Raw genomic sequence first — 72,089 nt, 5'->3', positions numbered from 1 at the left:
TTTGTCGGTGAGGCCATAAACGTTGATGGCCAACCGAGGGTTGTGTGTACGGGCCTCGAACTTGCGAATGTCCGAAAGCGCCACCGGGTAGTCGATCCCAGCCATCGCATCTTCCAGCTCCAACTCGTACTGCATGTAGTGGTTAACTCGGTATGGGTGGTTTTTCCGGTGGACAGGGTGCAACGCTGCAAGCACCGACCAGAGAAAGCACTTGGCGTCACTGTTCTGAATGTTCACGACAGCCTTTTTATCCACAATCGTAGGTGGTAAGGGGACGTAGCTGGAGGCGGAGAGAGGCACAAACTTGCAAAGTTTGACGCACAGTTCGTGAGGCTCGCCACACAGCGAACCCCCCGAGCCCTTAGCTTCATGTTCTTCTTGTTTAACCAGCAGCTCCTCGACAAACTTGTTGTAAAAAACCTCTAGGTTGTCGACATCCGCCAGATGCAGCATCTTCGCCTTGGTGTTGTGGCAGAAGCTGTAAATTTCACCAGACGGCTTCTTGTACTGGCAACGTAGCGAAGCATAGAATTTGGTGGAGTGCGTTGCAAGCGCATCGCCGAGGATAGAAATAATTTGCGCTTGCACGTTCTCCAAAAAGCTACGCACGTCGCATGAGCCCTCCGAAATAAAAGGAAAGTCCTCTAACAAACGCTGGAAAGCAGACTGGTCTGCTTTTATCGCAGGCTTGACGCGTTTGGCGGGTGGTGCATTGATGGAGGTTGCTTCTGCCTTCCTCTTGGTTGAGCTGGTCGACGGTTGAGCCCCAGATGTACTTTTGCTTAAACAAGTAAGCTTATGTTTTTTGGCATACGCAATTGTGATGTGTTTATTGCATCCAGAACATAATTCGGTGGCAGCCAAATGCTTGCCTGGCGTGCAGGTGTGACAATGTCTTGCAAAATTTTTGCTTGATATAGTTTTTTCGCACACAGGGCAACTTTTCATGGAGCGCATTTTTTTGGGGTATGTTTATTTATATGTGATCTGTTGGTGGTAGAGTGTTTACAAAACAAAAATGCCTTATGAGAAAAATTTTGTAAGGTAATTCTAATTAGTGTTAATTCGAGGGGTTTATTTATATATGGGTGGCATTGTCCTCCTCAAATATGTGCTTTAATCAACCCTATAAAAAAAAATAAAAAAAAAATATATAAAAAAAATATGATTGTAGATAGAAAAAAAAACACAATAAATATTGTATGCAATACGAAAATAATAAAGGCGCCAGCGCGCGCGCGTGTGGCACATCGTTCCCCCGAGAGAGGTTTACAAAGGTCACGATAGGTCTTTTTCTCTTTTACAGCAACGTTGGCATCTCTATTTTTTTTAGTTGTAAGTGGGTTGCCAACACTAGTTAATAATGCTACACACACACGCGCACACATACTATGCTGCCATCCATCTCTTTTACAACAGTATATATTTGTTGCCGGCTCTCCTTGCCCAGTGTGTGTAGGTTGGCAAAAAATTGTTTTATGTACTGTGGCAAGCCTCAAGCAAACTTGCCAGTTGCTTTAGAGGTTACACCAAACAAAAAAAAAAGCTGTAGGTAGGTGTTGGCAACTGCCAGTTGTTTTAACTCTTTCTTCTTTTTCCTCTCTCTCGTAAAAAGTTATGACAATACCAGTAGGTTGACAAATTGCTTTATACACTATAAGCCAAGCCTCAAGCGTTGCCAGCTCCTTGCTTTAGGTTAGGTTAAACCCAAAAATCTTGGTAATTTTTCGAGTAAGTTGGCAACACTACAAGGCAAGCCTCAGTAAAATTGCCAGCTGTTTTAGGTTAGATTAGACCCAAAAACCTTGGTGATTTTTTCGAGTGAGGAGTTGGTAACACTGTTTGTGAGGTTAACATACATCCAAAAGGTTGCGTCAAGTTGGTAACACTGCGAGGTTAACATACACCCAAAAAGTTACGCCAAGTTGGCAACACTGCAAGGTTAACATACACCCAAAAGGCTACGCCGAGTTGGCAACACATATACACTCACACACAAAAAAGTTAAAAAATTATACAGCGTAAAAGGCTACGCCAAGTTGGCAACACTGTGAGGTTAACATACACCCAAAAAGCTACGCCGAGTTGGCAACACTGTGAGGTTAACATACACCCAAAAGGCTACGCCGAGTTGGCAACACATATACACTCACACACAAAAAAGTTAAAAAATTATACAGCGTAAAAAGCTACGCCGAGTTGGCAACACTGTGAGGTTAACATACACCCAAAAGGCTACGCCTTGCCCGAGTTGGCAATACTGCGAGAAAAGCCTCAAGCAGTATTGCCAGCTCCTTGCTTGAGGTTAGGTTAGACCCAAAAACAAACCTTGGTGATTTTTTCAAGTGAGGAGTTGGCCACACTGCAAAACAAGCCTCAAGCAGTGTTGCCAGCTCCTTGCTTGAGGTTAGGTTATACCCAAAAACAAAAACCTTGGTGATTTTTTCAAGTGAGGAGTTGGTAACACTGCGAGCCCCACGGAGCCCCATTTTCGGTTCTTGAACCCGTGCCACTGCTCTACTCTCATTGTAGGTTAGTTTAGTGCATAAAACGTCGTAAAATAAAAAATAGGTCAAGAACAAGTTAGCAACGTTTGAGGCTTGCTTTGCAGTGTTGCCAACTCTTTGCTTTAGGTTAGGTTAGACCAAGAAAAAAACCTTGGTGATTTTTTCGAGTGAGGAGTTGGCAACACTGCAAGAAAATGAGGCTCATGCCTTACGAGAGAAATCCATTAAGGCGAGCCTCACCGAGCCTCATTTTCGGGCGCAGAACCCGTGCCACTGCACTACTCTTTCGCTTTGTCCATTTTTTTTACTTATAAACTGAACACACTGGGCATCTTGTATTTCTTTCATAAACATTCATTCATTGCTGTGTCTTCAGATAGTCAGTGCTTGATGGCACTAGTGTCAATATGAAAACCACATTTGGGCAGCTGTAGTGTTTCTATATATCGCTCGTTAAAAAGTCCTCTTGTTTCTGAACTCCAACAGAAGTCTCAGGTAGGCTGATGTGACCAAAGGCAAAATAAATGCAGGAATATTTTTAGCAGAATAGGTGGAAGAATAGCATTTACAAGAATGCTACTTCACATCTTCAAATGAGGAATAAGGCAAAAGGAAATGAGAAAGTTGGGAAAGCCATGCCTTGAAATTAACCTTACCCAAACATTGTTTTTTTTTTCAGTTTTTACTTCAGTCATGTTGCTTACATATTGATGTAAACATGTTGCCATTTTACTTAACATTGCAAATTTAACTTTCGTCATCATTTTTAACATGTGTTTGTTGCGAGTTCTGAACCTTTCCAGTGGGGGAGAATTTCAGTAACTTATTTCAAAGTGTCTGGATATTATAGAAATTGTATATATGTATGTGTTTGTGTGTGTGTGTGTGTGTGTGTGTGTGTGTGTGTGTGTGTGTGATGGTGTGTGTGTGTGTGTGCGTTGGTATACCCGTCATTAGGAGGAACAAGATCAGAAAAATTACCAGCATTAAGAGGGACTTTTTCATTGCGAGGTAATTTTGGTGGTTCCTCGGAACGAGAAAGCACATTATTTAATATTATGGCCGAACCGGCAAAGGAAAATTTAATGTCGTGGAATTAATCGACGAAGGGGATCAAGATCTATATTTTGATAAAAGATAGAACAATGTCCGACAATTGTACTCGGAGTTATGCTACAAAACAGTGCATTTTTCTGGTTCCTCTTTTCGGGGCATTGTACCTGTACGTGTGTATCAGGTGTTTATCGGTTCCTCTCAACGGGGCTCTGTGCTTATCACCTACACACAACGTGTGTGTCGTTTGTGCGACGCCAGAGACATCTGCAGTGTGTGAAAAATTGCGGAACTACATCAGCGGTGACGTCAAGGCGGAGCGAGGAAGATCGTAGGGGGTGGGGCCTGCGGTTGCAGAGAACAGCGTTGTCGGATCTCCCCCTCAACTTACATGACTCAGCATTTTTCACTGACGGCTCTGAACGTTGCATTGTTCGCAGTGCTGCATAAGTTGCAACGCTGGAGAATGCAGCGTTGCTACATCATTACCTACATGGGAAATGTTAACGGCGCTTCACGATTGCGTTCTGAGAGGGTTCGTTGTGTGATAGTAGCCGTATTTAATATATCGGTTTGAGCTTGGGCAATTATGTCTCGTATTTCTCGGAAAAGATATATATCAACGAAGAATTGTAGCAATCTGCCGGAGGGTGCGTGTGAGCGAGCAAAGAATATTGTAGGAAATGCTTGTGTATTTCCTCATCAAGAAAGCAAACTAGTAGGATTTCTTCTTGTATTAATTAACAAAATATTCAACCAGAGTTCCTATGTTAGAATACTGGAAATGATTGCGCTTAATCTAACTAAAGCACAAAAGCCAGATACAGGACAATATAGTACAAAAACAACATACATATTTACGTTCTTAATTGTGGTCTAACTATTCGTTTTCTCCGTCTACTCCACTCGTTAAAAATTTGCTCCTCCTCTGTGGTGACAGTGGCGTATTTAAGAGTACGACTTCAATCTCCTTCCCGAAATACCTTCCACCCTTAAAATGTTTCTTTCGTCACTAGAATGCAGATGCATATGTTCAAAAATGGCAAAATACGTAGTTAAACATTAATAAGAATAGGTTCTTCACTAACATTTCAATATTTTTCGTAATACATGTCTCTAAAGTAAGGTAGAATTCACACCGAACTTACAGGCGACACGTGTTGCTTGAGGATTTCACCAATCCAACGCAAGTTTCTGAGCCCTATTATGCCTGCCGCTACGTTATGAAACGTTGCTGCGGATTGACGCGTTTCCAATCGACATATGTCATTTGCACTTGCTGTTTGGAGTGAAATCCACGTGTTGCTTGACGTTTCGGTCTGAAAGTTACAGGCGACAAGCAACACGGAGATGCCAAGCAGCTTTCAGACCAAAGCGACACACAACGCATGTCGCTTCGGAACTAGTCAATCAATATCAACGTTTCACACCTTACCGGTAGCCCCAGAAGACTGAGTTCGACTGGTGAGATTCTCAAGCACCACATGTCTCTTCAATGTGAAATCTCTCAATGAGAGAAGAGCCCAGTTCGAGCGACATGTAAAAGCTCACTAAAGCAACACATACACCGCGCACAAGTGAACAGACCAAGTCAATTTGATGCACGGCCCGAGCGACATGGTGATTTCACATCCAAGCGACAAGCGACACGAGACCCTTCAATCTAATGCAAAAGATTCATTGCGTATGCGGGAACAACAGAAACAGGTGACACGATGCACCGTATTGAGAACATAGTCCAGTCCAAGCTACAAATGCAGCTTGTGTCGCTTCAGTTCAAAATTTTTGTTTTCAAGAAGCACGTTACATGGGGATTTCACACTGAAACGACACGACACGCATGATTTTGTGCGAGCAATAAAGGTTTCGATTTCCTGTGGGGCATAGCACCTTACACTGGCGTACGCAGGGGGCGCTGATGGGGCTACTGCCCTCCAGAAATTTTAAGAAAATCCAAATTTTAAATGAAAATTTGTAAGAACTCGCAGAAAGGAAAGATGTAAACGCAAACCTCCCTTAAAGTTAAAATGACACCCGATAACCATTTCTGTCTTCGAGTACAGTTTTAATAGTGAAAAGCTGAAAATGTACGATAGCCTATATATTTTATTCGGTATCCCACAATTCTAGAACAAAGCTCTATACTGTACACCTTTAGAATTTCAGACCCTCCAGAACAAAAATCCTGCTTACGCCAGTGGCACCGTGAGAACAATTGGAGCAGACTATGATATCGAAAACCAGAAAACTACGGCGACTCAATTGTATTTAACTCAGTATATGGCACATGTTTTCCCTCTTCTCGAGTGGCAGCAACGAATCGTCCCCTAGGTATGGTCAGTGCATCGCCCACTGGCATATACATGAGGGAGGGATGAGAGACAGGCCTGCGGCAAGGAGTAGCAAGTCTCCATTTCCACTTCACAGCCTAACAAAGACAACTAAAGGTGGCCAGGTAGGAAAATTTCCTTTGGGCTCAGGATGGTGGTGTGTGTTGCAAGGCGTGCTGTCCATGGGCGTCCGGAAGGGGGGGGCAAGGGGAGGTCGTGGCCCCCCCGTGGAAAATGAAAGTCGACCAAAAAATATGTATTTCACACATATAATTTCATTTTAGCCACAATAATATGTGTTAATTATTGCATGAACACCATAAATTCAAATTTAAGCAATGTTTTTTAGGGAACAACACTATTTTTGGGAAAAAATTGTCTTCGTTTGGCCCCCCCCTGGAAAAAAATACCTTCCTTGCCCCTCCCTGGAAAAAATCCTGCGGACGTCCATGGTGCTGTCGACAGTGGCGGCGATTGGGTTCCAAAACTGGATTGTGCAAAGGAACTTTACTTTTCCTTTATAGATAAGCTTTAGCACAGTGAGGGACAACTGCTGCCCTACGCTCCCTCAGTCAGTAATGATTATTAGACTGTGAAATCAGTTGAAATATTGGAATCAGATTCTTTCCTCATTCATCCATAAACATTCTATTTCATTTCGCTTTGTAATAAAAATAAGCACTTTATAAATTTAAAAAAAATATATTTTTAAAATTATTCTTAAAATCAACGTAATTAAACAGAATTATGGCTGACAGATTTTAAGAAAGAAGTTACAGTCCGTGAATTACTTTTTCACAGTGTTCAATAATTTTATTAGGAGGCGCTTTTCTGCCATTTTATTTAACCGCGACGGTGCGGATGTGTGGTGATTAGAAGAAATTTAGGAAGGGACACTCATGACCAGGCTGGGATTCAAACCCGGAAACCCTGGCGTCGTATTACACTGAACTAACCTCTCCCCCAGATTTTGGAGGACAGAAAGTAAGTTATTCATATAATATATAAGATGTAATATATAATATATTACATATTATATAATATAATATTCGAACCAGTGCATAGTGCACCTCCACTGCATATCGCCAGTTTACAAGGCGAGTCTCATATTCTCTATACTCTGTACTATTCACAGTTACAATACAAGTGTTAACCCATTGAGAAACCTAAGTTTGCCATTTTAGAATCTCTCTCTCCAGAACGTAGTGTAATCAAGAGGTCCAGACTTCGTTACCCGGTTGAGGCACATTGTGGTTCCGATCCCACTTTAAACTGTAGGTTCAATCCCGATTACCCTTTCTAGGCATAAAGTGTACTTAAAAAGAATCTTACGTTGAACTTGATTGAAATTACGTTTTTGCTTGCAAGTTTGAATATGTATATTAATATTATTAATAAGAATATTAACTACTTTAATTAATAGAGTATGAGATTTGATCAAATTGTCCTTTGCTTGTAGAGATGTTACTGACGGTGAACTGCAATGAGTATTTTGCTACCCTTAAAAAAAACGAACCAAAGGAAAACGCCGCCCGCCTCCCCCCTCCCTGTCCTGTTTAAGTGGGGGGAGAGTGGTCAGACGTTCAGACCAGACGCTTGGCAATTCTGAACTACCCTTTCTTTGTCAGTGCCAAGGGGTAGGTGCGAAGAAGTGTTTGCGCACCCTTTAATTTTCTTCCTCACCCATTTTTCAACCAATAACACCAACTCGTATAGAGTGCCATACCCGGTGGAGGCACATAGTGCTTCGGATCCCACTTTAAACTGTAGGTCCAGTCCCGATTAGCGTTACTGTGCATGAAGTGGACTTAAAACACCAACTCAACAACAACAACTCTTAGGGTGCCATGCTGTCTCATGTCATATTCAGCGCCGAATGTTACGTTCTAAAGTGAGACCGCTGTTATTGTTTACATCAGGCAAACACTGATCCCCGATTTCTTTCCTGTACTGTCGGCAGTTTATAAAGGCAAGCCGCCATTGTCTTTCTTTCGTCAGCATTGTTGTTAAGAATTGTTTCTTCTTATGTTTCAAGTAGTCTGCGTTTGTCGATATATGCCTATAGCTCAGTGTCAGGTGCTTTGTGTTATCCTTTGCATTGTTGATCCACCGTTTTTGTTGTCTGCCTACTATCGGATCAAAAGCTATGTATACTCGAGTTTTGGACTCCAATTAAGAATTAATCAGTAGACCTAAATAAAAACGAGTTACATCAAAATTTGACTGTTTCAATTCTGTGTTAAGCTATAGTAACCAATTATTTTCGATTTTTAGTCGTCTTGAGAATAAAAAAAACTGCCGTTTTTTTGCTTTTTCCAAACAAGAAATCAAAAAAAATTTAAAAAACCGTCCGATCGTGATCAAATTTAAATATGCAGGTAGAAAGGTTGTAAATAGAATTCTTAATTTTCAATTTTTTTTATGGGCTAAAAAGTCAAATGTGTCTTATCAATTTTCTGAAACATATTCCCTCCCATCCCGTGGGAAAATACCTTGCTTGCCTTTCCTTGGAAAAAATCTTCCAATTTTTCATGTGTCATTGGCCTCCCTTCAACAAGCTGTTCTTTTCCAATTTTTGGCCTCTCCGATGGCGCAGTGGTATGTCGACCTCCGTGGCGGAGTGGTTAGCACAGCGCGCTGCAACGCCAGGGGTTCCGGGTTCGAGTCCCGGGTAAGGCATGGGTATTTGTGTTTGTCCAAACGTGAAAAACCGAGAATACTGTAAAAATTGAAAAAGTGTGAATGACGGGGGATACCACAGCGTAGGGGTATTCCTTTTTTTAAAAAAAAAAAAAGTGGTAGCATCGTCGCCTTGTAATCAAGGGGTTCCGGGTTCGATTCCCGGTGGAGGCATATAGTGGTTCGGATCCCACTTTAAACTGTAGGTCCAGTCCCGATTAGCCTTCCTGTGCACAAAGTGTACTTAAACACCAACTCAATCAATCAATCAATCAAATTTCTAAACATGTCTTGTACTAAAACCGAGCAAGAGTGAAGCAGTTGTAGTTTTAAAATCCACTTTATGCATAGTAAGTCTGGACCTATAGTTTAAAGTGGGATCCGAACCATTGTGTGCCTCCATTGGGTATCGAACCCGGGACACCTTTCGCTAGTTTTATCCACTTTCATTGGCATATTATTGGAATTTCAATTAGTGGCTAAAACATGCATGCATGTCTCGTGTTTTCTTTATTTTCAACACCGCGCCCCTTAATTTCATTCCACACCCTCTCAGCACTTATACAGAGCATTCATTCCGCGACATTCGCTACGAGACTCGGGGGCAAGCGGCCCGGCGTCAGCGCTTGTCTTTCCCAGTGAACGGGTCCGCGACAGTCGCACGCTACAGTCTGTTTTTTTCGCTCTCCCTGCCTTCGCTCTCTTTTCCTTTCTGTTGACGTTGCAGACTGACGCCAGTATAATCCTCCCTCGGAAGTTGTGTTGTGTCGTGTCCGTGTGTTGAAGATTGTGGCTTAATATGGCACAACAAAATTTACATTGCAACAAAGAATTTACGTTGTCGAGTGTTACTTCGGAAAGAGGAATTGTGGATAAGTGCGACGACGTTTTGCAACGAAATTTCCTGGTGCTCCCGTTCCACATAGGACCACTATATTAAACCTCGTAAAAAAGTTTAGAGTAACAGGGTCAGTTCTGAATAAAAGTGGAAAGAAAAATGGAGAAATCTAAAAAATAAAGTATACAAAGACAATCCGCACACCATCCGTGAGTTAAAAGAGAGTATTGTACGAGAAATCGGGAGAATTACAGTAGTAAACGTACTTGCACGTGTAAATGCCAATTTCTTTCGGAGATGCCAGGAATGTGTTGTAGCAGAGGGACATCATTTTCAACACCTTCTGTAGTCAAGGTTAGTACACAATATGAAAACTGTAATTTTAATAGCCGACTCGAGCGACTGTCGCGGACCCCGTTCACAGGGAAAGACAAGCGCTGCTACCGGGCCGCTTGCCGCCGAGTCTCGTAGCGAATGTCAGGGAATACTCTGTATATAATTAATTCTGGCAACGCACCAAGATTTACGGTTGTGGTTTTCTCTCCGTTGGGGACAACGAGGACGTTTAAGTAAGCAAATAAATAAAATAATAATAATAATAAACAGTTGTGTTTATATACGCATGTATACGTATATAATTTATATCCCCTCCTCCACATTCACCTGAAAGTGGCAATAGTTGTGATTCGTGGGACCGTCTGCTCAGTTGATATCTATGTTTTGGCTTTTTGAGTGTGTGCAGTATTCCCCAAGGCCCTCTTCTCTTGTTGCTGTGTAGAAACACAATAATCCTGAAATCGCTTGTATGGCTAGGAGTTAAGTACAATGTAAGTGACAGCGTTGAAGAGATTAGAGGGAACAAATGGTATGGCAATGAGTGAAGTTGCCAAACGAAGAATGTGTGTATGAGAAATTACTATTGTGTTTGCATGCATAGTTCGTCATTAACTTTTTTCCTTTTGTTGCAACATATGATTTTTACTTCAAGACTTATAATAGGTCTGTGTAGGCCTCCCTGATGGTGCAGTGGCAGCGTGGTCACCTTGTAATCGCTGGTCCAGGGTTCGATACCCTGTGGAAACACATAGTTGTTCGAATTCCACTTTAAAATTTAGTTCCAGTCCCGATTAGTCTTCTGTGCATAAAGTCGACTTAAAACAACAATTCAATTCAATTATAACGAACGCTTTCATTATACTTTAATAATCCTAATTATTATGCATTGAAATATATATTGATACAATCAACTCCATAAAATTCTGAAAATTGATATTGGAAATATTAATAGATTGAAGAAACAGGTGTATATAACTTTACTCTTCTTGTTTAAAGTAATAGAATTTTGAAGGAAAATGTAACTCACTTCCCCTTTTGTTGTTTAGTGTCTAGTGGAGTGACCTACTAATTCTGACAGCAAATTCAATGAGTCATGATATTCATCTTGGTCAGGGTGTGGCTGCCTTTAGATTGTGTTTCTTTTATCACATATTTAATAGTTCATCCTCATCGCCGCAATTAACCAGTATACATATAATTTTGACCATAAATAGCAAAATGCAAGTTAAAACTTCTTGATGTTTACGATTTTCTTCGCATCAAAATTGTGGACATACGCCTAGTAGGTTCCTGTTGTCTGCAAGAAACAATCTGGAATTTTATTAAATTTCTTGCCGCGTCTCATCGGGCTTGAAATGTATTACTTTACAAGAAAATTTTGAATAACTGTACTATCTTGCATTACGAGCTATAAAAGTAAGTAAATTCATCAAAACTTTCACAAATCGTTGGTTGGTTGGTTGATTTGGTGTTTTAAGTCCACTTTATGCACAGTAAGGCTAATCGGGACTGGACCTACAGTTTAAAGTGGAATCCGAACCACTATGTGCCTCCACCGGGTATCGAACCCCGAACCCCTTGATTACAAGGCGACGACGCTACCAATGCACCATCGGGGAGGCCCTGAGGACGCGTTAAGAATGACCGATAGTTCACAAGTTTTCTTTTTGGCGTTAAAATATATTTTCAACCAAACATGTATTTTTATGCACCTGCAACTGCAACATAAAATGTTAGTCACTAGAAAAGTAGAAAGCAAATTACCAGATTAGAAGAAAAATCTTCATTAGCTGAATATTTCAACCTCCGATTATTATACCCTAGTACTTAAACCGGACAGAAACGTCGTCGCCTTGTAATCAAGGGGTTCCGGGTTCGATACCCGGTAGAGGCACACAGTGGTTCGGATCCCACTTTAAACTGTAGGTTCAGTCCCGATTAGCCTTATTGTGCATAAAGTGGACTTAAAACACCAAATCAATCAATTAAACCGGACAGAAAAGAGAGAGATTTTGGTTATGCTACTCCTCTATTTTAGACGCTGTTTATTGTGTTGGTTGGTTTCTTGTGTTTATTAGCTGTTTACCAATAGGTTCGATAAACACTTTAATGGTGCTTGGTGTAAAGGTAAAATTAATGATTGGATAGGTTTAAGTAAAAAATAAATCAAACATCAAACCGATATCACATGGTATATTTGGTGTTGCGATATTTTCCAAACCATTAGTTGCAAGTACGAAATTTGGTGATTTGAATTAACTATGAATTATCAAGTTGATACAATATGATATCCTATTCTATATCAGCCTGTTTGTTTGGGTGTTTTACTCTGCCCAACAATCGAACCCAATCTGAACGTAGCGTCACGATCCACATTCGTTCATACGTAACTCAGTTCTGCGTAATTCGGTTTTATACGTCAATTACTGTAGGTCTCGGGAAAATATAATTTTAAAACGTGTTAATTAAACTTTACTTGTACGTAATGCATTTATAGGTAATTCTGTTTTATACCTATAACATAAAATACAGTTGATTTGTACTTTACCAAGCTACAACAATGTCACACAAAAACACAAATACGCAACAGGATAGGTGGATATGACGGCGGTCGGTCTGGAATTGCGAGAAAGGGGAGTGCGGTGCGGCGGTGTCACAGAGAAGACAACAAACAGAGGCGGCACGCGGCATGAAATCAGAGGAGATTTGACGCAGTTGTTCAGAACAAGATACCAATTTTATTTTGTACGTACACCGCGGTGGCTCAGTCGGTAACGCGTCTGACTACCATGCTAAAGGTCCCGGGTTCGATCCCCGGCCGGTTCAAATCCGGGAACTTTTCTAACGTTTGAAGCGGCCCCGGCGCCCACCCAGCGTCGAATAACATGAGTACCTGGGGGAAACCCTGGGGGGTAAAGGCGGTCAGGGCCGTGATGCTGATCACATCATCCCCACTCACGACCGGATCTAGAAAGTGTGGGGCGTTACCCCCACACCCCCTATACGCCTTCATGGCGTGGTGCTATGCACAGGGGAGCACTTTACCTTTTACCTAGGTTGACCAGGTTTTCTGAACAGAAAATCAGGACATCCATGAATCCGTACGGGGTGGGGGGTTGTAGTTATAACTAAAAGAGCACAGAGTCCAGTACACCCTGCCCGCCCCCCTCTTTGGCAAAGAAAAAGTCATGCTGCTTATATGTTTCCTGAAATATTACATAATTCTCTTTAATCTATTTTCCTTTTAATTTTATTTGATTTTTGTTATTTAACACCGTCTTATTGTCACTTTTGGCTAATTGCAACAATGAATATGAATGATGATATGATTAAATTCATGAGAGAGGAAAACTTACATGCTTGACCCGAAAGTAAGTTGTATAAGGGAAGTGGACGCTAATCGACATAAAACTATTAAAGTGGCAAATGTAATGTACTTAAGAATCAAACTGTTAACTTTTAAATTCGTTAATTTAGCACTTTATGACAGAAATGACCTGTATTATACTGTATGTTGTAACTCAAAATATATGCACTTATTTTAATAATGGAGTGTTATGAAAATCTGATTTGAAAGTAATTCTCAGTTATACGCAGGGGCTCTGATCACTGAAAAAAATTAATGAATGACTCACTTTCTCCCTTTTTTAAGTTTTGGCCTCAGCGTTCGGAATCTCGTAAAAGCTAGGGGTGTGCGGGATTCCGAAAAGTCGGGACCGGGATCGGGGAAAAAATTTCTCGTCCCGATCCAGAGCAGTCGGGAAATACCGAATGCTCATTTTAAAATGTCGTTATTTCTTGACGTTTTCTGCATTGTCAATTTCTGGAACTTATCGTAAATTGTTAGTATTTAATCCACAAATCACTTGAAATGAAAATGACGTGTAGAATTCGAGATTTTCAGAGCTTCCGGAAATTTCGAACATTTCCTGTCCCGAAAATTACCCGACCTAGTCGGGAAATAGAAAATTTTTCCCGTCCCGATCCCGTCCCGCACACCCCTAATAAAAGCCCATGAATTCCTCAAAAATATCAATTTTTTTATTCACAGTTCGAATGCAGAATATTAATATACCACGGATGGACATGTCACAAGTTTCGTCAACCATAATAGCAAAATATTCCCGACTTTTAATATCTGCTACCACGGAGCGCAAAACAGATCTCCCTAATATATCAATGACCTCGTTCAGAATGTCATGTGAGCCATTTGTAGCCCAAACGTCCCATCCACTACCCTAGTTCATGCACATCGTCTTTTGAAACTCTTTTTAGTAAACATTTTAACAATACTCAGACTGTCTCTGGTCATAGCCTCCCCAGAGTTGATGGTTTAGCGGTCTCAGCCCCCCAAAGTTGATGGTCTAGAAAATTTTAAATGTTTATTTAAAGTTAAGTTCATGTGGCACAATTCAGAGTTAACTTTAGAAGAGAAGCAAAATAATACATTAGATCCTCTTAAGCAAAATGATTTGGGGGCTCTGCCCTACATAGTTAATATTGGGGGGCTTAAAGCCCCCCCCCCCCAAGTCCTATGGAGTTGGCGCCTATGGTTATACGTATTATTTTCTCTTCACCTTGACATACATATAACTCAGGTTTAACTGCATAACCATTTTGTTTTTCAACTCCCGTCAATGGTAGCATCATGTATCTGTTGGGATCAGATCCAATGGTAAACCATATTGCTCGAGTAGTGATGCCCAAAATAATCAATACCACCCTCTGTGAGGCAAAGGGTCATAAGATTGGGGGGGGGGGCGCTAGTTGTCGTGGTGGGTTCATTCTTGTGTAATGTTCGCTTATTTACAATTTTTAAAAAGTAACCTCAAGAAAGGTACCAAACTGGAATGTGTGATTTCACGTGGGGATAGATGGCATTTCTTGCTTACAATTTAACTTTTAATTTTATTATATTTTTTACACTATAAGAGAGGAAAGAGGAGTTTATTGGATTCTTGTTGGGAAACCTGATGGTAAGAGACCTGTAGGAAGGCCAAGACGAAGATGGAGGGAGAACGTTGAGATAGACCTAAAGGAAATCGGTAGGGATGGAAAAGAGTATATAGATCTTGCTCAAGATGAGGACAGATGGAAGGCCTGTGTTGCTGCAGCCATGAACCTTCTGGTTTAAGAAGGCTAGAGAGTTAGTTAGTTAGTTTACACTATAAGGCAGAAGTGTTTGAAATTTGCAACGGGAAGGTGAATATTAGACTATGTACGTAAGTCAATAGTGGAGATGGGTCAGTGCTTCAAAGTAATTCGTTACTTATAATGCCGCCGTTTGCAACTAATACTTACATTCATCGAGTACCTAACTGTAACGAAGTTACCTTCCAAAGGGAATAACTGCAACTCTGTTACTTTTTAGGTACATAAATGTAACAGGTTTATTATTTACTTCTAAAGTTGGTTTTTCCCGGTAATTATATGCTAACTTTGCGAACAATAGGACGAAAGAGAAAACCATGACAACTCTATTTTCTCTTCTCTCATTTCTATGCTCAATTTAGAAGCATAACGTACGAGTAGTATAAAGAAAATACAACAAAAAATGGGAGATGCATAATTATCTACATCTGAATCTAGAACTGTAGATTCGGATCTGGTATGAAAATAAAAATCGGGTATCCGGAACCGAAAATCAGAACCGGATATCAGGATCCAGTTGAAATTAAAAGACACAAGAAAGAAAAGGCACGGCTCACTTTCATGTTTGCTAACATAAAACGTACAAAACTGCTGAGTCTCACTGCCATTGTTAGTTTGTTTGCTTCACTAACCTTGTATTAATGAGAACAGCATGTCCCCCACCCTTCCAAACCGATTCTAAAGGCATAAGAGGGGGTGTTTCATTTCTATCCCATCGCCGTGATCACCCACAGGTAGGTAGAAAAACTGTACATAATAACAACCATAACTAAAAATCAATAACAAGTGAATCAAACGAAACTATCCCCACATTTTTGTGTGAAGATATGTATAATTGGTAGCTAAACTATAGAATCTTGTCCCCCTAAATATCCCTATGACTCAGGCATGCCATGAATCTCCCTTGTGAGCACTCCTGGGCCCCGATCAGAAAAGAATTCGGCGCCACACATCAATTTTAGGAAGAAAAATCTTCTAGTTCTGTCGGAATGAGTTTTAAGAGAAGAAACATTTGATTGATTTATTGGGTTGGTGTTTTAAGTCCGCTTTATACCAGTATGGCTAATCGGGACTGGACCTACAGCTTGAAGTGGGATTCGAGCCATTTTATGCCTCCACCGCGTATCAAACCCGAGACCCCAGGCAGAAACATTTGATGATGCCTAAAATGTTTTAGAGTGCGAGCACGATTTTTTCTTTTGGCAAATACCAAAACAACATTAGTTTGTTAATGCACCAATATTTTCAAAGTAATAGGCCTAAGTATAAACTTGGTATGACCCTTTTGGGAACATTTGTATTGGGAGTGTAGTGAGCAGAAAAAAAACTATGATTTCTCAAACATTTCCCACATTTTTATTTTTTCGTTCATGGATTTAGGGATGCTGCAATACCATCAGCCCCTTGCGTCTGGCTCTGTCTCCTACAAATATGACATGCGAAATTAGGAAGTATTCCGTCATATCGCGAAATATATCAGAAAATATGGTTTTAGTGCAGAGGCAACACAACATTCAAATTAATCTTAACTGACGCGCCACCACAGCTATAGCGCCGCCCTGAAACCGGCCCTGCCTTGCGATCTAGCTCGAATGGTATAGCATAAGGAGAAAAAGCGTTCCAAATGCAGCAGTCTGCCAGTGACGTAACCGATAATATGGCCCATTGAGTTACTTCGTTAGTTAGCAGGATCTTAGAAACTGCCTGGATAAATTTAACCCAACGCGTGCTCACACGTTTCAGTTTGGTGTTTCAACATGTTATTTTTTTCTCGTTTTTATCAATTGTGTGATTCCATTGAAATGTTCAAAATTAATAAAATTAAATTAATCAATAAAGGTATTACTAAGTACAAGCTTTAAAACAATTACAATTACACAGCGTGCGTCCTGCCAGGTTAAAAATTGCAAGCAGAACAAATACGTCTCGATTCTCCATAGAGGCACACAGTGGTTGGGATAGCACTTTAAACTGTAACCCCGTCTCGAATAACCTATTTGAGCATATAGCGGACTCATTGACTTGGAGATCGCACACCTTGGAAATCAAATCCGTGTGCCCCGCGTGGCAGCGTAACAGCCTCCCGATTGGTCCACCACGAGTACATAAGATTAAGCTATGATTTAAATAAGCAATCATTATTTGTCCATAATTCACTCGTTTCATAACATACAAATCGTGTATGAATGGTACTGTGAATTTATTTTTATGAAGATACGTCAACCTTTCCAATAGTAGATTTACCGCTTCTGGTGGAGAAGTATTTTCAATAATCAACTCACGACCTATTACACAGGAGTCTAGTACTAATTCCGGCATGCCTCATCATAAATTCCATCCAATCATTGCTATTAAGCTAAAAAAGGGAAATCAGCAACTCAGAAGAATACAAATTACAACAATCAAGCATAAACCACCCAGCAATATACGTGTTTCTGTCTGAATATAAATAACTTCACTTTGGAATCAAATGTACATGTATCTCGACCCCCACCCCCCTTGCATTTTCTTTAAAGCAATTCACGGGTTTGCTTGTCAAACTTTTTCTGTACCCCATACAGTGGCATGTCAAGGATTTTCATAAGGGAGGCTTATGCCTTCATTTTAAAGGAATGCTGTGGCAAAAGGATGAGAGGTATGGATGGCCCAACCAACACCTGCTCTGGCACACTAATGAAAAGAAGAAGAGCATTGATCCGTTCAGTGCTTTTGTAAGGGGTCTGTGAGAGAATCTACCTCTGGATAGGTGACCCCAGTGTCTTTGAGGTAACTGCCCGATAGATATGATATGAAAGGATAGATGAAAAAAGTTTTTACATTTTCCAGGACTTTTTACTACATTACCATGAATTTTGAGTAGCTGATTTTATTTCCTTTGAACGTACATGTACGAAAATTCGTTTTGTACTGGAGTGTTGCACGTACGTAAGAACATCAAATAGGTGAAAAACCTTCAACGGAATTGCCGAGGTACGATTTATCTCAGTGGCGCCAACTGTGGAGCTCAAGTCCACTCAGCAATTTGTCTCGTATTGATATTATATTTTAGAAATAAAGTCCCAGCATTTAACAAAACAAAGATTCATAATTACAGCATACCCTTAAAGAATTCTCACAACTTAATTACTGCTTATAATAATCTATTAGATTTTCAATTTGATACTTGTCAGTGTTCTATATTATTAACACTGCTCGTGGTCATATCGTCATCATGCAAATAAGGGAGAACAAGAGCTTAGGGCATGTATTATGTGTAGGGCCCAGGACTTTAAGTCCTATAAAACTGTAAAATATGTGTTATTATGTCATAAAAATTGAAAAATATGTCACACAAAATTAGAAATATGTCATAAAAAATGTAAAATGTCAGAAAATGCAGAAATATTCCCTGTAAAACAGTACTTTCAAATTTCTCATTATTCGGGGAAGATGGATTAAGGTGGGGTATTAAATAAAGACAGAATTCCTTTAACCGAAGAATATAGTGGGAAAATATAGGAAATGTCGTGAGGTTCACTGCAATTATTCTAAGGAGGGACAGAGTATACACACTGGCTCCAACGACAAGATATCTTGAAACTCCTGTACTCGATTGCCGATAGAGTAGGGACTGTAATGTACAGAATGCTATTTTTGCTTTTGACTGATTATTGTGAGAAGCGAAAAAAAGGTAAACAAACGAGAACAGTTGACACTTGTTTACTGTGAGTCTTGTGCATGCACAACAATGACAGAGTACATTCTTTCCTCAATAATGTTCGCACGGCTATCAACTGTCGCGGATAAAAAAAATCGGGGTGGGGGGATATTATTGTTCTGTATTAGTTGGTAAGAAAAGACGGCATCTTCTTTTAATTTCTTTGTCCTTAATTTAATTATACTGGCATCGATAATATAAACTATCCGTTGCTTTAAAGGTACGAAGAATAAATTATAAAATAGTGATGGGTCGTTCGTGAACGAACTGTTCCTTGTTCCAGGAGTCGTATATTAAATTGGTGGATGGTGTAATGATACGGAATGGTACCAGGCAATTCTTTGAGGTAAATTCCTGAATTAATTTTTAGGAATTCAGTTTTCATGGTATTTAAGAACAAATGCAAAAGTTTTAGTTTCTTTTCAATGATTTGCTTTAGTTCACTTCGCTTTTCTGCCACGTTTGGCTAATCTCGAATATGAGAATGAGTCATGATGTGATGAAACACATGATGAAACAAGGAACACCAATACCCAGGCCGGGATTTGAACCTGGATCATCTAGCGTCTTAGAGCGCTGGCGCTATTTTCCAGGGAAGGGAAACGCCCCTTTTCTTCTTGTCCCCTTTCTAACTCTCATGATGATTATTTCGAGTTTTTATGACTTAAATGGATCCGTTTGGCCATTCCACATGAGCCCTTCTTTGGAAAGTAAGAATGTGTTTATAACATTTATATATATATATATACAGGGTGTCTCATCTAACATTGCGAACTGAAATATTTCGTGAACAACAACAAATATTGAGAAACTGCTTTCGAAGATACCTAGGTATATAAGTATGAGAGGGCCTCATGAAATTAGTGGACACGATACGTTGAAATACGTAAGGAAGTTAGATTTTCAACACAAACTTAGGTTTTTTAAAAATGAAAATCGAATTTTATTTTCTGCTCATTTGAAAGTACGGAAAATTAATTAAGAATGGCGTTTGTTACTTTGAAATACGTCGAGTAGTTCTCAAGTAATTGTAACGTGAAGTTGACGCTTGAAACAAATATTCTCAAGTTGATTCGTGTGTCGTAACATGCATATCCCCTTTTTGACGCCATTCGGGTATCGTAACAAACATGTTACTCTTCTGCATACTATGCGTTGTGTTTAGGAAAGTTCCAACAACTGCGGGTTACAAAAAAAAATGTAGTTTGTACATAAGTAAACTCTGAAAATTATTTGAATTAACAAATAACTGTTAATTAAGAAGTATAAATTTTAAGCATTCCGCCATCAGTTACATACAAAAATGTTAGTACATTAACATCTTTCTAATTTTTAATTGGCGTTTATTTATTTAGGTCATATTATTTAGTACATTGGAACAATCAACTCTTCTCGTTTGGTTATGAAAAATCTTTAAGTTTTCAACTTTTACACTTTGCAGCTGATACATTTTTTCCTTCAAATAGATTTATCAAATTTATCAAATAAGGCAAGGGCGTAACAAAGTGCACTAATTAACAAGATGTTTGTGATAATGTACGTACGTCAGAACTGTTGCTGAGAAAATAGTATTTTCGGACTCTGAAAAGGAAGGGATGATACTTAGGTGTGGCGAGAGTAGGCAAAAAGCAGCACATGCGTGCAGGCTGTATGCGCGACAGCATTTGCGCTCGACTCTGTTCACAGCGCCTTCACGCTCAACTTCAGGTTACAATTATTGAGAACTACTTGACGCATTTCAACGTAACAAACGCCATTCTTAATGACTTTTCTTGTACTTTCAAATGGGCTGAAAATAAAATGGGGATTCCATTAAAAAGAAACTAAGCTTCTGTTGAAAATAGTACTTCCTTACGTAGTTGAACGTATTGTGTCCACTAATTCCATGAGCCCCTCTTAAACCTATATATCTGCGAAAGCAGTTTTTCAATATTTGTTGTTGTTCACGAAATATAGAGGGAGGGGGGGATTGCCCCCTAAAACAGTTTTTTTTTTCTGAATCAGAAAACACGTATTTCTTCCTTTGGGCCCCTCTATACACCTGCCAAGTTTCATGGAAATCGAGGGGGGACACTTAGATAACCTCCCTTGTTAGTCTTACACTTTGTAATTATATAACACTGCATATATTATAATGTTTTATTTTAATTTTTTAAACTGTAACTGTAAAACAATTGTGTAATTTTTGTATAACATTTCTTTCTTGTTAAATGTGTTAAACGTTTCATCGTGGAAAAAATGTATCACATTTATGTGCGTTTCCATTTCCAATACATTCGAATGAATACATATTCGTTTAATGGCATTTACAAAATCACCTGTGACATTTTATGTCAAACAATAAGATTATTTTTGTGCACGAGTGTGTTAGCCGATGCGTTGCAAAGTATTTTAGGAACAACACTTGAAAAAAATTGTAGGACTAACTAATGAAACATTTCTTTGTAATCGAAGATCATAATACCTTTTAAGGTGTGGTAATATTATAATGGGATTGAGATTCGAAACTATCGGATCCTGATCCGGAATTTTTGGATCCGATCCGTTTGGCCATCCCTACTCCGTTTAGCTCGGAGTTGATTCAAAATCTGTCATTTGCCTAAGTCTCATCATTGGTGGTTCCAAGGGTTGGGCTCCAGAAGAATACAATTGTAGAAGTGGGTGCCACACAGAGATATACAGCCTACATTACTTCAACAGTCCTACCACATATTCTTCCATTTCACTTGAGGAACAAAGTATGTAGGCAATTTTGATACCCGTATTATTTCTTAACACGAATACCAATTGCTGAAAACGTGGTGTGGAACATCTTTCGACAACTTATGCTACGTTACAAACTTGATCCCTGTTTAAGAAATAGCAATAACTTTACCGCCTTCTCACTCAATGCTTTTCTATCTGTGCAAACATCTTCCAAGATAACTACAGGCCATTCCTAAGATTTTCTTGAAGGGACATAGCGGATCCGAAATGCTTGTGGGGTTAATTGAATAATGAATTTCAACGTTGACTTTTGGTCAAGTTTTTCTAACCTCGATGATGAGTATGAATGATGGATGATATGATGAAATTAATGAAAGGAACACCCACAAACATGGACGTCCGCAGAATTTTTTCCAGGGAGGGGCAAGGAAGGTATTTTTCTTCCCGGGGGAGGCAAACAAGGCACATTTTTCTCAATAATAGTATTGTTCCCTCAAAAAATATTGCTAAAATTTCAATCTATCATATTCATACTATAATAAATAAAAGTTGTTGTGGCTGAAATGAAATTATGTCAAAAATATATAATTTTTGGTTGACTTTCATTTTCCAGGGGGGCACGGCTCCCCCTTGCCCCCCTTCCGGACGCCCATGCCCACAAAGAACAGAAAATAATTCGATCCTGAGGACCCCTGGAGCTGTGCCGCACTGTGCTAACCACTTCCCTGCGGTGGTCGGGGAAATGCTGTTGGAGTATTAATTGGAACCACCAATCCTGTGTTAATATTACTGTTTACAAGTCTAGAGTTGCAATATTATGATCGAAAGTAACGGGAAAAGACTCAATTCAAGGTCATTCCTTGTCAAACCCACCAGGCCATGTCCAACGAAATTTTGTATACTTGTATCTTTGACGTAGGGAGGAAACCATATCATTTTTTTCTTTGGGACTTATACTTTTACAGTTACAAGAGGTCAAACTTTAGAAGATTTACTTATGTATGTCGCTTTTGAGGGAGTGCAGTACATTAACAAATCAATTACATATAATCATGCAACCTTCGTAAATTAATGTACGCAGATCCAAATAAAAATATGAGAAGACTTATTTACATGTTAGTAACTGAGAAGGACGTCAAATTACATTAATAATTAGTTTTGCGAAAGGACGCAAACGGTAGAACTGTCAGAAAAGTCAACGAGAACTATGCCATTTCGTATTCTAGGTTATGTATCGTTTTCTACAAGATTTGAAATGTTTTGATTCCAAAGGACAACTTCATAGATTCAAATTCAAAAATGCTTATGTGGAAACACTTGTTTTGAATTCCAGAATGTCCTATGCTAGAATCATTTACGTGTCTTGCATAGTTTTGATCAACGTTTAAAATCTTTTGAATCCGATTCAGTTATTCAAAATAACGAATTCAAAAATGCTACTACATATTGTCGCCCCAGTAGCACATTCAGTAAAATCAACATTGTCTAAGTGATGTATCGTTTTGTACAACCTTTAGAAAGTTTTGAATCTTAAGAAAAACTTCCAAAATACAAATTTAAAATAATATCCCAAGATTTCGCGGTGTGTGGATGGGAGGGGAGTGAAATGGCAAAGGGTGACTTAAACATTTGGTTTCGTACCACCGTCCTTTTGGAACAAACGTTCCTTAATGTAAAGAACATGAAAAATTCCCCTCTCGGTAACTTCATGTTGCAGATGGCTAGGGATGTGGGTGCAGAACGTTTGATTCCTGGTGTACTTCAAATCCGGTTTCCTCCGTAATCTGGAATGCTCTGACTTGCATAGGAGAATTCCACAGGAAACGGAGGTTACAATGTACAGCGGAACTGGCTACTATATAAGAGCAGGCCCTTTTTTCACTAAGAAATATCATTGTGCTTCATCGAGTGTAGCAGCCAGTGCCACCGCCACTAAGCAGGGATAAGTACTGGCGCATCCTTCAACCACCTACCCTTCTCTTCCTACTCTTATCTGTTTTTCCCAGTAAACAGTAAACGCCATCGGACTTATTCTCATTTCTCTCGAACTAAGTGCTCTGTCGATAATGGTCAAGTAAGCGATTTAAGATATGAAGATTTATATGAAACAGAAATCGAATAAAATCAATTGTTTATTTATTTACTGAGTATTAATTTGATTGTTGTTTAATTAGACTTATAAGTAGCATAGAATAAATTGAATTAGTTTTATGTTGGTTTATAGGTTACTTTTAGTTATTTAGTTGTTAGTAAGGTATGTTATGAATAGGAGAGACAACCATTTTGGAATCCAATTCGAGTTTCCTCAATTTGAGTATTTAACACAGATTGTTACACAACTTAGGATAGAAAATTCAACCTGGGCAAACCATATACAATGCTGCAGCCGTGTGAATGATTCAATTATTGCTTCGCGAGACATTAGAGAACCCTAGTCAGAAATTCTTAAGCTCTGAGCGAGAATATAATACGGTTCCTCTTTCAAACAACTAGCCCCCTCTGCTTGGAGTAAATAAATTATTTAGTAATACACAGGAATAATTACGTGGATTTTACCTTCAGAGCACATTTCACTTTTTAAAATGAAATTATTTTGTGACAAGAAATTAGAAATGTATGTTTGATATTATATATTTTTCTGTTTTACTCTGTATCGTGCAAGGCGTTATTATATAAAGTACACTTAATGCAACAAATACAGCATACAGGGAATCATTAATAATATTGGTAATAGAATTATAAATAATCCAAATAATGCAACTGCTTTAAATTAAGGAGTATTCCGACAGTAAGCATTATTTTTTTTAAGAAGTGATGTTGCTAATCAATATCGAGAAAATCGTTCATGTTTTGTAATGTAGCTATGAAACGTATAGAACTTCACATTCACCTCAGAAAAACGCCAAACACGCATTTTCGTGACACATTATTGCGAGCAAGGAAAAGTAAGGAAATTTTTACATCCATTTCTTTTCAGGCTTTCAAGAATATTAATTTAATGTAGGTGTCAATACTTTCTTGTGATCCCGAGATATTTAGTATTTTACAAAAAATGGCACGTTCGGAGTTGTAAACGTGTGGATACCATATCGCTAAATACAGTCTCCAAAAATTTAATGTTCGAACTCTCTCTCCACTACAGATATCCCTTGATAATCTAAGATTTAACACTTTATCAAGAGCTTCCTATCTCTCCCTTAAATTTAATACTCAAACCTCCCACCAAAATTTCCATGACAATTTTATACTTACTGTTTATATTGCATAGTGGATGTTGCCTCCTCCAAAATAAATAGTTCTCAATCTCCACACTAGAATTTCCGCAACAGTCTGACAATAGTAATACGCAAGAATTGGATATCCTCTCAATGTATGTAACGCTCAATCCTCCCTCTAACTAAAATACCAGCCATAATCTAGGACTTAACTCTGATATTCAAGAGTTGGATATTGCCCCCCCCCCCTTCCCATGCGTCCACAAACCCACCTGTGTTTGCCCCCCACCCCTAAATACTTTCTTTTCTTCATCTAATGTATTACGTATGATACATTTAAGGTCTATTTTTTTATCATATATAAAGCATTTAAGGTGTAATTTTTCACCATATATTTTAGAAAAAATATATAAATGTTGAATTTTATGTTATTTGAAGTGAAAAAATCCCCCCAAAAAATCTCTATGGCGCAGTTTGCGCCATACTCCCTGAATGTGGGCACCCCTGCCTGCACCCATCAAAGTACCAGCGTCAGCATTCTGTGTCATCAAGATATCCAAACATGAACCTATCACTGCAACAGTGGCCGTGCTAGGTTCAATGTTCATTCAAACTAACGCTGCTACAAGATCTCAGCGGTGTAGTGCCCACGTTAGGCTTGTAAGTCCACCTTACAAGTTGAAAATATTGAAGAAAACTTATTTCATTCCCGTATTTATCGCCTGAACACACACAGAAATATCAGACTGCAAGTAGAACTTTTAACGAAACAATTGAGGACTTGTTTTGATTCGAGTTGTTTCTCTGTAAGGCTTCTTGAGAGGACTTACGTGCGGGTGAATGGAAGAAATGATTTGGACTCGCCCATGGCGGGTGTGTTTGCTTACATAGTATCTTCTCAACCAATGACAGGGCGCCCCGATTCTCAAGCACTGTAAGGCGCATTACGAGTGGGTGGTAACTGGCGAGAATTTCTGTCCCCGCTGCGTCGCCACGGTCGGAAGAGATCCAAGAAAATCGACTCCCGTGTTGTTTCAACAATGCTTGACGGGAGGTGTAGCTAACAAAACGGGTGTCATTTTAAATGTGTAAACTAACTATTAAGTTCACAAAGAGATGGTTTAATGTTGGGTATTACCTTCATTAGAAGCAGCGAATTAAAGATAAAAGAGGAATATCTGGTTATCCTAGATCCGGTAGCGCCCGCAAAGTTATGCGCGTTCATCCCAGTTACCCGTAATGTTAAAATCATACGCGTAATACTTAGCGTTATATTTACAGCTTTTTTTTTACCTTTTCCTTTCACTAAGTTGCTTGATATGCTTTTCTAAATGTGCGCAATTATCGTAACCATGATAATGAGTAATATTCTCGAATGCATTTGTATTTGCAAATTGTATCCTACGAATTTCCCACAAATGGTTTTTTAGTGAAAGAAAATAATAATAAGAATAGAAATATGACATGACCTTTCCAGAAGAAGAGTTTGTGTACTTAACTAAGCTGTATGCGAAATTTGTCAATTGCTACCAGTTGAAAGTTGAGCTACAGGTAATTTATTCTGAAGCCGAATATCGAGTAAAGAGTGTGTTTGAACTTCATGAGTACTTGCGTACTACCCATTTGAATGAAGCTGTTGAACAAGTGTACAAACTAACAGAATTGTTCCTCACTGTTCCTGCCTCAAGCTCGTCGGTGGAAAAGTCATTTGCTGCACTGAAGAGGATTCATACATTTTAACGCAGCACACAGACTCAGGGAAGGAAATCTGACTTGGGAAAAGGAGCTGCCAAAGATATTGACCAGAAACTCCCGATTCTACGACGACGTGATTGAGGAGTTACAGTATAAATGAGAATTTTCATTAAGTAATACATATGCTATTATTGTTAACATAGAGTGTGTGCATTTTGAGCTTGAAATTGAGTATGCCAATACATGACTTAGATTCAAATAGATTCTATGTAGTTAAAATATCTTAGGGTTTTCTTTATCCAATATTCAGGTCAGGTTTATCTAAGGAAGTCTTACACCTTTCATACAATCACGCTACGCCACTGATGCACTTATGTGTAAAAGACTCAAGTTAATGTAAAATTGTTAACTACATTAGTAACACAGCGTACTGAGTTACGATAAAAACCCGAAATATATTTAAATATTAATTTGTAAATAGGCTAAAATTCGATATATCTAACCAAAGTTTAGGTGCGCAAGAAAAAGCGCTAACAAATAAAATACTATTTGGTCCTCGGAGGGGGGGGGGGTCCATCTCCCTCCGACAGATGGTTCAGCCCTTAGACATCCGTGACAACTAAAAATTAGAAAGATGTTAATGTTTAAAATTTATACTTTTTTATTAACAAATATTTGTTAACACGGATAGATTCATCAGAATCTTTTAGTTAATTTATCAAAGCTTACTTATTTACAAAGTACACATTTTAGTGTAACCCACAGATGTTGTAACGTAACAAATTTTCTAAGCACAGCACATAGTATCTAGAAGAATAACATGTTTGTTACGATACACGAATGGCGTCAAAGGGAGGATGTTTATGTTACGACACACGAATCAACTTGTGAGAATGTTTGTTTAAAGCGTCAACTTCATGTTACAATTACTTGAGAACTGCTTGACGTATTACAATGTAACAAACGTCATTCTTAATGAATTTTTCCGTACTTTCAAATTACTTAAAATAAGATGGGGTTTCCATTAAAAAAAAACTAAGTTTATGTTGAAAATGGTTCTTCCTTACGTAGTTGAACGTATTGTGTCCACTAATTTCATGAACCCCTTTCATACATATATATCTGCGAAAGCAGTTTTTCAATATTTACAGTAGCCGGACTGGCCAGTTCCTATCGACCAAAATAACAATAAACGTAACACTCAATATACTTCATCAGATAATTAACTCTAATACACATAACATTAGGTATTGTCAATATTTAATACTTCAGCACATGCTTTGATGCTATAATTAGGTAACTATTTCTGATTGAGTGGAAGCTTGCGTGAATCGGAAAACCAATATCTACCCCACGTGTTATGACTAGTTTTTGCGTTTGTAAAAAGTTTCCTCTCAACCGAGGAATGTGGAAATCAACAGCTGCAGCTTACTTCTTTGTCAAATGAACATGCGAATTCTTATCCCATCATAAGACAAGATATACCAAACAGTGAACTGGCGATATATAAAGGTACGTTGGATATCAAAATATTACCAAGAGCACTTAATTACTTCAATGACCACTCCATATTTGTAAAGTGGTTTTATCCTATTTTTGTAATTATTAATTGTAGATATAACACAATAATATTTTAACGCTACTAACACTTTTATATATTAACAAATGATTCTTCTGGTATCCGAATAATCATTATATCTTTTTCTGGTATGATATTAAATCATACCATCCTGTAAGAAAAGGAAATAACAAATAAAGGATAAGGAACAAAGATAAACGGGAGAATCCTTTAAATATTTCGTGTAACTGACGTTCCGATATAATTTAAGGCACGGGGACAATAGCGCATACCTCCGTAGGTATGCGGGAGGAGGAGGGCATTTTTGGAAGTTTCCCCTTTTTTAATTATCTTTATTCTGTTTTGTATTGGTTGGTTGCAAGCTTTACTGGTTAATAGATAAAGTTCACGTGTGATGTGAGGCTTGCTACTCTCTGTTTGGTGCCGACCTCCGTGGTGGAGTGGTTATCACAAAGCGTTACGACGCCAGAGGCTCTGGGCTCAAATCCCGGCCTGTGTCCTTTGTGGTTCTTTCATCACACTCTCACTCATTCTCATCGTCGCGGTTAGCTAAAAGTAGCAGAGAAGAGACGCCAAATAAGAAGAATCAAATCAAATCTCAGATTGGTGCAGAGAAAAGGAATTTCAGTGTTCACGAGTAACCTAGAGCTCTCGACCACTCGAGTTCTGGGTAGCACGCCGGACGCATCACCACAGCACACGCACAGCGTGGGTGGTTATAACTCTTGTCCAATCTTACGGCGGGCGCCCTACATGCTGGCAAGGAAAGAGGGGAGCGAGGAAGCAACCAACCCAGCGCAATGAGAAACACAGCAGCCTGTAGAACTAGGTTGAGGGAGCACCTCCTTACCTCGACGTCGTAACTATCGGCGCTACAGCTGTTGTGTGGTTGGTCTTCTGAGTATTCCACGCTTCCCACTTGCCTTGCCAGCACGATGAAAGCCTGCTGTAAGAGTAGAAAATACCTATAACTAGAAACTAATGGGGAAAAACCTTTGTTACTTACACACTTGCTATTTACTCTCTCTCTTTCTCTCCCCCCTCTCTCTATCACACACACATAAACGTTTCCCTAGGTTCATTCTATGATAACTGTTCACACGTAAAATATAATTACATTCAAGGTATGTTTGTAACTTATCAAGGTAAAGGATTGTAAAAAAAAAATATTGTAAATTTCACTTAATTGTATCGTCTACCATGTGTTCAATATTGAGAAATTTAACAATAATTCAAGGAAAAAAGCACGAAGGTCAAATAGTTTTCTCTGTAATTGAAAGTCATTGCTGGTAGTTAATTAATATCATAATTTATCATAAACTTCTTCGAGGCTTATAAGACAGAGGCTTTCAGTTGCTTCCACTGCGCGGCAAAGCGGAGGGTGGGAGAATAGCTACAGAATGAAACTCGGCATATAATGAATAAAAACTGAATTTTTAAATTTTCATTTGAATCAGTCTCGATTCATTCCGGGAGTTGAATCGAGGGTGGTAATACGTTCCAGTTCGAAATCAGAGAGTATGGTCCTTAGGCAGTACAATACAGTCAGCTACGGTGGGCTCAGCAATCCATGTGTTTAAGTATACTCACATTTCTGTAACACACAAGTGAAAATCTAACTTTGATATTAATAAATACAAGTTCGAGGAGTATAACTGCTTATAGCTTATATGTCTTTTTTTAAAGTTATTGTGTGAGAAAGGGGTAACACCAATTTCACCCTATGCTATTTTAGATTTCAGCACAACGTTATTTCACATTTTCGCCAAATTTATCACTACTGTCTGATGATCCAGCTAGATTTATTTTACATACATATTGCACTGCACTGTAATTCGATTGTATCTTTCGTAAAATGTGGCGTGAATTTTACAGAACCATTTTTCTTCTCTCTCTACCTCATATACTACACGTTAGATGCAACAACCTCCTACAATTTAATGCAAAAGCCAAATATCTATACCGAGAATTGAAAATCGTGTTTCGGCTACAATTCCACAATTGAAAGTTGTACGACCTTTTCATTAAAACTAATTTCATATCTTGTTTCACGAAGTTACTCTCAGATTTATTATCTTGAATTCTACTTCAACGTTTGTCCCCTCTTGACCACACGTATAATTGATTTCTTCCAAGGTTTGAGGGGGAATGTTAGTGGGAGGTGGCACCATTTCCAGTCACGTCGCTATTTTGTTTAGTTTTGGAGGCCCAAATGTCAGAATTTTCTCTATCAAACCATTAAGAAAACTTACAAAGAACAACGTCCTGTGTATATTTATACTTACGTATATCTATGTATTTATGTATGTGGATATATATACATACATATATATATGTGTGTGTGTGTGCCGGCCTCCGTGGCAGGGTGGTTATTACATCACGCTACGACTACGACGTCAGGGGTCCCACGTTTGAATCGCGGCCTGGCCATGGGTGTTTGTGTGTGTCCCTTCATCAATTTCATTGTATCATCACTCATCCTCATCTTCGCGATTAGCCAAAGTGTCACAAAAGCGAAATAGAATAAAGCAAATCACTGATATATATAAATATATATAATATATATATATATCTATATGTATATATATATATATAATGTGTGGGGCGGGGTGTGCAGCGTTCGCAGAATGTTTTTCGCGAATAAGGTGAATATAATTGTAAAAGTGGATAAATAGCTATATTCTAGGGGAGAAGGGTGCATACATTTTTATTTCGTTTACTTGGAGCTTATTCAATTTATTAAAATTGTACTCAGCAAGAAATGGCAATTTGGGGTATTTTTAATTTGAGTTTGCTAAATTGTTTGAGTTGGCCTTTAAAGTCCGCTTTATGCACAGTAAGGGCAATCGGGATGAGGCCTACAGTTTATAGTTGGATCCGTACCACTATAAGTGCCTCCACCGGGTATCGAACCCGGGATACCTTGGTTAGACGGCGATGACCAACGCGTTATCGGAGAGATCAGTAATAGGGGTTTGCATTTGCCAGAATTTCTGTGTATGAACCTGAGAAGGTCGGCACCAATAGTATTGACAACATCGTGTGAATCATCGATAGCGATATACGAAGGATTATGTGACACTACACACGTTAACCTTTGGGTGTAAACGGAACACGAATCGCTAGATATAACTTTAAAGTATTCTGAGTGGATGTGATAGGCACTTTAAACTAAACACTCACAGCATCTGCTGATTTCCTGCATTGAGACAGTGGTATCTCATAATACATGTCAATGAGTGTGAGAGGAATAACTATAAAATCCAGTAGGCAGGATATTTTTCAAAACTCTTTTTCAAGTCCTGGTGCAGTGTTGTTTTGGATACTACGTGTTCGGTGAGAAAGTGATGCTTGCAATTATTAATTGTTTTCTCATGTTCAAAATGTTTTATATTTGTCTAAGCTGGATGGAGTTTACTAATTAATGCATCCTGATTTTCGCTAAAGATCCAGAATGCTTAGCATAGTCAGTAAAGCCTCTCCTTTGGCGCAGTTGAATGACAAGTTTACATTGATTGTAGTCTTCTTCACCTTTGTTGCACATTGCATTATGTAATGTTGTTGAAAATTGTTGGAGTTTCGGCATTTCCAAGTTCACATTATATTAAATTTGTGGATGGTGTAATGATACGGAATGGTACTAGGCAATTCCTTGAGGTAATTTCCTGAATTAATTATTAGGTATTCAGTTGTCATGGTTTTTTAAAAAAATGCCCAAGTTTAGTTTCTTTCCAATCATTTGGTTTAGTTTACTTCGCTTTTCTGCCACGTTTGGCTAATCTCGAATATGAGAATGAGTGATGAGGTGATAAAACACATGATGAAACAAGGAACACCAATACCCAGGCATGGATTTGAACCTGAACGTCTAGCGTCTTAGAGCGCTGGCGCTATTTTCCAGGGAAGGAAAACGCCTCTTTTCTTCTTGTCCCCTTTCTAACTCTCATGATGATTATTTCGATTTTTTATGACTTAAATGGATCCGTTTGGCCATTCCACATGAGCCCTTCTTTGGAAAGTAAGAATGTGTTTATAACATATATATATATATATATATATATATATATATATATACAGGGTGTCTCATCTAACATTGCGAACTGAAATATTTCGTGAACAACAACAAATATTGAGAAACTGCTTTCGCAGATATATAGGTATGAGAGGGCCTCATGAAATTAATGGACACAATACGTTCAACTACGTAAGGAAGTACGATTTTCAACACAAACTTAGGTTTTTTTCTTAAAATGAAAATCCCATTTTATTTTCTGCTCATTTGAAAGTACGGAAAATTAATTAAGAATGGCGTTTGTTACATTGAAATACGTCGAGTAGTTCTCAAGTAATTGTAACGTGAAGTTGACGCTTGAAACAAATATTCTCACAAGATGATTCGTGTGTGCATGCATATTCCCCTTTTGACGCCATTCGGGTATCGTAACAAACATGTTACTCTTCTGCATGCTATGCGTTGTGCTTAGGAAAGTTCCAACAACTGCGGGTTACCAAAAAAATATGTAGTTTGTACATAAGTAAACTCTGAAAATTATTTGAATTAACAAATAACTGTTAATAAAGAAGTATAAATTGTAAGCATTTCACCATCAGTTACATACAAAATGTTAGTAAATTAACATCTTTCTAATTTTTAATTGGCGTTTATTTATTTAGGTCATAATATTTAGTACATTGGAACAATCAACTCTTCTCGTTTGGTAATGACAAATCTTTAAGTTTTCAACTTTTAAACTTTGCAGCTGATACATTTTTTCCTTCAAATAGATTTATCAAATTTATCAAATAAGGCAAGGGCGTAACAAAGTGCACTAATTAACAAGATGTTTGTGATAATGTACGTACGTCAGAACTGTTGCTGAGAAAATAGTATTTTCGGACTCTGAAAAGGAAGGGATGATACTTAGGTGTGGCGAGAGTAGGCAAAAAGCAGCACATGCGTGCAGGCTGTATGCGCGACAGCATTTGCGCTCGACTCTGTTCACAGCGCCTTCACGCTCAACTTCAGGTTACAATTATTGAGAACTACTTGACGCATTTCAACGTAACAAACGCCATTCTTAATGACTTTTCTTGTACTTTCAAATGGGCTGAAAATAAAATGGGGATTCCATTAAAAAGAAACTAAGCTTCTGTTGAAAATAGTACTTCCTTACGTAGTTGAACGTATTGTGTCCACTAATTCCATGAGCCCCTCTTAAACCTATATATCTGCGAAAGCAGTTTTTCAATATTTGTTGTTGTTCACGAAATATAGAGGGAGGGGGGGATTGCCCCCTAAAACAGTTTTTTTTTTTCTGAATCAGAAAACACGTATTTCTTCCTTTGGGCCCCTCTATACACCTGCCAAGTTTCATGGAAATCGAGGGGGGACACTTAGATAACCTCCCTTGTTAGTCTTACACTTTGTAATTATATAACACTGCATATATTATAATGTTTTATTTTAATTTTTTAAACTGTAACTGTAAAACAATTGTGTAATTTTTGTATAACATTTCTTTCTTGTTAAATGTGTTAAACGTTTCATCGTGGAAAAAATGTATCACATTTATGTGCGTTTCCATTTCCAATACATTCGAATGAATACATATTCGTTTCAATGGCATTTACAAAATCACCTGTGACATTTTATGTCAAACAATAAGATTATTTTTGTGCACGAGTGTGTTAGCCGATGCGTTGCAAAGTATTTTAGGAACAACACTTGAAAAAAATTGTAGGACTAACTAATGAAACATTTCTTTGTAATCGAAGATCATAATACCTTTTAAGGTGTGGTAATATTATAATGGGATTGAGATTCGAAACTATCGGATCCTGATCCGGAATTTTTGGATCCGATCCGTTTGGCCATCCCTACTCCGTTTAGCTCGGAGTTGATTCAAAATCTGTCATTTGCCTAAGTCTCATCATTGGTGGTTCCAAGGGTTGGGCTCCAGAAGAATACAATTGTAGAAGTGGGTGCCACACAGAGATATACAGCCTACATTACTTCAACAGTCCTACCACATATTCTTCCATTTCACTTGAGGAACAAAGTATGTAGGCAATTTTGATACCCGTATTATTTCTTAACACGAATACCAATTGCTGAAAACGTGGTGTGGAACATCTTTCGACAACTTATGCTACGTTACAAACTTGATCCCTGTTTAAGAAATAGCAATAACTTTACCGCCTTCTCACTCAATGCTTTTCTATCTGTGCAAACATCTTCCAAGATAACTACAGGCCATTCCTAAGATTTTCTTGAAGGGACATAGCGGATCCGAAATGCTTGTGGGGTTAATTGAATAATGAATTTCAACGTTGACTTTTGGTCAAGTTTTTCTAACCTCGATGATGAGTATGAATGATGGATGATATGATGAAATTAATGAAAGGAACACCCACAAACATGGACGTCCGCAGAATTTTTTCCAGGGAGGGGCAAGGAAGGTATTTTTCTTCCCGGGGGAGGCAAACAAGGCACATTTTTCTCAATAATAGTATTGTTCCCTCAAAAAATATTGCTAAAATTTCAATCTATCATATTCATACTATAATAAATAAAAGTTGTTGTGGCTGAAATGAAATTATGTCAAAAATATATAATTTTTGGTTGACTTTCATTTTCCAGGGGGGCACGGCTCCCCCTTGCCCCCCTTCCGGACGCCCATGCCCACAAAGAACAGAAAATAATTCGATCCTGAGGACCCCTGGAGCTGTGCCGCACTGTGCTAACCACTTCCCTGCGGTGGTCGGGGAAATGCTGTTGGAGTATTAATTGGAACCACCAATCCTGTGTTAATATTACTGTTTACAAGTCTAGAGTTGCAATATTATGATCGAAAGTAACGGGAAAAGACTCAATTCAAGGTCATTCCTTGTCAAACCCACCAGGCCATGTCCAACGAAATTTTGTATACTTGTATCTTTGACGTAGGGAGGAAACCATATCATTTTTTTCTTTGGGACTTATACTTTTACAGTTACAAGAGGTCAAACTTTAGAAGATTTACTTATGTATGTCGCTTTTGAGGGAGTGCAGTACATTAACAAATCAATTACATATAATCATGCAACCTTCGTAGATTAATGTACGCAGATCCAAATAAAAATATGAGAAGACTTATTTACATGTTAGTAACTGAGAAGGACGTCAAATTACATTAATAATTAGTTTTGCGAAAGGACGCAAACGGTAGAACTGTCAGAAAAGTCAACGAGAACTATGCCATTTCGTATTCTAGGTTATGTATCGTTTTCTACAAGATTTGAAATGTTTTGATTCCAAAGGACAACTTCATAGATTCAAATTCAAAAATGCTTATGTGGAAACACTTGTTTTGAATTCCAGAATGTCCTATGCTAGAATCATTTACGTGTCTTGCATAGTTTTGATCAACGTTTAAAATCTTTTGAATCCGATTCAGTTATTCAAAATAACGAATTCAAAAATGCTACTACATATTGTCGCCCCAGTAGCACATTCAGTAAAATCAACATTGTCTAAGTGATGTATCGTTTTGTACAACCTTTAGAAAGTTTTGAATCTTAAGAAAAACTTCCAAAATACAAATTTAAAATAATATCCCAAGATTTCGCGGTGTGTGGATGGGAGGGGAGTGAAATGGCAAAGGGTGACTTAAACATTTGGTTTCGTACCACCGTCCTTTTGGAACAAACGTTCCTTAATGTAAAGAACATGAAAAATTCCCCTCTCGGTAACTTCATGTTGCAGATGGCTAGGGATGTGGGTGCAGAACGTTTGATTCCTGGTGTACTTCAAATCCGGTTTCCTCCGTAATCTGGAATGCTCTGACTTGCATAGGAGAATTCCACAGGAAACGGAGGTTACAATGTACAGCGGAACTGGCTACTATATAAGAGCAGGCCCTTTTTTCACTAAGAAATATCATTGTGCTTCATCGAGTGTAGCAGCCAGTGCCACCGCCACTAAGCAGGGATAAGTACTGGCGCATCCTTCAACCACCTACCCTTCTCTTCCTACTCTTATCTGTTTTTCCCAGTAAACAGTAAACGCCATCGGACTTATTCTCATTTCTCTCGAACTAAGTGCTCTGTCGATAATGGTCAAGTAAGCGATTTAAGATATGAAGATTTATATGAAACAGAAATCGAATAAAATCAATTGTTTATTTATTTACTGAGTATTAATTTGATTGTTGTTTAATTAGACTTATAAGTAGCATAGAATAAATTGAATTAGTTTTATGTTGGTTTATAGGTTACTTTTAGTTATTTAGTTGTTAGTAAGGTATGTTATGAATAGGAGAGACAACCATTTTGGAATCCAATTCGAGTTTCCTCAATTTGAGTATTTAACACAGATTGTTACACAACTTAGGATAGAAAATTCAACCTGGGCAAACCATATACAATGCTGCAGCCGTGTGAATGATTCAATTATTGCTTCGCGAGACATTAGAGAACCCTAGTCAGAAATTCTTAAGCTCTGAGCGAGAATATAATACGGTTCCTCTTTCAAACAACTAGCCCCCTCTGCTTGGAGTAAATAAATTATTTAGTAATACACAGGAATAATTACGTGGATTTTACCTTCAGAGCACATTTCACTTTTTAAAATGAAATTATTTTGTGACAAGAAATTAGAAATGTATGTTTGATATTATATATTTTTCTGTTTTACTCTGTATCGTGCAAGGCGTTATTATATAAAGTACACTTAATGCAACAAATACAGCATACAGGGAATCATTAATAATATTGGTAATAGAATTATAAATAATCCAAATAATGCAACTGCTTTAAATTAAGGAGTATTCCGACAGTAAGCATTATTTTTTTTAAGAAGTGATGTTGCTAATCAATACCGAGAAAATCGTTCATGTTTTGTAATGTAGCTATGAAACGTATAGAACTTCACATTCACCTCAGAAAAACGCCAAACACGCATTTTCGTGACACATTATTGCGAGCAAGGAAAAGTAAGGAAATTTTTACATCCATTTCTTTTCAGGCTTTCAAGAATATTAATTTAATGTAGGTGTCAATACTTTCTTGTGATCCCGAGATATTTAGTATTTTACAAAAAATGGCACGTTCGGAGTTGTAAACGTGTGGATACCATATCGCTAAATACAGTCTCCAAAAATTTAATGTTCGAACTCTCTCTCCACTACAGATATCCCTTGATAATCTAAGATTTAACACTTTATCAAGAGCTTCCTATATCTCCCTTAAATTTAATACTCAAACCTCCCACCAAAATTTCCATGACAATTTTATACTTACTGTTTATATTGCATAGTGGATGTTGCCTCCTCCAAAATAAATAGTTCTCAATCTCCACACTAGAATTTCCGCAACAGTCTGAGAATAGTAATACGCAAGAATTGGATATCCTCTCAATGTATGTAACGCTCAATCCTCCCTCTAACTAAAATACCAGCCATAATCTAGGACTTAACTCTGATATTCAAGAGTTGGATATTGCCCCCCCCCCCTTCCCATGCGTCCACAAACCCACCTGTGTTTGCCCCCCACCCCTTCTCACTCAATGCTTTTCTATCTGTGCAAACATCTTCCAAGATAACTACAGGCCATTCCTAAGATTTTCTTGAAGGGACATAGCGGATCCGAAATGCTTGTGGGGTTAATTGAATAATGAATTTCAACGTTGACTTTTGGTCAAGTTTTTCTAACCTCGATGATGAGTATGAATGATGGATGATATGATGAAATTAATGAAAGGAACACCCACAAACATGGACGTCCGCAGGATTTCTTCCAGGGAGGGGCAAGGAAGATATTTTTCTTCCCGGGGGAGGCAAACAAGGCACATTTTTCCTAATAATAGTATCGTTCCCTCAAAAAATATTGCTAAAATTTCAATTTATCATATTCATACAATAATTAATAAATATTGTTGTGGCTGAAATGAAATTATGTCAAAAATATATAATTTTTGGTTGACTTTCATTTTCCATGGGTGCACGGCCCCACCTTGCCCCCCTTCCGGACGTCCATGCCCACAAAGAACAGAAAATAATTCGACCCTGAGGACCCGTGGAGCCGTGCCGCACTGTGCTAACCACTTCCCTGCGGTGGTCGGCGAAATGCTGTTGGAGTATTAATTGGAACCAACAATCCTGTGTTAATATTACTGTTTACAAGTCTAGAGTTGCAATATTATGATCCAAAGTAACGGGAAAAGACTCAATTCAAGGTCATTTCTTGTCAAACCCACCAGGCCATGTCCAACGAAATTTTGTATACTTGTATCTTTGACGTAGGGAGGAAACCATATCATTTTTTTCTTTGGGACTTATACTTTTACAGTTACAAGAGGTCAAACTTTAGAAGATTTACTTATGTATGTCGCTTTTGAGGGAGTGCAGTACATTAACAAATCAATTACATATAATCATGCAACCTTCGTAGATTAATGTACGCAGATCCAAATAAAAATATGAGAAGACTTATTTACATGTTAGTAACTGAGAAGGACGTCAAATTACATTAATAATTAGTTTTGCAAAAGGAGCTCCTTTGAAGTTGCCTGTAGTGTGTTTAACTAATCCTCTAATTATTCTAACATATTATGAAAAAGAGGGATAGGGTTTCGATGGCTTATGTATAAAATGTATGCTAATTTATGAAACACGCTAATAGAGACTTCAATTAAAAACACCACGTCTGCCAATCTCTACTAGCACCATTTTGAATTCGAAAAAAAATATATTTCAGAACGATTAAAGGGTTATGTATATTTTTGAACAACCATTAAAAAGTTTTGAATCAGATTCTCTTTTTCCAAATAACGAAATCAAAATGTTGACGCCATGGTAGAACTGTCAGAAAAGTCAACGAGAAGTATGCCATTTTGTATTCTAGGTTATGTATCGTTTTCTACAACATTTGAAACGTTTTGATTCCAAAGGACAACTTCATAGATTCAAATTCAAAAATGCTAATGTGGAAGCACTTGTTTTGAATTCCAGAATATCCTATGCTAGAATCATTTACGTGTCTTGCATAGTTTTGATCAACGTTTAAAATCCGATTCAGTTATTCAAAATAACGAATTCAAAAATGCTACTACATATTGTCGCCCCAGTAGCACATTCAGTAAAATCAACATTGTCTAAGTGATGTATCGTTTTGTACAACCTTTAGAAAGTTTTGAATCTGAAGAAAAACTTCCAAAATACAAATTTAAAATAATATCCCAATATTTCGCGTTGTGTGGATGGGAGGGGAGTTGATTAATTAGACTTGTTACTAGCATAAAATAAATTGAATTAGTTTTTGTTGGTTTATGGGTTACTTTTAGTTATCTATTTGTTAGTAAGATATGGTATGAATAGGAGGGACAACCATTCTGGAATCCAATTTGAGTTTCCGCAATTTGAGTATTTAACACAGATTGTTGCACAACTTAGGATAGAAAATTCAACCTGGGCAAACCATATACCATGCTGCAGCCGCGTGACTGATACAATTATTGTTTCGCGAGACATTACAGAACCCTAGTCAGAAATTCTTAAGCTCTGAGCGAGAATAATATACGGTTCCTCTTTCAAACAATTAGCCCCCTCTGCTTGGAGTAAATAAATTATTTAGTAATACACAGGAATAATTACGTGGATTTTATCTTCAGAGCACATTTGACTTTTTAAAATGAAATTATTTTGTGACAAAAAATTAGAAATGTAAATTTGATATTATAAATTTTTCTGTTTTACTCTGTAACGTGCAAGGCGTTATTATGTAAAGTACATTTAGTGCAACAAATACAGCATACAGGGAATCATTAATAAAATAATATTGCTAATAGGATTATACATAACCCAAATAATGCAACTGCTTTAATTTAAGCAGTTTTCCAACACTAAGCATTATTTTTTTAAGAAGTGACGTTGTTAATCAATATCGAGTAAATCGTTCATGCTTTGTAATGTAGCTATGAAAAGTGTAGAACTTCACATTCACCTCAAAAAAACGCCAAACACGCACTTTCGTGACACATTATTGCGAGCAAGGAAAAGTAAGGAAATTTTTACATCCATTTCTTTTCAGGCTTTCAAGAATATTAATTTAATGGGGGTGTCAATACTTTCTTATGATCACGAGATATTTAGTATTTTCCAAAAAAAATGGCTCGTTCGGAGTTGAAAACGTGTGGATACCATATCGCTAAATACAGTCTCCAAAATTTAATGTTCGAACTCTCTCTCCACTACAGAAATCCCTTGATAATCTAAGATTTAACACTTTATCAAGAGCTTCCTATCTCTCCCTTAAATTTAATACTCAAACCTCCCACCAAAATTTCCATGACAATTTTATACTTACTGTTTATATTGCATAGTGGATGTTGCCTCCTCCAAAATAAATAGTTCTCAATCTAAACACTAGAATTTCCGCAACAGTCTGAGAATAGTAATACGCAAGAATTGGATACCCCCTCAATGTATGTAATACTCAATCCTCCCTCAGCATTCTGTGTCGTCAAGATATCCAAACATGACTCTAACACTGCAATCTTCCCTAGCGACAGTGGTCGTGCTAGGTTCAATGTTCATTCAAACGAACGCTGCTACGAGATCTCAGAGGTATTAATGCACTTATGTGTAAAATACTCAAGTTAATGTATTATTGTTAACTATTAGGTGCATTCAAATGAAAAGGTCCATTTCCTTGCAGAAACTTTATTACAGTAGTTGGCTACACATATTCACCGTATGAGGTAAGACACTGGTCCCACTTTGAAACAAGGTTATGAATTCCTTGGTAGAAGAAGTCCTTGTGCTGGGAATGAAACCATTCCCTGACAGCTTCCTGCAGCTCAGGACTCGAGGCAAAGCGTCGTCCTCTGAGGTGTTTCTTCATAGGTCCAAAAATGTGATAATCACATGCACTCAAGTCAGGACTGTAGGCAGGGTGGTCTAGCACTTCCCAATGGAATGATTGCAACATATCCTGTGTCTGTCTGGCTGTATGGGGACGAGCATTGTCCTGGAGTAAAATGATGCCTTTGCTGAGTTTTCCTCGACGCTTATTCTTGATTGATGTCCGTAGACGATGCAGTGTTTCACAGTACGTGTTTGCGTTAATTGTGTGTCCCTCTGGAAGGAACTCCACTAGCAGTGGCCCTTGGTCATCATAAATTTGCCGACTTTAGGTAGTCACTTGCTTTTCTTTGGTTTTGGTGATCCTGCATGCTTCCGTTCCATACTGTCCCTCCTTGATTCTGGCTGGTAATACGGGCAGATGGATTCATCTCCAGCAATGATTTTGCTGATAAAGTCCTCACCTTCATTCCTGTATCGCATCAAATGAGCCAATGACATTCCCATTCTGCACATTTTTTGTTCCTCTGACAAAGAGTTTGGCACCCATTGTGCGCACACTTTCCTGTAACCCAGTCTGTGCCTCACAATTTCATGCACACTACCCAATGACACGTTCACTTGTTCGCTAATGGCTGCCAGGGATATTCGTCTGTCTTCTTGAATAAGGTTGTCAATAGCAGCCACAGTCCAATCAGGAATGAGATTTTCAACTGTCCCGGCCGAGCATCGTCCTTCAATGTGTTTCGTCCACCACGAAAATGCCTACACCATTTTCTCACTGTTTTGTCCAATACACATTTTTCATACACAACTTTCATTCTGCTATGAATGTCTGCTGGATGTACCCCTTCGGCATGAAGAAACCGAATGACACCTCGCTGTTCTTCCTTGGACACGTCCCTTAATGGCAGCTCCATTGTTCAGCACAACGTTCCACCTGGAGGGAACAAAGTTAAGGTGATTAGATAAAGGACACGTGCTACCTGGACACACTTGCGCATGCGCAGATGCCTCATTACTAAAACGTCACATATACCTGTGGGTATACAAAACACATGAAATTACTGTCTCGTATAAAACGCTTTTTCAGAAAAAATGAAATGGACCTTTTCATTTGAATGAACTAATACATTAGTAACACAGCGTACTGTGTTATGATAACAACCCGAAAAATATTGAAATATTAATTTGTAAATCGGCTAAGATTCGATATAACCAAAGTTTAGGTGCGCAAGAAAAAGCGCTTACAAATAAAATACTATTTGGTCCTCGGGGGCGTTTCCATCTCCATCCGACAGATGGTTCAGCCCTTAGACATCCGTGACAACTAAAAATTAGAAAGATGTTAAGGTTTAAAATTTATACTTATTTTATTAACAAATATTTTTTTAACACGGATAGATTCATCAGAATCTTTTAGTTAATTTATCAAAGCTTACTTATTTACTAAGTACACATTTTACTGTAACCCACAGATGTTGTAACGTAACAAATTTTCTAAGCACAGCACATAGTATCTAGAAGAATAACATGTTTGATACGATACACGAATGGCGTCAAAGGGAGGATGTGTATGTTACGACACACGAATCAACTTGTGAGAATGTTTGTTTCAAGCGTCAACTTCATGTTAAAATTACTTGAGAACTGCTTGACGTATTACAATGTAACAAACTTCATTCTTAATGAATTTTTCAGTACTTTCAAATTACTTAAAATAAGATGGGGTTTCCATTAAAAAAAACTAAGTTTATGTTGAAAATCGTACTTCCTTACGTAGTTGAACGTATTGTGTCCACTAATTTCATGAACCCCTTTCATACATATATATTTGCGAAAGCAGTTTTTCAATAATTATAGTAGCCGGACTGGCCAGTTCCTATCGACCAAAATAACAATAAACGTAACACTCAATATACTTCATCAGATAATTAACTCTAATTCACATAACATTAGGTATTGTCAATATTTAATACTTCAACACATGCTTTGATGCTATAATTAGGTAACTATTTCTGATTGAGTGGAAGCTTGCGTGAATCGGAAAACCAATATCTACCCCACGTGTTATGACTAGTTTTTGCGTTTGTAAAAAGTTTCCTCTCAACCGAGGAATGTGGAAATCAACAGCTGCAGCTTACTTCTTTGTCAAATGAACATGCGAATTCTTATCCCATCATAAGACAAGATATACCAAACAGTGAACTGGCGATATATAAAGGTACGTTGGATATCAAAATATTACCAAGAGCACTTAATTACTTCAATGACCACTCCATATTTGTAAAGTGGTTTTATCCTATTTTTGTAATTATTAATTGTAGATATAACACAATAATATTTTAACGCTACTAACACTTTTATATATTAACAAATGATTCTTCTGGTATCCGAATAATCATTATATCTTTTTCTGGTATGATATTAAATCATACCATCCTGTAAGAAAAGGAAATAACAAATAAAGGATAAGGAACAAAGATAAACGGGAGAATCCTTTAAATATTTCGTGTAACTGACGTTCCGATATAATTTAAGGCACGGGGACAATAGCGCATACCTCCGTAGGTATGCGGGAGGAGGAGGGCATTTTTGGAAGTTTCCCCTTTTTTAATTATCTTTATTCTGTTTTGTATTGGTTGGTTGCAAGCTTTACTGGTTAATAGATAAAGTTCACGTGTGATGTGAGGCTTGCTACTCTCTGTTTGGTGCCGACCTCCGTGGTGGAGTGGTTATCACAAAGCGTTACGACGCCAGAGGCTCTGGGCTCAAATCCCGGCCTGTGTCCTTTGTGGTTCTTTCATCACACTCTCACTCATTCTCATCGTCGCGGTTAGCTAAAAGTAGCAGAGAAGAGACGCCAAATAAGAAGAATCAAATCAAATCTCAGATTGGTGCAGAGAAAAGGAATTTCAGTGTTCACGAGTAACCTAGAGCTCTCGACCACTCGAGTTCTGGGTAGCACGCCGGACGCATCACCACAGCACACGCACAGCGTGGGTGGTTATAACTCTTGTCCAATCTTACGGCGGGCGCCCTACATGCTGGCAAGGAAAGAGGGGAGCGAGGAAGCAACCAACCCAGCGCAATGAGAAACACAGCAGCCTGTAGAACTAGGTTGAGGGAGCACCTCCTTACCTCGACGTCGTAACTATCGGCGCTACAGCTGTTGTGTGGTTGGTCTTCTGAGTATTCCACGCTTCCCACTTGCCTTGCCAGCACGATGACCGCCTGCTGTAAGAGTAGAAAATACCTATAACTAGAAACTAATGGGGAAAAACCTTTGTTACTTACACACTTGCTATTTACTCTCTCTCTTTCTCTCCCCCCTCTCTCTATCACACACACATAAACGTTTCCCTAGGTTCATTCTATGATAACTGTTCACACGTAAAATATAATTACATTCAAGGTATGTTTGTAACTTATCAAGGTAAAGGATTGTAAAAAAAAAATATTGTAAATTTCACTTAATTGTATCGTCTACCATGTGTTCAATATTGAGAAATTTAACAATAATTCAAGGAATAAAGCAAGAAGGTCAAATAGTTTTATCTGTAATTGAAAGTCATTGCTGATAGTTAATTAATCTCATAATTTATCATAAACTTCTTCGAGGCTTATAAGACACAAGCTTTGAGTTGCTTCCACTGCGCGGCAAAGCGCAAGGTTTGAGAATAGTTACAGAATGAAACTCGCCATATAATGAATAAAGAAATGAATTTGAAATTTTCATTTGAATCAGTCTCGATTCATTTCTGGAGTTGATACGAGGGTGGTTCCTGTTCGAACTCAGAGAGTATGGTCGTCAGGCAGTACACTGCCGTCATCAAGTACTCCTTTACCCTCCACCTCCAGAACCGAGCTCCGGCTAAACGAAAAACCACGGTTAAGGTCTCAAGACAGCCAACAATGATTGAAGCAACAGACACAGGTTCTTATCGCACCACTGTAAGGTGCCGTCCTTGAGGCGAACACTCCTGGATATCGAGAGCAAATGAAAAAGGAAGCTTTCTCTTCTTTTTTTCCTTACATCGGTGACCTGCAATAAGAAGCAAGTCAGTACGCTTGCTTTACTTGAGAGCGATACCGATGCCCGCGACGTAATATGAAATTATCAGGCGTGTGAATGCTTGACCGTGGTCTGTTGTGTGTGTGCGAGGGCGGTGGGTAGGGAGCAGAGAGACACGCACGTGTTGATCGTAATATTAAGACACACTTGTCAAACTCTTGACCCACACTGCTGACTTACGTGGCGGAGTGGTAAGCAGAGCACACAACGTAGCCAGGGACCCGGGTTCGATTCCCGGCCGCCTGGGAATGGGTGTTCTTTAGGAGTGTCCCTTCGTCTATTTCACCATATCGTCACTCATCCACATCTCAGTGATTAGCCAAAAGTGGCAGAAAAGCGAAGAAAGCAAACAGAAGCAATCAATGAATCAGTCTCAATCCCCACCTACCTTATTTCTCATACGTAGCACCAAAAAAGTCTCGACATGAAACCCTCCCGCTTATTTTTAACATAATTCAAGTCTTCTAATGGCTGTTAATATATTTTTAGAAACAGAAAAAGAAAGCACCAATGATTTCCAGGTTATGTGCATTTCATCACGAAAAATTTGTAAAACGTTTATCAAGCAATTAACATGCAGGCCTCCCCGATGTAGTAGTGGTAATATCGTCCCTAGTAAACCAGGAGTTCGGTTTCGATACCTGGTGGAGTCTGATTCGGGTCCAACTTCAACCTGTAGGTCCAGCCTAGATTAATCTGACAGCATAAGAGGTGTACTTAAACAACATCTTAACAAACTAATATAGCTGCTGTAATTTTTAAAATTAATATTTGACTAAATGTATTATTATTAAGAACATTTCAAAATTTCGTATAAATAAAGTAATAATTGAATATAATGCCACCTAATATAAATAACTCATTTCGATTAAATTACTTTATTTAGCGTAAAATAAACTAAATCAATCAGTCAATACCTTCTTATGTTTCTGAAAAAAAAAAAGAGCTTAAAATTTCCAACAGTCCTCCGTGGCCGATATGCCAGATACGCCTCTCTCTCCTTAATATACTAATGATAATATCATATTGAACTTCACAGATTGCAGTTTCATGGATATTGCTAATTATTTAGCAATGTCGGCATCACCGTTAGCGCCGCCCCCCACGCTTCTCCCGATCTCTCGGCTGAAGATCGAAATGAACGCACGGTATTTTTGGTTATATGGAGTCACTTTTCTACCACTTCTGGTTAAAGCTACGATCAGGATGGATAATAATTAGATAAAATTGACGACGGGAACTTCACAAAAAAAAAAAACATCCATGTGCAGGCCAGTGAATCCAACCAGGGAACTTCAGTGGCAAGATCGAAAATCAACTAGTTAATGCATTTGGCTATCGAAAGGAAGTCCATGCTTCTCAGTGAATACCAGCTAACCTGAACACCCCCTCCCCCTTCCTCCTGTTGGATGTGTCGATCATGATCATTCAAGGTCATGTTTACATCATGTTCAAGCGATAATCAGATGGCCAGTGTGGGTGGAAATGAGGCCTCGGACATGTTTTTTATTAGCCAGGACTGCATTGCTTAGCATGGCATTATCGGATTAGATGCAGAACTTCTTTCTGAGGTGACTGTACAATACAGTCAGCTACGGTGGACTCGGCAATCCATATGTTTAAGTATACTCACATTTTCTGTAATACACAAGTGAAAATGTAACTTTGATATTAATAAATACAAGTTCTATGGATGGTATGGCCCATGAGTGTAATACATCTGCGGATGTAGTTAGGATTCGAATATCTATATTAATTGGCAATACTGTCCTGTTTTCTACATCTAATAATCGAAATGAGTTTGTTATCATTTCATTTGTTGGGGTTATGTATGAGTCAAATTCTGCCCTTATAAAATCGGAATATTCATAGCTTCAATATCATTGATGTCCAATAGTTTTTAGGGTTAGTGAGCTTATATATATATATATATATATATCTTTTTTAAAAAACGTTCTTGTGTGAGATAGAGGGTAACACCAATTTCATCTTATGCTATTTTAGGTTTGAGCACACCGTTATTTCACATTTTCCCCAAATTTGTCACTACTCTCTGATGATCCAGCTAGATTAATCTTACATATATTTTACACTGCACGTTATTTCGACTGTTCAAATATCAATACATAGAATTGAAAATCGTGTTTCGGCCACAACAATTCCACAATTGACAGTTGTACGACCTTTTCATTAAAACTAATTTCATATCCTGTTTCATGAGGTTACTCTTACATTTATTATCTTGAATTCTACTTCAACCTTTGTCTCCTCTTGATCCCATGTATAATTGATATCTTCCAAGGTTCAAGGGGAAATGTCAGTGGGTGGTTGCGCTATTTCGTTTCCAGGGACGTAGATAGGTTGTTCAGTTTTGGAAAACAAATGTCAGATTTTTCTCTATCAAACCAAAAAACTAACAAAGAACAACGTCATGTGTATATGTATGCGTATAACACCATTAAGCTTTGTTTCCATGGTATGAAAAACTCAATATGCTGACCAAGGCAGAAATTTATTTTATTATAAAACATAAAGTAAACGTAACGTTTCAACCTTCTAGCAAGGTCTTCTTCAGACTCTGTACGAAGTACAAATGTAAGGTACAAAACAGGACGATATATATTCACAAATATTACTCCCTTCCAGACTATTAGAAAGTTGTTCTGGAACATTCTAGCAGGTGGCTTTCCCTTGTCAACTGTACTTTCACCTAAACATATTTACTTCCATCTGGAATGTGGTTGGTCTCTTTATCTCAGGCTCTTTATCCTTCATTCTTCTCTCCCCTTTCTCTCTTGTCCTTTCCACTCTTTCTAACACCTTCTTCCATTCTTTGTTTAACTTCAGTCCCCCTTTCCAGTTCATTGTGTCTTCTTCACCTTTCTTCTCTATTTCCTTGGCCTCCTTCCATTTTCTCACTAGTATTCTCTTCCCTTCCTATCTGCTTAACCTCATTCCACTCTATGTCATGTCCTGTTTCTCTCGTGTGTTTAAATATCGCATTTCTCTCTCTCTTAAGTTGGACAGCATCCCTATGTTGTTTCAACCTGTCTTTCAGCTTCTGTCGTCCTGTTTTGTACATTGTTACATTTATACTTGGTGCAGAGTCTGAAGAAGACCTTGCTAGAAGGTTGAAACGTTACGTTTACTTTATGTTTTTAATAAAATAAATTACTGCCTTGGTCAGCATATTTATTTTTTCATGATTTTTTTATGTATACGTATATAACCTACAGTTTAAAGTTAGATCAGAACCACTATATGTGCCTCCACCGGGTATCGAACCCGGGAAACCTTGGTTGCAATGCGATGACCAACGAGTAGTGGGGTTTGTGGTATTATAAACTCAAGAAAGTATGAACCCCCCTGAAGCAGAATTGTCTACACTTAAACCTAGCTCAACATGCCTATATGAGCTTTTTGCTCAAGTGTAGTACCCCCTCTAATCCAAGAATTTTGTAAAAAATGCCCTCATGGATTCCATGAGAAAGTATGACCCCCCTCAGATTGATGTGCCTATACTTACAAAAGGTACTTCTGTGAGATTGTTGTCCATAATTCTGTCAAAAATATGCTTTTTTTGATATTGTATGATATCTTAAGTATAGTAACTGCTATAGTGCCCTAACATGAATAGATTTCAAAATTCTGTTAATATTTCACTTTTCAGAAAATTCTATTTATAAAAGTTAGGTATTTACAGCTTAAATATTGCATATATCAGAAAAATTATAGAGACATAAAATGTAGAGAATCTCGAATAGAATATGCCTACAAAATTTCAAGTCTCCAGTACTGGTAGTTTTTGAAAAAATCACAAATTCAAAAAATTATCGATTTTTTAACAAAATTTCTAAACAGCCTCTAGATTTCAAATATGCAACCCCCATGCTGATATCTTGAAAAATAGGCAAGTTATTCAAGATCTAGTGAACAACAAGATATTTTGAAAAATTTATAGAGATCAAAAAGTTGCATCTTGAAATGCCCATGAGAAATCACCAATAAAAACCAATTTTTGGCAAAAAGAGGGAAAGGGGGAAAAAAGGGCCTGTGGCGCGGCCAGTTCCACTGCCCGGATCAATACTCGAGGCAGTTTCTCGGATTCCTGCGCCGCGGCACTGTGGGATCAATATTCCCCGCCCGGGCAGTTCTATTCGCGCCGCAGAGTTGTGGGATCAATATTCGGGGCGGTTTCTCAGATTCCTGCCCCGCGGCGCTGTGGGATTAATATTCCCCGCCCGGGCAGTTTTATTCCCGGGTTCCTAAATACAATATCTCAAGAACTAATTCACATAGAGCTATGCAGTTTTTTTGTCTGCACTGAACCCAACTGATCCAGCATAAAGTTTTGATTTAAAACCCAGGAAATTTTATATAAATACCAAAGCCAAAAATATTAACACACACATATACACACACACACACACACACACACACACACAAAGCACAGTGCTGAACCCAACTGATCCAGTATAGAATTTTGATTTGAATCCCAGGAAATATATATAATAAACCAACAACAAAAATGCCAAGTCAAAAATATTGTAATCAATGCAATAAGAATATATCCAGCCCCAATTGGGCCAAGCACCAAAAGATTTGTGACCCAGACAAATGCAGAACTCCCACAAAAATTTGCCCCAAATGCAATAGAAAATATAACATGCAATACTTCAAATATACACATAAAGATACTTGCTCTGCACAGTCATCAACATTGCCCCCACAAGCATCTACATCTGGTCTGAAAAGGAAGCATGAAGCACCTGTTAATGCTGGACCTGCAAAGCAGCCACGCTATGAACCTATCCATAGCAGTTTTAATAGCCAATTAAGAGATTATCGGTTTGTATCAGAGCCAAGATGTGGCATTAAGAATTTTTTGAACAATATAAATCCTGATGTGCAGGCAATTCTAAATGCACAAAATGGCTCTTATAAGCTGTCCCTCAAATTGTTTGCACAATATAAGAAACCAAATGGCACAAAATTTACACAGCCCCACATAACAGAAACTGTACCTGTATATTCAAATGCAAATTCAGACACAATAATAAGCAGATTGATAGATCAATTGAACATTAAACACTCTGAATTTGCAGCAAAAGAGTCTGGATGGAGCCTATGCGGCTCTCCACACAAGTTATATGTTAATATTTCTGAATTCAGCCCATTGCAAGGATCTACATATCTGCCATTACCTGATAATATTAAAAACAGAAGAGCCGTGGTTAATATAGAAAATACCGACCAGAAATGCTTTTTGTGGTGTATATTAGCTGCTTTGTTTCCAGTTTCAAGGAATCCTCAGAGAAAAAGTTATTACAAACAACATGAACATCTTTTTGACGATGCAATGGAGGGTTTAGAATATCCAATGTTAGTTCAGAATATTGATAAATTTGAAAAAAGGGCCAGGCATATCAATGGCAAACAATTATCTATTAATGTATTTATTTGCTCCACTGGCAATTGCCCGATAGAACCTCTCAGAATCAGTACATTTGATGATGAATCTGCTATTCCGATTGATCTGCTCTTAATTGAAAGGGATGGTACATATCATTACACTCTGATACATAATCTTCAAGCTTTAGTGAGAACACAACTTGACAAATCCAATACAATATTCAAGTTGTGCAGAAGATGTTTAACTGTATTTGATGGTAGAAAAACAGTGAAGAGGGTTCCTGAAGAGAATGCAGAAATTGCTAAGAACAGATTAATTGAGCATCTGAAATACTGTGGCAATCATAAACCTGTTCATATGGTGATGCCCAATCCAAGTGAGAATTGCAAATTCAAAAAGTTTGAAGCCTTGTTGGAACACCCAGCATATATTGTCTATGATTTTGAATCAATCCTCAAATCTCTTGCATCCTGCAATCCAGATCCTGAAGAATCTTCAATTACACCATACCAGCTACATGAACCTTCCAGCTTTTATTATGTGGTTGTACAGGATGGTGTTGTTAGTAAAGAATATTCATACATGGGGCCAGATGCAATCAAAATATTTGCAGATAGAATAGAAAATAGTGCCGTGACATAGCATCTAACATCTTATTAAAATCAAAACCCATGTTGCCTTTAACAGAGAAACAGATTGAATATTTCAACAATGCAGAAAAATGCCCGGTATGTGGTTCTGAATTTTCAGATACAAATATCAAGGTACATCACCATTCTCATACAGATGGTAAATTCAAAATGGCCCTGTGTAATAGCTGTAATATTAAGATCAAGAGACCAAAATTTATCCCCATATTTTGCCATGGAGCATCCAATTATGATTTCCATCATCTGATCAGGTACGAGGGGTTTGAGAAGCAGAATTTAAATATTTTAGCTGAAAATGATGAAAAATATATATCTATTAGCAAAACAATTAAAGTTAATGGTGTTCCTATTCACATAAGATTTCTTGATTCTTACAGATTTTTATCTGCTAGCCTGGATACACTGGCCTCTCAATTATCTGATGAGCAATTCAAAATCACACGTGCATTGTTTCCAAATCAGGACCTGAAATTAATTAGGCGAAAGGGTGTATATCCATATGATTATGTCACAGATTTTTCTAAATTTGATGAATGTTCTTTGCCACCACAAGAAGAGTTTTACAGCAAAATCAGAGGATCTGGAATCACTGATGAAGATTATCACCATGCCCAATTGATGTTTAACAATTTAAAATGCCGGACATTTGGTGAATATCACATGGCATATTTGAAACTTGATGTGACCATCTTAGCTGATATAGTGCAGACATTCAGAAAATCTTCTATGCAAAATTATGGACTGGACCCAGTGTATTTTTTCAGTGCCCCGGGCCTAGCATGGTCTTCAATGTTTTTGAACACTAAAATGCAATTGGATTTGATCCCAGATCAAAATATGTATCTGTTTATGGAGCAATGTATAAGAGGAGGCATGGTGCAATGTTCTCAGAGATATGCCAGAGCAAATAACAAATATATGCCTGATTATGATCCAGCACTGCCATCAAATTATATATTGTATGTGGATGCAAACAGCCTCTATGGTCATGCCATGATGCAAAAACTGCCATATGCAGGGCTTGAGTGGGTTGAAAATTTCAATATTGAGGATCTTCAGAACTTTGATGACGGTAATTATGGCTTATTCTTAGAGGTTGATTTGACAATTCCAGATCATTTACATAACAAATTTTCTGATCTGCCCCCAATTCCTGAGGTTCAGTGCTCACCTGGCTCTAAACAGAGGAAATTGATGATGACACTGGAGCCAAAACAAGGCTATGTCATATATTACAAAAACCTCCAGTTCCTGATGAAACATGGTGTCCAAGTGACCAAACTTGGAAAAGTTTTGAGATTCAAACACTCAGAATGGTTGAAACCATACATTGATACAAACACGGAGCTTCGAACATCTGCAAAGAGCCAATTTGATAAGGCCTTGTTTAAATTGATGGTTAATTCTGTATATGGCAAAACCATTGAAAATGTCAGAAAACATACTGATGTTAAAATAATTACTGACCCCAGCCGGAGCAAAAAATTGGTTGCAAAGCCTAATTTCAATTATAGAAGAATTTATGATGAAAATATGGCACTTTTCAACATGAAAAAAACAAAGATTAAGTTTGATAAACCTATTTATGTAGGGGCTGCAATATTGGATTTGGCCAAATTACATATGTTAAAGCTCTATTATGATGTGTTGAAACCTTTTTATGGTGATAATATAAAACTGATGTACATGGACACTGATAGTTTTGTTCTTGATATTCAAACAGAAGATGTTTATAAAGATATGTCACAGCCTGCATTGCTTGAATATTTTGATACCAGTGAACATACAAGGATTCAACCCCACAACAAAAAAGTGCCTGGCAAGTTAAAAGATGAGACACTTGGTGATGTTATTGTGGAATTTGCTGGGCTAAGTGCCAAGATGTACAGTTTTAAAACATGTGATGCTGTTGTCAAAAAGGCCAAGGGTATTGGCAAAGTGACTGTTGACAAAGAGCTTAGCTTTGAGGATTATAAAAATTGTCTCAAATCCCAGAATTTAATCAAAACATCAGAATCCAGAATCCAGAGTGTGGATCACTTATTGACTTCAAATGTTGTAAGAAAAGTGGCTCTGAACCCACATGATGATAAGAGATGCATTTTGTCATGTGGCATACATACTTTACCATGGGGCCATTGTGATTTGAAAAATGGGAATCAATGCCCATGCACAGAGCATGATTTGAAATAAATAAACATGCCTATGAACTTATTTGGGTTCAAAAAGCAAGGTATTATGGAGCTGCCACCACCACAACCCTCTCCTGATATGCTGTCTAAACTGAGTGGCTTGTTAATTATTCATCTGAACAGCATATTTACAGATGTTGATGATGAGACAGGCAAAACATTGTACATATTTAACAATAATTTAAATCATTACCAATTACCTGTAGGTGGGCAATTTCAATTTATTACAACTCCTAAGGGTGATGTTAAAATTTCAGTAGGGAGAAATATTTACAGAATTAAGCACTCAAACATGGTTTCTGGCACTGTTTATACTGTTTCTGCTGGTGACTGCTTATATATTGAGGTCCCTGGATCCTATGATAAGCTTATACCCTTTTTTATAGAATTAAGAATCAGATACTCTATAATAAATAACTACTAAAAAAAATGCCTAATGATATTTTTGGCCATACAAGACATGAAGATCACAGTGATGAGATTTTGATGCTTGATGTCAGAGTCAAGAAATTAAGAAGTGATTTACAAGCTTTACAAACTACACTCAATGCCAGTCTTCAATTAGAAATTTCAAATTTGCAATCACAATGCATGGACCCTCTTCTTAAAATTGATTCTGAACTCAAATTGCTGCTTCAGAAATATACTGATTTGGCCACATTGGATAATTTTCAAAGTTTAGAAGAAGCTGTAGCAGCTCTTCAAGCCAAATTTAAGACCCAGGCCACCAATTCTGAGCAATTGAAACAACAATTAGAAGAGCAGATAAATAATGTCCAGGCACAGCTCCAAACAATTGTCAAAAGCATAAAATCACAAGAAGATTTTGATCTAGTGATTTCCACTCTAAAAGAACAGATTCAGTCACTCCAAATACCTAATCTGGACCCTCTGAACAATGCCATAGCCGAGGTTAAAGAAAAAATTGAGACACTTGAAAATTTTATGAACAATTTGCCATCTTCTGATGCTTTGAATGCAATAACTCGGAGTGTAGCAAATATTAAGCTGCAACTTGAAACATATGAAGATTTTGGAAAAATTCAAAGTTCCATAACCCATCTTGAAGGTACAATAGCAGCAGTGCAAAATGATTTGGCAAATGTACTAGAATCCAGATTGCCTGGGATTGTAGATACTCTTGTCAGTGTCCAGCAACAAATCACAAAGCTTGAAAACCTCAATACTGAATCTGAACTGTCTCATTTCCATCACTTGATAGATGATATTCAAACAAAACTTGAAATTTTACAACAATCAACACCCTCTCAGGCAGATATAGCCCTGCTCCAAAATGCTATGCAAAATGTGGCTGATGCATCTGAATTAAACACTGTGAAATTGGCACTTGAATCTTTGCAAAATACAGTATCAAATTTGCCTACATCACAGGAACTTAAAAATATTAAGAGAGCAGTGAATCGCATATTGAAATCAGAAGATATCAAGAATATCCAAGCAGAGATCAAACATCTCACTCAGACAGTGGCCACTCTACCAACCAATCAACATATTAATGAATTGCATGCCCTGTTTGAGGATATCAGAAGACAGGTCCATGATCTTACTGCTCAAAATTCAAAATTGGCAATTGTTGAAAATTTGCAACAAATTGTAGCTAATATCAAGCAGCAGCTAGGGACCATGGAATCCAATCAAGCAAATGCTCTGTCTGTTTTTGCCACCCAGCTACAAGAAATTGTGCAACAATACAAGAAACTTGTTGTGGACATAAAAATCAAGCCGGGCCATGATGATGTTGTTAGGACCATCAATGAGCACCTTGAATCTGTAACAAGCAGATTGCTTACAGCAGAAAAAGAAATAACAGGCATAATCGAGAATCCAAAACATACAGTAATTCTTGAATTGTACAGCATCCCCAACAAAGAATATGATTCTCCATTTACACCAGGTGGCAAAATATATATGCTGTCCCCTGCACAATTTTATTATCAATTTTTTGTTGGGGGCACACTGAGACCAATCAAGATCAAATATTGGCTTCAACCACAGGCACACCACTACCCCACCTTATCAATAACAAATGCTGATAACAAAGTGAAAATCACCAGTGTAGAATTGGAGGATTTTACAGACCCCAATACATTAGAAACAGCATATGTTGAAGATGATGGCTCTTTGGAATTTAAAATACAAATAGGGGACAAATTATATTTAGAAAATCCTGCAGTATCAGCTGCTGAACACCCCATAGTTGCAATATTCTTGTTCACATATTATGTCTAGAAAAATTATTGTTGATGAATTACACAGACAGGCCAGACATAATTTTAAGAGACTCCCAGTAGTCACAAAGAACATAGATGATTTATGGCAAAGCGACTTGATTGAAATGGCAAGTGGACAGTTGAAAAACTTAGACAAAATCAACAAGGGCTACAAGTATCTACTCACTGTAATAGACACATTTTCAAAATTTGCCTGGGCTGTGCCACTCAAATCCAAGACTGGAAAATGTGTTACAGAAGCCATCAGAACAATCATCAATCAGAGTGGAAGATCCCCGCGCTATTTGCAAACAGATAATGGCAAAGAATTTTATAATTCAGTGTTTCAACAATTTATTAAAAGCCAGGCAATAAAACATTATTCGAGTTACAGTGACCTCAAGGCCTCAATTGTAGAGAGATTCAACAGAACCTTAAAAAATCTTATGTATAAACAATTTACACTTCAAGGTAATTATAAATGGATTAATATTCTTCCAGAACTTCTACATAAATATAACAACTCGGTCCATTCCACAATCAACATGAAACCCTCTGAAGTAACTTCATCTGATGAGCAAAAATTGATCAGTACTGTTTATTATCCTAAATATCAGCCAACAACAAGAAAGGCCAAATACAGGGTAGGGGATCAAGTAAGAATCAGCAAATATAAGCACTTATTCAAGAGAGGCTTTACAAGAAACTGGAGCACAGAATTATTTACAGTGGTTCAAGTTAAACCCGGGACCCTTAACACATATATAATAAAGGATCACCGAGGAGAAATTCTCAAAGGCAGGTTCTATGAACAAGAGCTCAGCAAAACTAAACAGCCTGACACATATCTCATAGAAAAAATCATCCGCAGAAAAGGCAACAAGTTATTTGTCAAATGGCTAGGACTCCCAGAACACAGCTGGATCGATGCAAACAAAATAATAATATGAGCACCTGGGATGTTATAAAAAGGCTCCCAGAACCTGAACAGCAGAATAAGAGAAATGGAAAATTGCTACCTGATAATATTAGGTGTCTTATTGTTGGGCCATCTGCTTGTGGTAAAACTACACTAATGGTTGATAATTTTTTATTGGCACCCAACTGGTTAGACTGGAAAAACAGGCACTTGTATATCTTCTCTAAGAGCTTGGAACAATTAAAATATCAGCAGCTGATGAAGCTATATGATGGATTGGATATAGCCACTTTTGAACCAGATGTTAAGCCACTTCATGAATGTCTCGATAATTCTGTTGTTGTGTTTGATGACATTATATTGGATAATCAAAACAAGGTTAGAAATTTCTTTACACAGGGCCGGCACAAAAACATTGATTGCTTCTACCTGGCACAGACTTTTTAAAAAATACCCAAGCAACTGATCCGAGACAATAGCAATTTTATATGTGTGTTTCATCAAGACCATACCAACCTCAAACACATACATGATGAATATGTAGGTGGGGACCTGAGCTACAATGATTTTTCCAAGATTTGCAGCAAGTGCTGGAACCAGGACAGTTATGGGTTTGTCACAATTGATATGACAAGAACACCCAATAGTGGCAAATACAGAAATAAAATCAACAATTTTCTAGACATTGAAACATAAATAAATAACCATGAAAAGGCCAATCATTGATGATCTTAAATTAAGAGATTATCTTGTAAAAAGATTTAAGGGATGGAAATCAGAGAACCGTGGAATTTATGAAAAACACAAACAAACAGAACAGCCTGTAATTGATGCTATTAATAATTTAGGTAAGAATATCAAAACTGTTACAGAGCAAAATCAAAATTTGCTCACAGAGCTTGTACCTGTAGCTGCTAGGAACATATTAGATTATCCATTCACCCCACTCTCCAGTATTCATACACCTAGTCCTATTGCTCCTAGAAGAATTGAGGCTAGTCAGGATCCTATTGAATTGGGTCTTCTTGCTCAAAAATATTTAACCACACCTAGAGACAATAAAGATGAGGTTTTTGGCTTATATGCTGACACAGAGCTTGATGGCAGCATCATACATAGAATTGGCAATTTCAGAGTAACATTTATGGGAGATGATATAATTGTATATTCAGAATCTCGACTTGGAGAAAAAGGTGCTTTTGTTAAGTATCTCGGAACACCTGGATTATGGGAACTGATGACTAGGAAAAGGCCTGGCAGCTATACAGATCAAGATTATGAGGATTACAAAGAAATATTAATAAAATCAGATGCTCTATACCAGAACAATGATCCCACACAAAAAAGAGTCGAGTCAAGCAGTGGGGCAAAATACAATAATTTAATCAAGCCCATATGGTCACAAATCAAGACTGGCAGTGGAATCAAACAATACAACACCCTGCCTAAAGAATTTGTGTGGGTTGATGATGTCAGGAAACTTGTAGATAGGTTATTGGTGATAGCTGGGGAGGAAAATGCTGGGAACCACAATTTTTACAATGAAAAGGTTGGAATTATGGACATGATAAGCACAAAATTGTCAAATTTTATAGTGAATGACACTAAGGGGATTGGATATCTTATAAAAATTATTAATACTCTACCTCCCAAATTTTGGAATATTTCTGAGGGTCGGGGTCTTGTTAATGACATTATAAACAAGCTGCCATTTGAACTACACATTCCAGGCTATCAGTATTGTGGTCCAGGCACAAAACTGGATCATAGATTAAACAGAGGTGACCCTGGTGTTAATCCCTTAGATGCTGCTTGTAGGGACCATGATATTGCATACAACACACATTCTGATCTTGACAAGAGACATGTTGCAGACAAGAAATTAGAAGAGGCTGCATTTGGTAGATTTGTAAGCAAAGATGCTTCTTTAAGTGAAAAAATAGCCGCATTGGGTACCACCATAGCTATGAACACCAAACAAAAACTGGGGTGGGGGTTGTGAATATGTATATAATAAACCTACAATGAGGGCTAAGGGTGTTATGTATCAAATACCTTATGCAGGTCTCAAATCTCTTAAAACTATTGACAGTCTTTTGACCAAAAAGCAGCGCAAGAAAAAAAATTCTTGTATTGCAAAGGGTCATGGTATGAAATTGTTGCTTAGTACCCCCCAATTAAAAAAATTAAAGCAATCAAGAAAAAAATCACATGTGGGGGGATTTATATTTACTATCCCTGCCATCTTAGCTGCTCTCGGGGCTGTTGGGAGCTTGGCCGGGGGATCAGCCGCCATAGCAAAAACAGTAATAGATGCCAAGAAAAATAGGGCAGAATTAGATGAGCAGAGGCGCCATAACCTGGTCATGGAGAAAAAAGGCAAAGGTGTTAAAAGAGCCATGAATAAGTTTAAAAAAACAAGAGCCACTTACAAACCAAGATATTGAAGCTTTAATCAAGCCACTGGGCATCAAACATTTTAGAGGTGTGTACATGTCTGATTCTTTGCCAGAACAACCACTCAACAAAGAGTGTGGCATTGTTAATTTGGATAAGTACAAAAATCAAGGCACTCACTGGATCTGTTATCTTAAATATTTAAAAAATGAGGCATTTGTGTTTGATTCATTTGGAGGTGTTCCACCTGAAAATTTAATAAAATATCTAAATTCATCTAATCTTTATTACAATAATGCCCGTGTTCAAAACTTCAAAGATGTTAATTGCGGACATTTGTGTTTATCTGTTCTTAGATACATGTCTCAAATAAATAAACCATCAATTGAAGATTTTCAAAAAGCCTTGTGGTATCTGAAACATCATGGGGGTATTTCATCTCACCAGCCAAAATTCAATATTGAAACTCAAATTGCATGATGACATTGTATATCCCAAAACAATAGCTCTCAGGGCATTTTATGGCATGTACCTAATCCCTAATATTACACACCACAACAACACAATTGCAGTTGGGGATGAAAAAATTGTCATCACTCCGGGGCAATATAATCTCTCTACTCTAAATGCTCAATTACCCAGAGGTGTAGTATTAACTCAAAATTCTGTCACTCACAGAGTAGAAATTGTATCTGCTACAGAAACAGTGGATCTGGGTACTATAGGAGAGCTGTTAGGATTTGAGAACAACACAAAACTTGAACCAGGCATCAAACACACTGCTATGAATATACCTAAATTCTTAGCCATAGAGACTCTGAATATTCACTGTAATGTGGCCGAGGGTATGATCACCAAATCAAATGGCATAGGCACTCACAAACAAACAGGCATCATTGCAACATTGAAGCCTAATTCTGAATTCATGGAGCCTATTATCTACAATCCATCCCCAACATTATATTTTCCTGTGTGCCATAATAGAATAGATTATATTGAATTGATGGTCACTAATGAAAAAGAAGAATTAGTTGATTTTGCTGGAGCCACAACAACTGCAATCATAGAGATTAACATTTAAATAAAAATACATACAAGAAGAAAATGGAAAATATTGAGAGTTATGAGCTACAATCATTCCCCCCAAACAGGAGGACATTTGCAAATTTAAATCAACCCAACACAGAAATTGAGGTTGATCTTGATGTAGGGGATGGCTTTATACACCCCCACAGAGCAGATCTATACATCAAATTTGATGTTGTAAAGCTCGATGGTACAGATTATCCGGCAAATTCAAATATAACACTTGTAGACAATTTTGTGCCTCAACTATTCTCTGAAATTGAGATCAGAAAGCATGGCGTTGTTATAAACAGAGTGGATTATCCGGGTATTACCTCCACAGCTTTGGCCACATTAAAATTATCCAAAACCGAGGCTTCATACTACAAAATCGGGGGATTTGAGGCTGGTGATAAGATATTATCTAAAAACCACACAGTGCTGTTCCCGATGCGCCTATTGCCAGGATTCTTCTCAGATTATAAAGAAATTATGTGGAAGGGTGGGTTAAGAATCACATTTAGAAGAGCTGCAAATGATAACAATGCTTTGATGAGGTACAGTGCATTAAACCCTACAGGGGAAGCTCTGCCTAATACCCTACCAGATGCAGGCAAATGCATTATTCAGACTATGGAATTAAGAATCCCTGTTGTTGAGTATGAAGCCAGTTATGCTCTTAAATACAAAGCAGATATAATAAAAAATCCACAGATTCCTCTGCAATTTTATACATATCAATGTGTACAGAAGCCCGCATCTGGTACATATTATGAGTTTGATGCTACAAATTCATTCTCCAGTATACAATATGACATGCCCGATTTTGTGGTGGTATTGTTTCAGACTGGAAGACACAACAATCAGGAAAAAAATTCAAGTAAATTTGATAGCTGCAACATCAAGAACATATATCTTAAAAATGGCAGAAATGAGGTATTTCCTAGAGAAAATTACAATTTAGACATGTCCAAGGATGATTTCCTCAAATTATATGAGGCCTTTTCGGCATTCAAAAGGGTCACTACTGGCAATACTGACATGTATTACACACCAGATGAATTCAAAGCACAGAGACCCATGTTTGTAATCAATGCTTCAAAAAGAAAACAAGTTGTGGTGAATGACAGGACAAATATTAAAATTATCTGTGAATTCCATGAGGCATTATCTGATGACACTATATGTAGTGTTATTCTCATAGGAGAAAAATCACATGTTTATGATGTAAGAAATGAGAGAGTCACAGAGCAATTCTAGAAGAATTATATTATTTTAATACTAGATATACAAGTTGAGCCTGGTGCCCAATTGAACTTAGACCGGAAGTAAATATGTGTGTGTGTGGGTGTGTCCTGGCCTAGTTTTAAGTGTGGCCATCAAGAGGGGCATATTTTTGACAGAATTATGGACAACAATCTCACAGAAGTACCTTTTGTAAGTATAGGCACATCAATCTGAGGGGGGTCATACTTTCTCATGGAATCCATGAGGGCTTTTTTACAAAAATCTTGGATTAGACAGGGTTCCACACTTGAGCAAAAAGCTCATATGGGCATGTTGAGCTTGTTTTAAGTGTAGCCAAATCTGCTTCAGGGGGGTCATACTTTCTTGAGTTTATAATACCACAAACCCCACTACTCCAACGCGTCATCGGAGAGTTCAGTAATAGGGGTTTGTATTTGGCACTTTTCTCCTTAGGCTATCAGTCCAAATTCGCTGACAGTCCGGCACGGAAGAGCGGAATATTTATTTTATTTGTGAAACAAATTATCTATTGATTTCCCGTCATAAACTATTTCTGGAGAAAATACATTCATCATTACTTTGTGTTGAAGCTGACAGACACAAATTTGTGGCTGTACCACCCCGCGCACTTGCATTTAGGGTGTGGCCAAAGTGAGGAAACATGAAAAGAAATGGATAGACCGTCGGCATTAAGGGCCTGAAGTTCAAATGGGCTCTTTTCTACCCCTTTGTGTTTACAATTGCGGCAGGGTTTCTCTGATGCCTAGATGGAACTGCCTTCCCACCATCTCATACATGTACAAAACACGTAATGCTCTTGTTTCTTTGAGTAAGGAGGAGGTGTGTAGATTTGTAGACGCTAAAAACTCTTAAAACTTCAGGGAAATAGGCACTCAAAATTATGAAAATTCACGTAGGCACATTGTGGCACACGTAGTGACATAATTACTTTGGAATTTTACTATATTTTTTCTTGCGTCACTTTATTTACACATTCGGCTATGGCTAATCGAAACGACGATGATGAATGGTGGTTAGATGTAATTGATGATAGGAAAATAGCTTTATGAAAACAGCCACAAATGTGAATGTATGCATATTGCAGGGAATAAGTTGGAAATTGTGGACACATTTACTGCTTTGGCTTCATTGCTATCCTCCCCTTTCATTATGTCTAGTTCTAAGAGACTCTGGCTTTAATCTCAACGACGAGGACGAATAGTGGGTGAGAAGATGAAAGGACAATCACGAAGGATCATGGAAAAGACACATCAAAACCTTCAGAGGATTATACGGGCTGTGGATCCACATACCGTAGCATCATTGATCTGCAACAATGCAGTCCATGGTGTACTACGTGGAAGAAAGGTTGACATTTGAGTGTCCTCCGTAAACATATCTCCAAGTCTCAAACTCCAATTTTTAAATAATATTTTTGTTTTACTTCGATACCGCAAGCGCACGTGTATGTGTGTAACAATAAGTAATCATTACTAAATACTAATAACCATGTTAGATTTGAGAGTAGAATTTTACTGGAAATGGATGTTTTCTGTTATTTCAGTTTTATTAATATAATATAGATCTAACATAGGTCTTGAGCGTGGTATGCTTGCGCCAAGATACCTGACACGTTGGAACTACAGACTTCCCACCCTTTTTCTTTCACCCTGGAACTTCCATGCTAGGGTTTCAAATACGCTGGTGGATCTGTAATATGGGAACATAACTCCAATAAACTCGCTGCATCTTTTATTTCGAGGGGACCGTGTTACCCACTACCCATCGGGAAGGCCACTGTCTCTCTTACCAGCTGGTTGTGAACTTCAAGAATAATGCCATTGGATAACAAATTTTATTCATATTTATGGGCTAATTTCTTAAAAATAATCTTATTTTTGTGTGCATGAATAAAAATATTATGGCACTGAATATAACAGATTTCGCAAAGCTAAATAGCGCCCTCGCTTTTGGAACAGGAAACCCCAAGTTCAATCCACAGGCTCCAAAATAGTAGTTCTAACCCATCATCGTGAGGACAATTGGGGAGGGAGCTTCTTGGACTCAACGTGCTAAGCCAGCATCGCCCAACAATAATAATAAAACCACCTAGCAAGCTTTGGCTGGGACTCAAAGGGCTGTTCCGCCATGGTTTAATTTTAGTTTTACTGGCTAACTTCTTTGTTATACGTGAGACCATTTCTTATGCACCCTGCTATCGTACTTTCCTTCAGACCATTGATACAGTTCTTTCAAAGCATTCCGCTTCCGATGTGTAAGCGTAATAAGCTTTGAAACCAGGGGCCCCAGTTTCAAACTAGGGTCTGGGATAGGTGTATTATTTGTCCCACCACTATTTTTTCAGTTCATCATTCATCCTCACAACCGAGATTAACCAAAGAGGTAGAAGAGGTAGAAAGCAACGAAACATAACCAACCTAGAAATGGAATCTCATATTATTCACTACATAACTTAGGATTGATTATATTTGTATGTCTAAATAGTAATTGTACAGTGGTGGAAAAAATTACTTCTCCATAAGGCTGTAATAGGAGCGCCATGCGAAGGTGAGTATGACAGGAAGGCAAAGAGGGTCACGTGGCTATTGGTTACGCTGAGTGCTGTGCTTCTCCACGCCCTCAGTTATTGATCCACATTGCAGAAAAAGTAGATCTGCATGTAAAATATGACAAAATATTGTTTTCAACTGCACTCTTAATTGTGGTTATCTCAATAATATAAGTGCATCAGATTTATTCGCGACAGTCTTTTACTTTCAATTCCTCTTCGTCATATGCTTAAATTGACGCGGAGCAAGAGCGGCATTTGTCCCCTCCCCTCAAATCATGCTTCTTAAAGCTGATAAAACAGGTCTAAAATTCGACTCGTCTAAAATTTCATATATTTGGAAGATGGTTCCAAAATAGATACCAATTTAATGCTTTGAAAATATGTCAGATTTTTTTATTACGTCACATCTGGCAAATGTCTACTACAAAAGTGGTATTTCATAACCGAAAAATTGACCAACTCCCTTTACTTCGTAGCCAGTTTAATCTTGAAACTGAAATGAAGAACATTAGTTAACAATGCAATTGGCGACCAATGAAAAAAAATGATTTATTGCGTTAGACCCAGTTTCTCAGTACCTTAGCACAATCTTCTTTGTAAGTTTAAATTTGGTTGTAAGTCAACTTTATGCACAGATGGGCTTATCTGAACTGGATGCAGTTTAAAGTATGATCCGAAACACTATGTGCCTTCACCTGGTATCGGACCCTACAACCCCTTGATTACAAGGCAAGAACATTACCACTACGTCATCAGGGAGGCGCACACAATCTCTTTTATTTCATCCTTTTGAAACGTATAAAACATTATAATAGGTTGTTTAACGTTGCTACATCTCTATGGATTACATTTTACAATGAAACAACAGGCACGATACCCGGTGGAGGCACATAGTGGTTTGGATCCCACTACAACTGTAGGTTCAGTCCCTATTAGCCTTACTGTGCATAAAGTGGACTTAAAACAACAAATCAATCAACCTTAGCCAGTTTTCGTCAGGTCTCACAGTATATAAGGTTCTGTTTCATGTTTATGGTTTCCTCTCCGCAAAACAAACTAGCAGGTTCCCGTAGCTTTCCTTTAAATAGCCTTACAATGTTTGCATATCATATCACCCAAAATTGATTCATTCATTTCGAACCCAATCCCCGATGTCACAGTGGGAGCGTCGTCGCCTTGTAATCAAAGGGTCCCGGGTTCGATACCCGGTGGAGGCACATAGTGGTTTGGATCCCACTTTAAACTGTAGGTCCAGTCCCGATTAGCATAACTGGGCATAAAGTGGTCTTAAGACACCAAATCAACCAACAAACATAATACCGTTATTTTCCATATTATCGAATCCAGACCCTTCGTCGCGAATAACATAAGAAAGAAGACAATGTGAAATAGACAAAGAGAAACAGAACCTAAAACCTACAAGGGATAGATTGGATTAAATCAAAGATACAGCACGCGTTCTGAAATGAACAAGAATACGAAAGTTAAAGGACCTCGATACACACCCACTTTTCCTCCCTTCAACGGGAAGATATCCTTCTTGCATAGAAGCCTTAACGTAGGAGTGCCTTGAGGAAGGCCACAACGAGAAAGTGTTCTACATGCAATGACGGGACCAAGATATTCGTCTAGTTTGACATGAAAGCTATGTTCCTCCTTATTTCGTACGCCATTTATAACAGGAACACGTGACCTCGTCTTTGGTAGAGCAGACGCTTGCTTGTCACCCTTTAGTTCAGTGACCTTCGTCCGTAGTTAGCAAGAGTGAATGCCTCACCAGATACCTGTTGCCTGTGATCCTATACAAGAATAGGTATCTCCTTATTGGCTTTAAGCATTGTTTCATCTGCAGTTATATCAGTTAAAGTTCAAATAGTTTCCTAATGGTTACGTTAGTGATAAACCTGTAAATAAGTTCTCGAGAGTGAGCTTTCTATCTATTTACGCGGGGAGAGTTTTATACAGCCTGCATATATTATTTTTTTCCTATAACAAGAAGAAATTCGAAGGCACAAAAAGAGTCATATAAGAGTAGTTAACAAAAGGAAACAAGAAAAAGTAAATGAAAATGTAAATGTTGAAATAAATAATGGTAGACATCCAGCGAATAAGATTTTGTCACGGGGTCTCCTCGATTGCGTAGTGATAATCTTGTCGCCTTGTTATCAAGGGAACCCGGGTACGATACAGGGTGGAGGCACGTAGTGCTTCGTATCCCACATTAAACTGAAGGTACAATCCAGATTAGCTTATCTGTGCACAAAAACTAAAAAAAAAGAAATTGTCACAGTGTAAGAAAATTTCATGTTCAACCACATATGAAACAAAAAAGAATAATTTATTGCAGGTTGGATTTCACATCTGTAGCATCTAACCAACACAATTACGAATCGCAACATATTTTCTCAGATCCATTTTAATTATACATGTATGATATAATAACAGAAGTAGAGGAAAGAGAAAGTCAAGCGAAACACGGATGCCTTCTCCAGAATTTCAAATCTCGTTACATAAGATTCTGGGTTGGTGTCCTGGGGAGGCATGACTTTCTTGTTCTTGTTCTTGCCCTTTTATCTGTGCTATTTCATAATAAATTATGAAAAAATATAAATATGCTGACCAAGGCAGTAATTTATTTTATAAATAAAATAAAATACTGCCTTGGTCAGCATATTTATATTTTTTCATAATCATGGAAACAAGGCTTAATGGTGTCATAAATTATGTTGTTATGGTTTACCTGCAGGGGAAGAATAATGACAATAATTGCGAATTCAAAGCGAATAACAAGCAGAACAACTCGATTAGGGATGTGTCAAGAAGAAACGAGACGAGAAGAGCGAGTGACAATTACATGAAATTGATGACGAAATATTCCAACACTGGTGACACGGACGTTACTCAAACCCGGGAACTTTGGTGACGAGATCGAAAGTCGCCCACTTAATGAGCTTGCCCAGCGAGCCTGCTAATTATGATTGTGTTATCTGTAGGTAATTCGTAATAATTGTCAATATCCCACATTCATGATCATTTATCCTATTGTTGTCATTAACCTAAAGTCAAGGAATTAGCTGAAAGGCAAATATTTACGGTTGAATGTCTCTGATGTCACTCCGTGCTAATTATGTGACGTGTTATTATGATATGAATACATTAATAATATAATATGCCTGGTCATTCCATTGATTGATCCCAATTGATCACACAAAATATGGTATAATGTCCACTTCTAGTTGACCTCCATGGCGGAGTGGTTAGCACAGCGCGGTACGACGGCATAGGACCCTGATTCGGATCTCCGCTTGGACATGTGAGTTTTTGGTGAGTGTCCCTTCATCAATTTCATCATATCATCACTCATCTTCATTGTCGCTATTTGCCAAAAGTAAAGGAATAGCGACACTAAATAACATGCATCCAATCAAATCGAACAACTACACCTATGTAATTCTATAGCGTAACAAATTCACACATTATTACAGCATTTTACGTCATTTTACAGCATCTAAATTGAGGCGTTGCGGATACGAAGGGTGAACTCAACAAACGTACATTGTGAGGGAAATGTATTTCAAGTTGTCAAGCACAGTGCGAACGCCACACAAAACTTTGGAAACCACGCATGAAACTTCCGATCTATTGTTACCAAGTTTTATGTGGAGTTCGCACTCTGACTGACAACTTGAAGCGCATTTACCTCACAATGTGCGTATGTTGAGTTCACCCTTCGTATCCACAACTCTTCAATTTTTTCCCGATTGGAAAATAATTGTAATGTTGTCTGGTGCACTTGTTTGTGTATCGTTCCGATGTTTGGATGTTTTACTTAACGTCGCATTAATTAATTTTAGACCTACCGTGGCAGAGGGAAGCGAGAGCACAATGGAAGGGAAAAGGATAAGAGAGACACATTGGCTTTCTTTAAAGGTAGCATCCGTAAGTGCGACTGAAGTGACTCCAGAATGTTATGAATAAAATTTCGTTCGCTTTTTATTTTTATTTCTGTTACAGTTATTTTACTTTGCTCTTCTTCTACCCGCGTTAATCGTGTCGGTGAGGAAGAATTATAAACTCGTGAAATAGACGATGGGTTAAAAAGTCAATGCCTCTCTCACTGTTCGAACCTGCGACCACAAAATATTATCTTAAACTTCACGGCCAAATATGGTTTGTCACGTAGCAATTTAAGCTCGTCTCTTTCTCAAGGCGTTCCATTGCCTCTCCTATGGCGTAGTGTGTAATCAAAGACTTCTGAATACAACACCAGATAGAGGAACATATGGTTCGGATCCCACTTTTATCTGTAGGTCCAGCGCATAAACTGGACTTAAACAATTCAATTTTTAATTAGCGTGTGGCATGTGATCTGTGCTTCCCCGATGGTACAGTGGATTTTTGATTGGATTTGAATTTAAAATTGTGGGTGCGTCAGCACTAAGGCTATTTTGCACCCGTCACATTATATGGGGTCCAGCCCCTTATCGTTTCACATAACAACTCTAACGTTGCATAACTAAAATCATAAAATCTTCTGACTTTCGTTAAAAGCTGAGGCTGTAAAGGAGCACTCAGCACAAATGAGGACAAAACACAGGACAACACAAACAAAATTATACTGGCCATGGGACCAGTCGCCAGAGCCTCGTTAGTCGACAGTCCAGAGTGTACTATGTAGAAGTGAGGTTGACATTTGGGTGTACTACGTGGAAGGAGCACCCCTTACACCCCAATGGTACAGTGGTAGCGTCGTCGCCTTGTTATCAAGGGGTCCCGGGTTCGATACCCGGAGGAGACACATAGTGGTTCGGATCCCACTTTAAATTGTAGGTCCAGTCCCGATTAGCCTTACTGTGCATAATGCGGATTTAAAACATCAAATCAATCATTGAATCAATCAAAGCATGTGATCTGTGATGAGAACTCGATGTAAACCTTCATTTCAGTGAACCTTTTTGACAATGACTTTAATATCAATCGAAAGAATATTTCCTTAGGAATAGCTCTTGTTAACAAGCCACTTCCTGAAATTTTCTTCTGAAGACCTCGTAGTACCCCTCTGTTGTTTGTTTTTATAGCTGGCGCATTAGTCATGCGGCTATATTCTCAATCCTTCCCGAGAACCCAGATCTACCAGGCAAACTTAAGCGAATATTTTGTCATTTGGTTTGCATAAACAACAGGCTATAAGACGTTACGAAATTGTAGGTCCCGTGGCCCAGGTAATTATTTCACTGACTGTACAAATTACCATCTAAGCTGCATCTTCAACTGCTACATTTGCTGCTGGAAATTAAGAAAGCCAAAAAATTTGGAAAGCTAATATACCTAAAGAATGTTGATTATTGTTAAAGATTTACTAAATACATCGTTTTCTTTCTTAAATGAAGGGTGAGTGTTTCTTCATTACAGCCGTGTGTTAAGGCAGCTCTCCTCCTCTGAAGTTTACACGCAACACACTATGACTGTCTCCATAACCTAATACCGGATTGAAAATCATTTCCCAAGAGCTCCGGAAGATCCAGACAGGCATGTCTTACCGCTTACCAGTCAATCGGGCCGAATTTAGACCTGGCAGGAAGGGAAGGTGAATTTTCAAAAGGACTCCGAGTTCCTTAACTGGACGGGCAATAAAATCATTAACTGCAGCTCCTGCCGTTGCATCTGTAGGATTAGAAAGCAAGTCTTGCTTTGGGGTTCATGCTGTGGAAAGATTAAGAGCAGTGTTTCAAACTGTGAGCAAAATTTATTGAAGAACAATTTTACATTTTTTCCCATCAAATTAAAATTTCCAGTAAAATACAGAAGCATTTGTTGGAGCTACGTAGAGGTTTGCGGGGACCAGTGCCCCCCGCCCGCCATAACGACGTCCCTGGCCATTTCTCGCATAAACATTCAGTAGGAATCGAACCTGCAAAGATAGACGAGGTTAAAATATTTGCTGGAACGACTGTTTGGTATTAAAAGTGTATAATTTTGTTAGTGTTAGAAAAATAAGTACATAAACATATGCACAAATATGCTTCGTCTCGAAGGGTATGTTAAATTATATGCTAAGGATCCAAAACAACGTAGTGTGACGTCGGATTAGGTACAGGATCGAGTCACGTAGGGACGTAACTCAATGAAATAAAGCTTAGATTTCAAATTAGGTCTCGCTGAACCACCTCTACCTTTAGTGGTACGAACGAAGGGGATTGGGAGCTGTAGTCGGTGGCCTAGATGTCGACTGCTATGGAAGTTGGCAGAAGATTTGGCGGCTTATATTTTGGTCGCTACTTCTTCGGACTCTGACTGCCTTCCCAGCTTTTAGCTCTATGTCAGTCCGGAACAGCTGCAGTCAAACTGTGTGCTTGTTACCGCACCGCAGAGCCGCGATCCCTCTGTCAATCTGCGTTGCTGCTTTCGAATGTCTTGTGTGGTCTCAATTTACTATCTTCAGGTTATTTTTTTTTTTATTCTTCAGAATTTTATCATGACGTGGTGGACTTCGCACCTCCAGCTGTTCACCTGGGATACCCCATGATGTTGGTGGAGAGTAACAATGGAGGTGCAGTCACCTCTGGTAACGGCCGTTGGCTTGCTGACTGTGCACGGCCGAGTGGAAATTTCTTATTACTTGGCTCTGCATCAGGTGGAAGTTGGGGTGAATTAGCGTTCAACCGGTGAACTTAATGATATTTTAACAAATGGAGATTTTGATTTTTATACTCCCAATTTCTTGATCATTCCTCTCTCCAAGATGTATCAATTGTGAGTGGTTATCAAGTAGAGTAGAGATGGTCATTTGAGGCGTTTGCGGATACGAAGGGTGAATTCAACAAACGTGCATTGTGAGGGAAATTCGTTTCAAGTTGTCAAGCACAGTGCGAACGCCACACAAAACTTTGGAAACCACGCATGAAACATTCCGATCTACTGTTACCAAGTTTTTGTGGAGTTCGCACTGTGCCTGAAAACTTGAAACACATTTCCCTCTCGATGTTGAGTTAGCCCTTCGTATCCGCTACGTCTCATTGGTAATATGTACTGAAAATGTACATTAAGTGAGTAAAAACAAGACCCTGTACATAAAAAATGGATAAAAAAGAAAGAAAATAGAAAATTGAAGAACCATGAGAACAGCTGGTTTAGGTTGATGGTTTGTGTAACTGCTGTCTAAGAAAGTAAGTATGCTTAGGTAACACAAATACAGAGAAGCAGGAATGCTAGGATAATTAAGAAGAGATGGGAGGTAGTATGGGCAGGAAACTCTTTAAGTTCATGAGGGGTGAGTGCACGAGCATTAGAGTTAAATCATAATAAGAATGGAATGTAAAGAAAGTAAGTTTGTACATGACACCTAGAGTAAGGCATGAGAGCCAGATAAAAATTATTATGATAGGAAAATCCGCATGTCGATAAAGTGGAGATAAAGAGGAATGTCAAGATCTTCATATTGCGATAGGTTAATTTTATGGATATGAAATGTCCAATCTTGATGATAAAGGGCTGTTGAATTCAAAAGGGGAACATTTTATGTTGGGTGTTTAGTCAAAAATTGGTATTGTTTGTCCAGGCAGCAGGATGGGTATGGATTGTGCGCTGAATAGTTACATGTTCAAAATCACAGTGAAAGATAGCATGAATTTTGATTGATTTGTTGTTTTAAGTTCCTTTATGCACAGATAGGCGAATAGGGACTGAAGTTACAGTTTGAAGTGGGATCCGAACCATTATGTGTCTCCACCGGGTATCGAACCCGAGACCCCTTGATTACAAGGCGACTACGATACCACTGCGCCATCGGGGACACCCTATATGAAATTTTTATATTGATGTCTGGTGTGATAAGTACATCAGTACGGCAAGTCAAGTGAAACAAAACTGCAGCGGGTTGGTTATGAACAGTAAGATTATGAATTAAAATGCAACCATTAGCACAGAAAAATAGTGACTGTATGGGGAGGATTGATTATTACATGCTCATTTATATCCAATTTTATCACATCAGTGAGATGGGAGTGGTGACAAGTGTAAGTACACACATTCAGCGTATCCGACAAGGTTGTTGCTTGAATAAATCTGGAAAATATAAATTTAGTCAATCGTCTCTTCCTGTGTGGGAAGGTACAAGACACAATTTCAGTATACGAAGCTGAGAAGGTCGGTACCAATAGCATTAACAACATCGTGTAAATCATCGATAGCGATATACGATGGATTGTGTGACACTACACACGTTAACCTTTGGGTGTAAATGGAACACGAATCGCTAGATATAACTTATAAGTATTCTGAGTGGATGTGATAGGCACTTTAAACTAAACACTCACAGCATCTGCAGATTTCCAACATTGAGACAGTGGTATGTCATAATACATGTCAATGAGTGTGAGAGGAATAACTATATAAATTTCAGTAGGAAGGATATTTTTTTAAATTTTCCTCAAGTCCTGGTGCAGTGGGGGCTTAATTAATAAGATGCCAATAACTATTTCTTGTATGATAATTTCTAGTCTTGAATACTACCTTTTCGGTGAGAAAATTAAGCTTCCAATTATTAATTGTATTCTCGTATTCAAAAAGATTTTGCATTTGGCTAAGCTGTATAGAGTTTTGCTAAAAATCATGATGCATTAATTAATACAGTTTCAGACTGTTTAGCGCACTCTGCGAAAACAACTTCAATTTGATGTTTAAAAGAGTGAATTTCATCAGTG

The sequence above is a fragment of the Lepisma saccharinum genome, chromosome 6 (assembly GCF_977018435.1).
Source record: "Lepisma saccharinum chromosome 6, izLepSacc3.1, whole genome shotgun sequence".
Taxonomy (NCBI): Eukaryota; Metazoa; Arthropoda; class Insecta; order Zygentoma; family Lepismatidae; genus Lepisma; species Lepisma saccharinum.
The sequence above is the reverse complement of the archived record's forward strand: the minus strand, read 5'-3'. Positions refer to the sequence as shown.